This window comes from Peromyscus californicus, unplaced genomic scaffold (genome assembly GCF_007827085.1).
Source record: "Peromyscus californicus insignis strain IS unplaced genomic scaffold, ASM782708v3 Scaffold_21__1_contigs__length_65335640, whole genome shotgun sequence".
Lineage (NCBI taxonomy): Eukaryota > Metazoa > Chordata > Mammalia > Rodentia > Cricetidae > Peromyscus > Peromyscus californicus.
The window spans coordinates 41,321,169-41,393,257 of NW_026294514.1; the positions used below are offsets into that span (position 1 = coordinate 41,321,169).

Sequence of the window (72,089 nt, forward strand, 5' to 3'; positions counted from 1 at the left end):
CGGAGTTCTTTGTTGTTCCAAAATGGATAGGACAAATGTCACTCACAGTGATAAAATCCTTGAGTCATAGGTAGCTTTCATTCTAAATTTGAAATTTGTTTGTAGATCCTGTTGAAGAAGAGAATGAGTAAGAAGTTAAGCATTAAAAAAAATAATGCCTGTAGAAATAAGAAATATTCCTTAACTCACCACAATGGGTATTAGTTTTGAAGACTATAGACTTGCTATGGAGCAATCTTTTTCTACACTATGAATATGAATAACTCTCGCTGGTTAATAAAAAGCTGACAGCTGGTGGCTGGGCAGGAAGCCAAACTGAGAATGATGGAAAGAGGGAGGGTGAAGAAAGGAGAGATGCCACCCACCAAACAAGCAGGACATTCCAAAAAATGAGGTAACAAGCCATTGAGCCATGTGGCAAAGCATAAATAGAAATATGGGTTAATTTAAGTGTAAGAGTTAGTAACAAGCCTGAGCTATTAGCCAAGCATTTATAAATAATATTAAGCCTCAGTGTTGGTTATTTGGGAACTGGCAGGTGGGAGAGAAACATTTGTCTACATGAGCTAGCAAAGGATTTTCTGGATGACCCTGCACATGTGTGCGTGTGCGTGTGCGTGTGCATGTGCGTGTGTGTGTGTGTGTGTGTGTGTGTGTGTATGTTCACACGTGCATACTTAAACATGTGCTAGTCACAGCTTCAGAAGCAGATTGCTAGCTTCTGGCAGGGACACAGGTACAGTTGTTTGAGGACATATGGGGAAGCTGGAAGGAAGATGATGCCCAAGGCTGGCCTATAAGCTTTGCTGTGGGTGCATGTCTTGCTCCTGACTATCCTGGCATGGTGCATCCTGTCTTTAATGTAGGGCCCTCCCTACAGTTCCCATCAGCTGAAGCCATCCTTTTTGGATGAGTGGCTTGGGCCCTATGGGGCTTTTGCTTTTGTCTGAGTCAGACTTGTGCTTCCCTGCATGAAGGAACGTGAGTAACTCGGAGCACTTTCTAAGAGAACCCTCATCCCTCATCCATATTTTTCAGAGCTGAGGCTGAGCCACCCGTGGAGGAGGCTCCCAGCATACATAGGGTGGCCTCCCCAACCCCTCTTCTCCCAGAGGCAGACTTCACTGCTGGAGGGCTCTCTGTTCCTGAGTGCCTCAGTGGGACACCATCCAAATCCATGCTTTTGATGAATTACACTGCCAGACTTAGGACGAGCCAGGCCTCTCTTTGGAACTGGGTGAACCAGGCTAATTGCAAACAGTCCTATGTCAGACAGCTGGTGCTCTTGAGGGCCAGGCCAAAAAGCCTGGGCTTGTCTCCCACACCCTATGGGGCCAGGGTTAGCTTATGCTTGGCATCCTATGGGTCAGGAAAGGAGCTCATCAGCACAACTGGAAGAAGGATTTTGTTGGCTCCCCCCACCCCCCACCCCCTTAGACCGCTGTCTCTGTTACTTGTTTCTTAAGAGGCCTGGATGGTTTTTAAGTTTCATCTCTTTGGCCATGCTCTGCTGACAAATGCAACTTCAGATATGATGCCTTTTGCTGATGCCATGTCTCTGACCAATATGTAAGTAGAGCCTGGATCCACTTCAACACGTGGCCTTCACAACCTCGCTGCTGGCAGGATGCTCACTGCTCAGTGCAACGAGAAAAAGTCCACTGACCTCGTTTGCTTGCATCCAGTGAACCTCTCTGCAGGATCCAGAACACTGGGGTCCGAACAAAGATGCTTCAGAACGCTGAGCCTGGCCAGAAAGCACTTCTGCAGCAGCAGGAGTAGAGTTCCCAGCCCCGCTTCACAGATCCCTGGGGTTCAGGAAGTTGGCGGATTTCTCTCATTTTGCTTTCAAGTGAAAGTTCCAGGATAAAACAACAGAGACTCATGAAACTAAAGACCAGGATGTGGCACGCTGAGGAGACACGCGGCAGACATTCTTCACAGGGCTCCATCATTTAGACCCTGTAGGTCTATTTTCAACCACTGTAGCAGCCTTTCTCCCTTACTCGTGGTTAATCTATCTGTGATTTCAGTTACCTGTGATCAACTGCGGTCCAATACTACTAAATGGGAAATTCTAGAAAGAAATAATTCATAAGCTTTAAATTGCACATTCTTCTCTGTAGCATTTTAAGGTTCTGTCCTGTCCAGGATATGAACCCATGTGTTTTCCAGTGTCTCCATGCTGCGTATGTTACTCACTTGTTAGGGTCTGCTAGTAGACTGGCTTACCTTCTGTGCCCAAGTTACCTTTAGTTTACTTACAATGGCTTCAGGGGTAGTGACAAGGGCAATTCAGCTATGCCAGCGAAGAACTGTAGATTCCTTTGAGTGTTAGAACATCAAGCTTCTCAATAAGGAAAGAAAACCATGTAGTAATATTGCTAAGATCTGCAAGCTATTCCAAGAGGAAGAGATCCAACTCACATAACTTTCCTCACGGTGTGTTATAATAATTGTTCCATTTTATAATTATAGTTGTCAATCTCTTCCTGCGTTATAACTTAACCTTTCCATGGGCATTTATATACAAAAGTAACATCACACATGTAGAGTTTACAGTGCTCAGTGTTTTAGGGATCTTGGACTATATCTCCCAAAGGGTAAGGGGGAGACCACTGACCTCATACACAATGCTGCCTAAGCTCTCAAACTATTCAAAAAGGAAGGTGTGGTTCAAACACTTGGGTTTGGGCAAAAAGGCTTGTGGGCCACTTCTTTTCTTAGCGTGGATTCCAATGTTTCCCTCTCACATGTGTCTCCTTCAGGAAGTGTGGGGAGACGGGGAGAGCAGAGCCCGACTGGAAAAGTGTGTCAAGTGATAATGCATGCCTGATGGAAAAAGTCTGGCATGAGCAGAGCTGCATAAGGCCGTTATACTAACGTGAGGTCATCTTTCCCAACAAGGGTTAAGCCTTGTTTTTCTAAATGATCTGTCATTTGTGTTAAAACAGAGGAAAATACATTTAATATCTTTTCTTCCTGAGAAAATAATCACTGTCCTCTACACTTGCCAACAACAATCATTCGGCCCATTTGTAGCAGCATCCAGGGATTCAGCGGGAACACAGCTGTCCCAGTTTTGCGCGTGTCTGTGGACTGATGTCACAAGTGGGCACAACTCAGGTGTGGGGGAAGGCTAGTTTACAGTGAAGACATGATCCGTGTGGAAATTATTGCAGCTGTTTATAAGGCATGGTTTCCTCATTCGCAGTCCCCAGACCCATCAGCATTTCATGTTTTTCATTTGACACTAAAGAATTAACTCACCGTTCTAATTTTTAAATGCTGTTAATTAGGAAGCATTGCTATCTGCCTTAAACAACTTGTTGCAATTTAGTCACATGCCTACAACTCTCTGGAGAGTGCATTTGCTTCCTTAAGCCGTGACTCATCTTACTCAGTTCATCTGTTCAAAATAAATCGGAAAGAAAAGGGCGAGGGAGGAGCCAATCCGTGGATGCGCGGAGCTTTCAGATGGAAAACCATGGCAGACAGAACCCGCCCGGAGCTGCTGCTGGTTTGCTGCGATTGCCAATGATGCTCTGTGGAGCGGGTTTCAAATGGAACATTTTCCTGCTATCACGGGGAAACAGCACAGGGCTGGGTGGGTTCTGATTTCTGTGGCCGAAACCTCTATCTCCTGTCGCCACAAGCAGAAACACAAATGGAGTCCCGTGTCCACCCAGCTGAAAATTTAATGGACAAGAAAAAAAGAATATTTATATACAGCAACAAATATGAGGCATGTACACACACACACACACACACACACACACACACACACACACACAGGCTAGCAAGGCTGCGGAAATCTGAGTATCAATGGGTTTTATTCATGTCAACTTCCTGGTTATGGTATTATACCATAAAACAGTCATAAAATACTAACAATGGGAGGAAAATGAGTAAAAAATATGTTGAAAGTTTTTTTTCTTTCCTATCATTGCATTTAAATTTTTATTTATCTCAAAGTAAAGCTGCTTAATTGTTTTTTTTTTTAAATTAGGAAAGTAAAAAGTACGTGCTGAATTATGACTTTTGAGTCCTCAACTGTTGGTGTGTTATCACAGCAAATAAAAAAAAAAATGAGAGAAAGCAGGAGTTCTAGTTTTCTTCACTGTTACTGTAATAAATCCCTGACGTAACCAACTTAGGGGTTTGCCTCGTCTTACACTTCCACATGACAGTCTATCACCAAGGGAAGGCAAGGCAGGAACCTGGAGTCAGGCATGGCACAGACGGCGTGGATGAACCCTGCTTACTGGCTTAGCGCTATGGCTGCTCCAGCTTGCTCTCTTATACAAGCCAGGCACACCTGCTTAGAAGTGGTACAGCCACCAGCAGGCCGGGTCCTCTCATATCGTCACTAATTTATAAAAAAATGCACCCAGACTTGCCCATAGGCCAGTCTCAAGGAGGTTATTCCTCCAATGAGGTTCCCTCATCCCAGGTGACTCTAGTTTGTCTCAAGGTGACAAAAACTAATTGGTACACCAGTTATGGCACATGTCACAAGGTCAGAGACTGTGCTCCATATACTGAATTAAACAGTAATCCAAATTATAGAGAGTAATATGATAGCCAAATTATAGAGAGCAATATTAGTTATTTTCATACACATCATATTGGAGAAGCACTTTATCCTGATTGGCAGAATATAGATAACATTAAAGCTTTTATAACTATGGTTGGAAAAAACAATTAAATAAACATATTATCCTCATGGTTATAACAAAGACACTTGCCAGCACCAGGAATGTATGCATGTTTGTGGCTCAGGGATGTGAAAAAAAAAATCTAGGAATAACTGTAAATGTTTTCAAATGAAATGTGGGTTGAGATGAAGAGATCATAGTGTTGGAGATGCAGGGTGTGAAGAGAAGCTCTGTTGTCTGTCTGTCTCTACCATCTGCCTATATGTCAGTCTATCTGTCTGTCTCCCATCTACCTACTTATCATCTATGTCATATCTGATCTGTTGCATTATTCAGAGGCTACATCTTAAACTCTTACTCAGAGATAATTGGATTAGTTTCTCTATAATATTATATATAGGATTATGTTAGATGTTGAAAATAACAGTACACTGAGGGCTTCCATAACTACAGCACAAGATTATGACCAGGAAACAGACACTGATACAACCCACTGGCCTGGCAAACGACTTTTAAAAAAACAATCAAACACAGCTCTAGCTTGAAAATCACTGCATGAACAGTGCGTTAACCACTGCAGTGCGTTAAAAGGAGCATACAGAACCACTGAAAGGGCCCTTTCTCAGTTTGCTTCAAACTAGAGAAGTACCATGGCCTCTCTAGTTCCTCTTTCTTCTTTCTCTTGAGGCTCAGTGGCCACAGGACAGGGTGGTGAGTGACTTCAGATGCTTTCTGAACATGTTCAGGACATTATAAGAAGGTTGTGAGACAGTTGGTTTGCAGCAAAATAATTCAGAGACCAGGCTTTGGACACGCAGTAACTAGACCTCGTGTAAGACATTTTATTCCTCACCAGCCTGTCAAGGTCCCTGAGGTATAGTCAATTCCTGCCCTGCACAGCCAAGTTACACAGACAGCGGGAACTCAAGGGTTGGTATAATAGCTACTTTCCTGCTGCTATGAGCAAAAACCATGCCTGAGCAAATGTAGCTAGAGTTTTCCTGCCTGGCCCACAGTCAGGACAAATCTCTCTCACCCGCCAGTCCCACAGCCGCTCAGAACCAACCAAGTAAACACAGAGGCTTATATTGCTTACAAACTGTATGGCCATGGCAGGCTTCTTGCTAACTGTTCTTATAGCTTAAATTAATCCATTTCTACTAATCTATACCTTGCCACATGGCTTGTGGCTTACTGGCATCTTCACATGCTGTTTGTCATCATGACGGTTGGCAATGTCTCCTTCTGCCTTCCTGTTCTTTCTTTTCTCCTTTCTGTTAGTCCCGCCTATACTTCCTGCCTAGCCACTGGCCAATCAGTGTTTTATTTATTGACCAATCGAGCAACACATTTGCCATACAGAACATCCCACAGCAAGCAAACTCATAAAACAAAGATTTTGGTTGGACTTATAGTTCCTGTCCAGGGTTCGAGTCCCTAGTGGCAGAGTGAAGTCATGGCAGCAGGAACAGCTGAGAGTTCACAGGTTGAACTGCAAGCAAGAAACAGAAAGGCTAACTCAAAATGACATGAGTCTTTTGAAACCTTCAAAATCCATCCTCAGTGACATACTTCCTCCAGCAAGGCCATGCCTCCTAATCCTTCCCAAGCAGCCACCAGCTGGGGACCAAGTATTTAGGGTCCAAGACTGTGGGGGACATTCTCATTCAAACTACCACATTCCACTCCCTTGTCTTGTGGCCACATCATAATACAAAATGTATGTAGTCCAGCTTCAAAAATGCCTATAGCCTTTCACAATCTCAATACTGGTTTAAGTCCAGTATCTCTTCTGAGACTCAAGGCAGTCTCTTAAGGGTAATCCTCTGTCAACTAAAAGAGCAAAATTACATATGTCCCACATGCAGTGGCACAGAACATACCTTACCATTCCAAAAGGGAGGAATGGGGACAGAGTGAGGAAATACTGGACCAAAGCAAGAGGGAAATGCAGCAAGGCAGACTCGAAATCCTGCAGCTCCCACGACCAATGTCAAAGGGTTTAGATGGCTCCACCCTCAGCTTGGTTACCTTCTCTGTCTTGCAGTTCTCCTTGGCAGACATCCCACAGCTGTGGCAGCCTCAACCTCTCAGGGTCTCTAACACAATCCAGGCTTCACAGCATCACACGAACAATCGGTTTGGATGCGTGACTCTGCACTGTTTGGAGAAAGTGATGGACCTAAAAGAAAAGAGGATTCCCTTTAAAGTGTCTTCCTGAGAGAGCAGCACAGAGCAGGTGAGGATTTGGTTTCCATGTAATTCAAATTGTACTCGGGTTGCCTGAGAACCGGCCTAGAGGAGGAGCCACAGCCTCGGATGGAAGAGAAGTCAGGGAAGGAGTCCGGGTCAGCTGTGGAATTTAGGACGGTGGCCAGCCTTGCTGCAGCTGATGAGGCTTAAGCTGAGTGTAGTCTGCCGGTGACTTAGCATCAGTTTAGCACAGGCAGTCTATGTAGCCTGAAGAGAAAGAAGTCACACTGGGTGTACAGCAGGGCCACTTTACAGTAGGAGGCAAAGAAGAGGCTCATGGCCATTGCCTTTGAAAAGAAGCAATGCAACAGCAAAATGAAAAGCTGGGGGAAAGATTTCCATGGGGCAGTTTTAGTTCCATTTAAATTAGACGCCCCGCACCTATGGCTATTTGTACATTCGAATCACCAGGAGAGAAGCTTGAAATAGTGCACTCCGATATGTTCATATTCTGCTCGGTGCGGCGCTAACCACCTTTGCTCTACATGGTCAAGAATGCTGGGGCTGGAAAGATGACTCAGCGGTGGAGAGCACTGGCTGCTCTTTCAGAGGTCCTGAGTTCAGTTCCCGGCACCCACATGGTGGCTCACAACCATCTGTGATGGGATCTGATTCCCTCTTCTGGTATGCATATAATCATATACATAAAAATCAATACCTATTTTTTTTTTTTCTGAGACAGGCTTTCTCTATGTAGCTTTGGAGCTTTTCCTGGAACTCGATGTGTAAACCAGGTTGGCCTCGAACTCACAGAGATCTGCTTGGCTCTGCCTCCCCAGTGCTGAGATTACAGGCATGTATCACCACTGCCCGGCTCAATATATATATATATATATATATATATATATATATATATATATATATATATATATATATATATATATATATATATTTTTTTTTTTTTTTGGAAAGAATGATTTTATGGGAGACAGTCTTGAAAGATGAAAGTCACTGACTCTGCCCGGCGCCAAGGACAACATGACCAGTGAAGATTCTGGGACCTCTCATCCAAGCTTCCTCTGTTTGATCATAGCCTGCTGTGGCTGCAGGGGTCATCTCCACATTGTCCCGTGGGAACTGTGGCTCCCACACAAACAATGGTACTCTGGCTACTGCATTGTGAAGAACAAATTGTCATTTCGCTCTAATCCAGGGCTTCTCACGTATCTCAGGTGGCGTGAGATGAATGGCGGTGGATGAATGTAACGTCATTTACTTCAGGGGTCTAAGGGAAGAAGAGAGGTCAGAGGAAGTGGCTCCTAGATGACCACTATACACACTGGGATAGCTCCTGGATGGGTTGAAATTCTCAGAAACAATGTTCTGCACTAGACTCCTTCACAAGACCCCAGTAGACCACGCTAAAATCAACTTGGGATCGCTTCTGGTAGCAATCCACAGTGCTGAATCAAAAGTAAGTGGTTGGTATCCGACTTTCCAAGAAACCCACGGGAAGAAAGAAAATAGCCAAATTCCCCCCAAACACAACAGCTTCAATCACTATGGTAATAAAGCATCCTCTGGTTTAATCTTTAATTAAAAAAAAAAAACAACAGTAACCTGGATGCCCTGGTGTTAACCAGTCAGTTGCTTTTCTATGGTTCTGTCTCCCTGAGCCACCTCAGGAGAAAAGTAGCTTTCAAGTGATAAATCTGTGCTTTGTCATCGTTTGCTTGGTTTTTTAGGGGTTTCGTTTTGTTTTCAATCTGTTTATAAAAACCCACCTCTCCCACTAAGCCAGTCAACAACACTACACTTCAGGGAACAAAATGCTGCTTGCTTCTAGAATCACCAACGAAGTCCATTCAGATCTTTAAGGATATTTTGTTTAGTCTTGTTTTGGTCTTTTGACCTAGGGAAAACCGCGATGCGTGGGCAGCAGATCGGTGAGCATCCCAGGCTTACTGTGCAGACGGCCCTTCCACTCACCTCTGCTGTGGGATGTTCTGTATGGCAAATGTGTTGCTAATTAGTCAATAAATAAAACACTGATTGGCCATTGGCTAGGCAGGAAGTGTAGGCGGGACAAGGAGGAGAATAAAGCTGGGAAGTGGAAGGCTGAGTCAGAGAGACACTGCCAGCTGCCACGATGAGAAACAGCATGTGAAGATGCCGGTAAGCCACGAGCCATGTGGCAAGGTATAGATTAATAGAAATGAATTAATTTAAGCTGTAAGAACAGTTAGCAAGAAGCCGGCCACGGCCATACAGTTTGTAAGCAATATAAGTCTCTGTGTTTACTTGGTTGGGTCTGAGTGGCTATGGGACTGGCAGGTGAGAGAGATTTGTCCTGACTGTGGGCCAGGCAGGAAAACTCTAACTACACACCTCTTTTATGAAAGTCCTGGAACGCTCCACCAGATCTTCCAGAAGTGAGATACTCATTTCCTAGCTGCTAAAAGGTTGGGGGTTGAGGGTGCCCTTCATGGTCTCTCTCTTGAACTGTTTCAGGCACAGCGGCCTGGGACATGGTCCTGTTTCTGTTGAGAGGTTGGACAGGGTAGGGTGGATAGGGTCTGATGGGAACAGGAGGAGATAAAGGAAATGGATAATGTCCCCCTGCTCTTCAAGTTAAGACAACCCTGAGAGCTTCTAAAAAGGACTCCAGTTTTCTGCCTTAAGTTCAATTCCTTCCTCTTGTGCAGTGTCCGGCCCAAGGATCCTCAATATATTTCCAACACATCATCTCAGTACACAGATCTTAGTGAATGCTTCTGGAGAAACTGAACAACCCAGATCTCTGATAAGTCATGCTATTAAAAAAAAGGTCATTCATGAAATATGCTTTCAACACCTTTTGTGCTTTAACTTGGAATGTTTTGTTATGTGTAGGTTTAAATGAATAATTCAAAAATATCTATAAGCCCAACAAAATTATATGGTGAATCCAAATATTAGGGAATTACTTTAAAGAAGTTGTGTTAATATTTTCCAGCTTTAGTTTCGGGGCCAATGCTAAAAGGAATAAAGTGCATAAAAGGGCAGCCAATATTTTGATCTGTGACCTCCAAGGTAATCGAGGACAATGGGACTTTTTAAAGCCCCAAATACAGACCCACACATACTCCTCAAAAGGGAACCCAAGGCCAGCTTCAAATAAGTCAATCATGACACACAGCTCTGATTTTTGGAATTATCAAATTTCGAGATGTCTCAACACCGTGCTCACCCTAGCCTATCCCACACTAAAAACCTTAACTGCCACAAAATTTCCTTTCAAGACATTTTATTCTCCTGTCAAAACTAAGTCATCTGCCTTGGAGTGAACAAAATTCCATGTCTCCTCTATTATTAATGGAGAAAAATCTCCATACTGCCTGTGTTCAAGACATGTCTAACTTCTGTTAGGAGTTAGAAATTTCCACCCCTCATCCCGGCATGACCCAGCAGCTGATGAACAAGAATTGATAATCTGTAAATTCATTTCCTAACTTTATTCTCTCTCGTCTCATGGGACTTCCAGGAAAATAAAGACTAAAATAAAACCTTCTGCCCTGTTCCAGTTAGTGTTACTACTACTGCTGTGATGACACACCATGACCAGAGCAATTTGAGAAGGCAAGTGTTTACATGGCTTACACTTCCACATCACTGTTCATCATCGAAGGAAGTCAGGACAGGAAATCAAACAAGCAGGAACCTGGGGGCAGGAGCCGATGCAGGGGCCATAGAGGGGTGCTGCTCACCGGCTTGCTAAGCATGACTTGCTCAGCCTGCTCTCTTATAGAACCCAGGACTACCGGCCCAGGGATGACATCACCCACAATGAGCTGGGCCCTCCCACATCAATCCCTAATTAAGGAAATGCCCTACAGGCTTGCCTGCAGCCTGATCTTACTGAGGCATTTTCTCAGTGGAGGCTCCGTCTTCTCAGCTGACTTTAGCTTGTGTCAAGTTGACACAAAATTATCCCGCACATGTCCCCACACCTGCTGAGGCATGACAGACTCTTGTTTTACTACTTTCTTTCCTGATGAGTAGGATGTTTTCTGCATGCCAGGTCCTCAGGGCTCTCCTTTCTTGTATCAATTTTTTTCTACTTATTTCTTAGATGATCATGACTATGGTTGCCTCTTATCTCTCTAGAAGAATTCCTTATGTTGTCTGAGTTTTCAGTCTCTGCCTCTTTTAATGGCTGGCCAGGTTACTTTCTTTCCAGAACTCAACAGACTTCAATCTCTGGCCAATCTCTCCTGACCAAATTCCAAAACATCATATTGTACCCTGGATCAAATGTGACAAATTCTCTATGGGATCTTCTACTCAACAATATATATTTATACCAATAGAATTCCATATCCTTAACTGAACAAACCTTCAATGAAGCTACCCATTAAGACAGATAATAAGAATATTGGACCAGCAGAATCCAACAATTCCAGCTATAGATTGTGGTGATATAGTGTATATCCTTAAAAAAAATTGCCTGAAGAACAGAGAACAGAACAAGCCACTAGATTAAACAGAGAAGCCAGGCAGTGGTGGCACACACCTTTAATCCTATCACTGGGGAGGCAGAGGTCTGTCTGGATCTCTGTAATTTCAAAGCCACCCTGGATTATATGAGATTGATACAGTCTAGGAGAGAAACAGAGCCAGGCAGTGGTGGCACACACCTTTAATCCCAGCACTTGAGATCGCATGCCTTTGCTACCAATATTTGCAAAGCACACACGCCGTTAATCCCAGCACAAAAAAGGAAGTAATATGGCTGGGCAGAGAAAGACATATAAGGTGCAAGGAGACAGGAACTAAGCCCTCTTCTTGGCTGGAGGCCTTTTGGCTAGGGAGCTTTTTCGGCTGAGGACTCAGAGGCTTTCAAAAAGAGGATTCATGAAGTTGGCAAGGGGAGCTGTGGCAGTGGCTTGTTCCTTTGTCTCTCTGATCTTTCAGCATTAACCCCAATATCTGGCTCTGGGGTTTTTAATTATAAGACCTTTAGGAATTCGTGCAATAACAGATGATACCTTGATGAGTTCCAACCCACTTCCTCTGAGCCTGGACACCTCAGACCCTTAAAATGAATCACCCTATACTTACCCCAAGGTCACCTGTGTGGCTTCCGTGAACCCTGGTCATATTAACAGCATAGGGCCAGAAGGTTGCCTGACTTAGCTTAAAGAAGCCACCGAAGAAGAGATATTCATTCAAATATTTATATTGCTCATCAGTCAGGGGGAAACATGGATGCCATTTTAGGATTCTGAGCCATTTCTGACTCAGGGCAAAGTGTGTTGTTGCCTCAAGACCTGATAGTTGCTGACCACAGAAAGACCCAACTGCGCTTGTTCCAGGGTACTGTGATACCGAGCACTGCCTGACCTTCCCTGTAACTCCCTCCCCAGCTCTGTAGAAGCAGCTCCTTGCCGTGCCTTTGCACACTTCCTCTCTGTAGTCTGCCACTGCAAGTGTTCCGTGTTGTGGCCTTGTCGCACAGACCCCCGAGCAAGACCACCACAGAGGCGATATCCGACGCAAAACACACAGGGGTTTATTGATAACAAGCAAGCCCGGGTTTGGGCGGCGTCCAACATCCAACACGGCGGGTGGAGGAGGACGGCCCTGAGCTCTCAGGGTGAGGGGTTTTTAAAGGGAAAAACCACAAGCAGGGTGGTACAAGCCTTTGCATCATATGATTGGGTGAGGGTGTGTAACCTTTGAATTTACTGGTTGGGGGTTACAGTTATCATTTTTGGGCAAGCCTGGACAAGTCCCAGGCTTTGTCCTTGAGCTGCCATGGAGGCTGGCTGGCCTTGCACATTCACATTGACCCATGCATGTAGCTCTAAGTTGGTGAGGGGTCCCAAACAGTAAACAATTGACTGAACCTTGAGCGATCAGAGTACATTCAGAAAGGGAGCTACTGCAAGGACTTTGTCTTTTGTTTATGGCCCTCCCAGAAACTGCTTGCTCAAGTCTCAGGAAACTGAAATTGAAGTCTGATTTCTGAGAGAAGTCTGAGCAGCCTGTTATGGCATCTGCTCAGTCCTTTCATTCTGCAATGTATCTAATCTACTTTCTAACCTTTCCAGAATTGGTGAATTCTGTGTGTGTGTGTGTGTGTGTGTGTGTGTGTGTGTGTGTGTGTGTGTGTATACATATGATCATGGGGGTGCACATAGTGTACTCTAATGTGCATATACACATGTGTATGTGTATGTAGAGGCCGGGGGTCAACCTTGGGTGTCCAGTTATGTTAGACTAACTGCCAGCAAGCCTTAGAAATCACCTGTATTGACCCCCCAGCACTGAAATTAGAGGCTCATGCCATCATACACAGTTTTTCATCTGGGTTCTTAGGATCTGACTGAAGTCTGTGTTTACACTAAGCCATTTCCCCAGCTCTGGACTTGGTGGGGGTTTTGCTGTAGGTATCACCACCATCTCTCATGCACGCCAGTATGCACTACTTTTTCTGACACATTATTATACTAATAAGTAAAAACAAAAGCAAAGGAAAAATCATTAGCTTATCATAAAAAGCCCCGATGGAAAATTTAATGTAACTGATTTTCAGTTTTCCTTTTAGATACAGATATGGTGGATTTTTTTTTCGTTGGTTATGTAAATGAACAGCAAAATGTGAGTCACACTATTTAATGTGTCCAAGAAAAATATATTAATCTCCCCTTTTATGAAAAAGGGGAGGCAAAAAGACCATAAACCTTGTTGGCATGGAAACATTTGGGCACTGTGCAACCTGTTAATAGGTGTGAGGGAGAAACTGATAATGAGCATAGTTGGTAGACTCACTTCCCTGTCTTCAATGATAGTCTGAAAACAGAAAACAGAGAATTCTAGACACAGCACTTTGTTTGTGTAGTCTACATAGCATTCTGAATTGTGTTGACATGTTCCATCATCTAGCTCTGGTCTATCCAGGTTACGGATCGTTCCTTTGCCCCTCCAGCCATCCTACATCTGCTACCTGCTCCTTAGCCTCTTAGTACTTGTCTCGATGACCAGATCAGGTGAAGAGGTATCACAATGCTGTGTTCAAGTAACTATTATTTTACTTTAGTATGGAATTAACGTGGAAGAAGAATGTGATAGTTAATTGAATGGTTAATCTGATTAGATTAAAGGACATTTAGAGTCTTAATGATGGGTGCACATTTGGGGTATGCATTTGAGTGTGTTTCCAGAGACATTTAACTAAAGAAGAAGGGTCTGCCCAGAATGTGGATGGAACCACCTAATGGGTTAGGAGCCTGGACTTAATAAAGTAAAAGAAAAAGGAGAAAGCCAGCTAAGCATTGTCCCTTCTCTTTCTCAGCTTCCTGGTTGGTGCTGTGGACCAAGCCACTCCCACAATGATACCTTCCCCACTACAAAGGACTGCGATCCTATAAACTGCGAGCCAAATCAAGCCCTTCCTCATCTAAGTTGCATCTGTCAGATGACAGCCATGAGAAAGGTGACAGATAGAAGGGGTGATGCTGACAGTTCAGATGTGCCAAAGTGGAGACAAAATAAACTAAATATAAGAGGGAAGGCAAATGTTCTTGGATTAAAGAAAAATATCATGAACCGAGGCTGCTGCCACCTATAGGAAGCACTGGGAAGCAAACTCAGAAGTGGAGGGAGCTCAGCTGCGGTCCTCTGGGGTTCTTGAGACAGCTCTTGAAGGTAAAGCAGAGAGAATTATTGGTAGAATTACTAAGGCAACTCCACATAGTTAAAAGGGAGGTTTATTTTGTAAGGTAACTTACAATTGAAGGGATAGGCTACAGGGTCTGGGAAAGGTGAAGCGCAGTCCCCGATGTTCTCTGGAGAACTCTGCTCAGTCTACCTCCAGCGTCCAGGATCCAGGAACCACGAGAGCCAGCCCTTCTGGATTTCAGGTCTTCAGGGATCCTCTCTCGGCTCTGCCTTATAGGCATAACAATTACCGAAGCCTCAATGGGAGTAGTACTTCCAGGTCAAAGCTGGAACAGCTACCCACTACAGAGGATGCTGTACACTGCAGCATCTCCCAGATTGAGGGCAATAAATGCATGAGAACCAGGACAGGATGGTGGGAAGCTAGGTCAGCATGGGTTGGTGCTATGCCAAGACCATTAAGGAATCGAAACTGCCAACCTATCAGGTGAGTCTAAACACCTTCAATCTCCCAACTTTTCTGATGATGTCTGGTGCTTGTTGTTTCTGATTTCAACACATGGTGACAAACTAGAATGCCTCTCTACGCTTGTTTTCTGGTATTTGATGATGAAATCATGTCTATTTAATCATGCAGAGGAGATTACATTCTATTCTGTATTGAAGGAAGAAAATACTCTTTATTATTAAAACACTAAAAGAAACACTAAAGGAATATTTTAAAGTCTTAAAAAGTCTTGAAAGTTTTACATGAGAAATTCATGTTTATCAAGAATGTCTGCTTTGAGTCTATAAATTTCACTACAGTTGAGTGAGCTTCAAAATTTTCTATAGCTGCACTACAAGTCTCATGAAATCAAATCCATTCCAGACACTCAGACAGACAGACTCCACCTCTATCTATAAGAACAAGGATTGATATCTTGAGATCTTGTCTTGTTCTGATCACTCAATAATTCACACACACACACACACACACACACACACACACACACACACACACACACACACAGAGTACTTGACTTTGCCTAGGAGTTAAATGTTGATCTCAAGATAAATGTTTTTTCATTTCACCACCCACATTTCAAATACTTTAGTTTTTTTCTTCTTGTTTGGCCTGGTGAACCAGCTGAACCAGTCACTGTTCATCAAGACTCTCACACAAGGTCTCCAATTCAATTTCCCCCATGGGAACAAAGGCAAATCAAATGCTTCAGGGTCTACTGTAACATGACTCCAGTAGGTCCCCCACAGAAAGGACACATCTTTAAGTTGGAAAGGACATCCCAGAGATAATAAAGACTAATAGCACAACCATAAGGAAGTATTTGTTTTGCAACTTCGCATAGTTTCTCATTGTTGTGTGCAACACACAGAATTGTATTGCGTTTTAAACAATCAGTGTATTGCTTCATGTTCCTGCTATCTTACTAATCTCCTCATTGAGTCTCCAAGTGGGACAGTAGATCTCGAAGGTTCTGCAGAGGAGGAAGAGGAGAAGCACATGATCCCTCCACAGTGATACTTTGACAGGACAAAGTCTGTTTCACAAAGGTGATACTACAAAGAAATTCATTGTTAGGGAATCATCTTCCCAGACAGAATGAAAAGATTCAGAAATCTTGAGTTAGAGAGACTGAAGGTTTTCCCTTGTCACCTGAGATCATCACTGGTCACCAATTTCCTTGTAGGTAAAGCAAGACGCAAAAGCTAATGAATTTGAAATGTGGGCAGTGAAATGAAGGACATTTATCTTGAGATCAGCATTTAACTCCTAGGCAAAGTCAAGTACTCTGTGTGTGTGTGTGTATGAATGATTGAGTGATCAGAATAAGAAAAGAACTCAAGATCTCCATCCATGTTCATATAGATAGAGGCCAAACCTGTGTGTCTGAGTGTCTGGATGCATTTGGTTTACTGAGACTTGCAATGCTGCTGTAGAACGTTCCAAGAAGCCAGGTGCAGTGGTCTCTACCTGCAGTCCCTGCTACTCTCCAAGGATTGCTTGAGCCCAGGAGTGCAGGGCCAGGTTGGGCAGCATAGCCAGACCTTATCTCATTAAAAAAAAGAAAACATAGGAAGAAGAAAAAGAAGAGGAGAAAAGAGGAGGGAAAAAAGAAAGGAAAGAAAAGGAGGGGAAAGAAAAGCAATATTTTAATCAAAGTTTTTTGGTGTCCAGCAAAACACACCAAATTGCATATGGAAAAGCCCATGAGTTCTCAACCCTACACAAAGAACTATAGGCAACCGAGGAAAGCTGGAGGAGAGAAGTGGTCTTCCTTGGGGAACGATATACAAATTAGTTGTCCATCGCCAAACAGGCAGTCCTGAAAACACATGTACAAATAAGATTATATGGACTGAATAGGTTCTATGTATACACATATATGCAGGCAATAAAATTAATGAGAAGAGAAACCATGAATTTGAAGGAGAGTGAGGAGGGAAGGGAAAGGAGAAATATTGTAATCAAATTGTAACCTCAAAAAATAAAATAAAAGGTCTTTGGCATCTAAACATTTAGAGAAACATTCTTCCTACTGGTTCTGGACTGTGCTCATAGATCCTTTTGAAGTCTGAGGTACTGGACAGAGTCCTCCCAAAATATGAAAGATTCAAAATAATAACAATATAGGAAAACAAAGAAGAATAGGTGTAGAGTCCTTTCATGTAGCGTGGGGTAGCTACCCACCAACTCCACAGTTCCCCAGAGTTTTCTTTAGTGAGAGCAGCAGGAAATATTAGAAGGATTTAGAGTGTGGAGATAAACAGAAAATACAGGATAGCCTCGAGAGGGCCTGGAACCTATTCCAATGGGTCCTGACTGTCTCTGCCCTACGGTATTTATAGAAACACCAAGGGGTGGAGCAACAGACCTCCCCCAGCACAGCCAAGTGCCGACCATCTCAGACACCTGCACTCAGGCCCGTGGTCCTAATCATCCTCTATGCAGACCTGCTGGGTAAAGCCACTAGGAACCTGGAAATGGGCTCCCACAGTGTAGGCAACACAAGGCAATCTTGACAGTCATAATAAGATTTACAAATTGGGTTTATCAGAATTTGATGTTTCCGTGACACACGCCAACACTCAACTTTGGAAAAGGACATTCTGGGCTATGTGAATGAGGCCAGTTCTCACACTTCCCATGAATCCTTCCTCCAGTATTTACCATTCAGAAACAATGGAGATCTCAAATAAGATGTGACTAACCAGCAGATGGTCTGAGCAGGTGTCATTAACGAAGCCTCTTTGCAAAGCGTGTTAGTGCATGTCCCACTGTGCTCATGAGGAAGCTGAAGGAGCCACTGAGAAACCATTGTTGTTTTTTTCACTCTTGGATCAGATAAGTCTCAGTATCAATATTGTATTTGTCTTGTGGCCGAAGGGGAAAGTGGCGTTCCCTGCATTTCTGATTCTGTTTTGAAACCGTAGATTTCTTTCTATCAGTGATACCAAATGTGGGTGACTCATAGGCACCTGAGTTCTGGCATGGCTTCCGGTGTCGGCATGAGAACCTGGTAGATGGTGTCAAGAGCAGAGTTTAGGCTTAATTGCTCAAGAAAAGAGATACTTTTAGGTAGCTCACCTTTGAGTTGCTTTGCTGTGAATACTGAAAATCAATTCTGACACTCAGATTCAATTACCTGACCAAACCCACACAACAACCAGTCTACACAACATGAGTTTAGTCACAAAGTAAGACAGACCAGGGCATCTGAGTGTTCTGTATGGAGGGGTGATGAGAAGATGAGACATTTCAAGACTCTAGACAAATATCCTTTTGATCAATTTCAAGATTTGGGAATGTTTTGTACCTTATTGACTCTGTAATCCAGGAAATGAAATAATGGAGAAGACTTTGCTATAACAAAAGACCCATTTTCACACACACACACCCTGATATAATACACATTGTGTTTGTGTGTGTGTGTGTGTGTGTGTGTGTGTGTCTAATAGGTTGAGGCAGAGAGGTCTTGTGTGTTTATGTGTGGCAATACACCTCATAATGAATTTGAGATGAGAAGTCAACCTTCCCAAAACCCTCCCCAGTGATGATTTCTGTCATCTACACCTGTTTTCACTTCAGAATCAGCTCTGAATAAACAATGTGCTCTCTGCCCAGGGCCAGCAAATTCAGCATGAGTCATCACTATCTTACTTCACCTACCGCCAGATGTGTGGGGCCACCAGCTTGTAGGAGTAGCAGACTGGGCAGTGGGCATCTCCATGCTGTGGCTTTTGCACTGTCTTCTTCCTGTACATTCTTTGAACGACGGCCATAGCACTTGGAAAGATGTGGTCATATTATCACTCCTATTTTCAGAGAGTTGAGGTCCAAGACACAGGAACCTTTGATCCCCAGTGCTGCAGCCTTACCCACTGGAAACATTGTCATCTGCACGTACAGAAACAATCAAAAGAAGAAGCAAATTGAGATGACTCAGCAAGATGTTTGGTTATTGTCATTAGCGGTAGGTACACGCCGGCCTTTTGCATTACCGAAGTGATTTTTTTTCCCCAGAACATTTTTAAAGTTACAAATTAGACATAGTTGATTTCTGGCAAAGAAAATTTAAATTCTTTCTGATGGTAAAGCATTAAAGGAAACATGTTCAAGGGTCAGGGTTGGTAGTACATACTTACAAACTCAGCACTCAGTGGGCTGAAGCGGGAGGATCCTGACTCTATGCCAGCCAGGGCTATGTAGTAAGACCCTGTTTCAAAAGAAGAAAGAGAGAGGGAGAGAGAGAGAGAGAGAGAGGGAGAAAGAAAGAGAGAGGGGGCGTGAGGAAGGGAGGGAGGGAAGGAAGGAAGGGAGGGAGGGAGGAAGGAAGGAAGGAAGGAAGGAAGGAAGGAAGGAAGGAAGGAAGGAAGGAAGGAAGGGAGGAAGACAGAAGGAGAGCAAGGAAACATGAAAAAAGAATCCCCAGCCTTGAAGGGCAAGCTTCCCACATTCTGCGACAGCTCCATCTTGCTCGTGGACAAAACACAAGCTTCAGTCTGTGCATGTCTAGGTGTCTAGTTCCAGCAGGCAGTTGATTGTATTGAAACAAATCCCAAACCCTTCTGTCCCAGTTGCTTGTTTATGATTCAACAGTGATCCTCTGCATGTGCATCACAGCTGGTCAGGGAAACAGGATGAGGGCATGGATAAAGAGCAAGTAATCCTGGAAATCAAGGGCCTTTGGCTTTCTCTTGAAGTATTCAGAGGTGAAAGGCAGAAGGGAGGGAGCATCTACTCTTATCTTGTTAAATTCCTTCATGGTCATAATGGTATTGTCTTCCCTCCACGTACCAAAAGAAAGAGAAGTTTGGGAGAGGGGACTGAGTTGTCATGTTGCCTAGAACTTGGGGACATAAGTCAGGACAGCTTGCTGCTCATTTAAATCCTGGGCTGGTTCATTATGTTCTTTAAAAGCCATGTTTGCTGGAAACTTCCAAATATGTTTATGAATGCTTACTTAAATTACTTTGGCAGAATACTTTTGCTAAACTCATTAAAAACAAAACCTTTAAAAATCTTGGTTAGGTAGCTGGATTTGGGCAAGCTACAGTGTCTTCCCTGACTCCTTGACCTGCGTGGAGAAGCTTGGTGCCTCATACCTTTACACTCAATGCAGTATCTTTTTAGGCATTAAAGTGCGTGCATGTGAGGGTCAGAATTCATACATGCAGCAGTCCATAAGAGAATCTGATTCAAAAACACGATGGGAAAGGATTTAAAAGGGTTTCCAAGCCCTGAGGGAAAATTGGCTTTAATTTGGATGAGGCTTACTAAATATGAATTGATGAAAGTGAATATTTATAAGCTATCTTTTGTTTTTCAGGATACTGACAGTCCTTAGATCCTGATTCCTCAGCTTTTCTGTTTAGTTACCTAAAACACCAGGTTCTGAGTCTATCATTATGGTCCTTTTTCACCAGGCTAGCAACCTCATCTCAAAGAGCGAAAGACCCCGGATTTCTCTTGCTGTAGATATTTATGCCCAAGTCAGCTTTGTTGTCTTAATATCTGTGCACAGGTCACGTTTGACTTCTAATGGACAAACCACAGACCCCTGGAGAATGAGTCACACCTGGGGACACTATGGCACAGAAAGGACTCGGGTCACAGTGCCATCTGAAGATGAGGCAGCTGTGCCTTCTCCAAGGACCAGCCTGCTGAGCTCTCCTGTGGTCATTTCTGAAGAACACTGCCTCAGCTAAGGACAGCTTGCTGGGACCCCACTGAGAAATAGAGCAGCTGACTGAAGTCCTTGGCTCAGGCTTAGCTATATAGAGCATTAAATGTGATAGGAACTTCATTAATAACAAAATCAGCTTGGTATGTGCTGTATTACACAAACTATACTTTACATTTTTGTATTATTTATTCTTTTTTTATAATGTGTATTGGTGTTTTGTCTGAATGTAAGTCTGGGTATCACATGTGTCCATGGTGCCTAAGGAGGGCATTTGGTTCTCTAGAACTGGAGTAGCAGACATTGAGATGCCACAATGTGGGTACTGGGAACCTAACCTGGGTCCTTTGGAAAAGTAGCCAGTGCTCCTCATTGTTGGGCCATTTCCTCAATCTGATATAAACTACACTTAAAAAACAAACAAAAACACTGAATTTCATGATTTTTCCTCTTTGTAAAATGCCTACAAATCTTTCTGCTAATCCAATCTTTTTTTTATTATTATTAATTTATTTTGCAATACAATTCAGTTCTACATATCAGCCACGGATTCCCTTGTTCTCCCCCCTCCCGTCCCCCTCACCTTCCCCCACCACCCCCCCATTCCCATCTCCTCCAGGGCAAAGCCTTCCCCACAGACTGAGGTCAACCTGGTAGACTCAGTCCAGGTAGGTCTAGTCCCCTCCTCCCAGGCCGAGCCAAACAATCCTGCATAGGCCCCAGGTTTCAAACAGCCAACTCATGCAATGAGCACAAGATCTGGTCCCACTGCCTGGATGCCTCCCAAACAGATCAAGCCAATCAACTGTCTCATCCATTCAGAGGGCCTGATCCAGTGGGGACCCCTCAGCCATTGGTTCATAGTTCATGTGTTTCCATTCATTTGGCTATTTGTCCCTGTGCTTTATCCAACCTTGGTCTCAACAATTCTCGCTCATATAAACCCTCCTCATTCTCGCTAATTGGACTCCCAGAGATCCACCCGGGGCCTAGTCATGGATCTCTGCATCCAGATCCCTCAGTAGTTGGATGAGGTTTCTAGCACAACAATTAGGGTGTTTGGCCATCCCATCACCAGAGTAGGTCAGTTCGGGCTGTCTCTCGACCACTGCCAGCAGTCTGTTGTGTGGGTATCTTTGTGGATTTCTGTGGGCCTCTCTAGCACTTTGCTTCTTCCTATTCTCATGTGGTCTTCATTTACCATGGTCTCCTATTCCTTGTTCTCCCTCTCTGTTGTTGATCCAGCTGGGATCTCCCGCTCCCCCAAGCTCTCTTTCCCTCAACTCTCGCCTTTCATTACCCCCACTCATGTCCAGGCTGTTCATGTAGATCTCATTCCATTTCTCTGTCATTGGGCGATCCCTGTGTCTTTCTTGGGGTCCTGTTTTCCAGGTAGCCTCCCTGGTGATGTGAGTAGCAGACAAGTCATCCTTGTTTCATGTCTAGTATCTTGCTATGAGTGAGTACATACCATGTTTGTCTTTCTGAGTCTGGGTTACCTCACTCAGGATGATTTTTTCTAGATCCATCCATTTGTCTGTAAACCTCATGATGCCATTGTTTTTCTCTGCTGAGTAGTATTCCATTGTGTATATGTACCACATTTTGTTTATCCATTCTTCAGTTGAAGGGCATCTGGGTTGTTTCCATGTTCTGGCTATTACAAACAATGCTGATATGAACATAACTGAACAAGTGCTCTTATGGTGTGGTTGAGCATTTCTTGGGTATATGCCCAAGAGTGGTATAGCTGGATCTTGGGGGAGATTGATTCCCAATTTTCTAAGAAAGCGCCATATTGATTTCCAAAGTGGTTGTACAAGCTTGCATTCCCACCAGCAGTGGAGGAGAGTTCCCCTAGCTCCACATCCTCTCCAGCATAAGGTGTCTTCAGTGTTTTGATCTTAGCCATTCTGACAGGCGTAAGGTGGTATCTCAGAGTTGTTTTGATTTGCATTTCCCTGATGATTAGGGATGTTGAGCAGTTCCTTAAATGTCTTTCGGCCATTTGAGTTTCCTCTGTTGAGAATTCTCTGTTTAGCTCTATAGCCCATTTCTTAATTGGACTGTTGGGCATTTTGATGTCTAATTTCTTGAATTCCTTATATATTCAGGATATCAGTCCTCTGTCAGATGTGGGGTTGGTGAAGATCTTTTCCCATTCTGTAGGCTGTCGCTTTGCCTTGTTGACTGTATCCTTTGCTCTACAAAAGCTTCTCAGTTTCAAGAGGTCCCATTGATTGATTGTTTGTCTCAGAGTCTGTGCTACTGGTGTTCTATTTAGGAAGTAGTCTCCTATGCCAATGCGTTCAAGACTACTTCCTACTTTCTCTTCTAGCAGGTTCAGAGTAGCTGGATTTATGTTGAGGTCCTTGATCCACTTGGACTTAAGTTTTGTGCACGGTGATAGATATGGATCTATTTGCAGCCTTCTACATGTTGATATCCAGTTTTGCCAGCACCATTTGTTGAAGATGCTTTCTTTTTTCCATTGTGCACTTTTGGCTTCTTTGTCAAAAATTATATGTTCATAGGTGTGTGGATTAATGTCAGGGTCTTCAATTCGATTCCATTGGTCCACATGTCGGTTTTTATGCCAGTACCAAGCTGTTTTTATTACTGTAGCTCTATAGTAGAGCTTGAAGTCAGGGATCGTGATGCCTCCAGAAGTTGTGTTATTGTACAGGATTCCTTTGGCTATCCTGGGTTTTTTGTTTTTCCATATGAAGTTGAGTATTATTTTTTCCAGGTCTGTGAAGAATTGTGTTGGTATTTTGATGGGGATTGCATTGAATCTGTAGATTGCTTTTGGTAGGATTGCCATTTTTACTATGTTAGTCCTGCCTATCCATGAGCATGGGAGATCTTTCCATTTTCTGACATCTTCTTCAATTTCTTTTTTCAGGGACTTAAAGTTCTTGTCATATAGGTCCTTCACTTGCTTGGTTAGTGTTACCCCAAGGTATTTTATGTCATTTGTGGCTATAGTAAAGGGTGATGTATCTCTGATTTCCTTCTCCGCTTCTTTGTCCATTGTATATAGGAGGGCTACTGATTTTTTTGAGTTGATCTTGTATCCTGCTATGTTGCTGAAGGTGTTTATAAGCTGTATCAGTTCCTTGGTGGAATCTTTGGGGTCGCTCAAGTATACTATCATGTCATCTGCAAATAGGGAAAGCTTGACTTCTTCCTTTCCAATTTGTATCCCCTTAATCTCCTTATGTTGTCTTATTGCTCTGGCTAGAACTTCAAGTACTATATTGAATAAGTATGGGGAGAGTGGACAGCCTTGCCTCGTTCCTGATTTTAGTGGAATTGCTTTGAGTTTCTCTCCATTTAATTTGATGTTGGCTGTTGGCTTGCTGTAAATTGCCTTTATTATGTTTAGGTATGTTCCCTGTATTCCTGATCGCTCCAATGCCTTTATCATGAAGGGGTGTTGGATTTTGTCAAATGCCTTTTCTGCATCCAGTGAGATGATCATATGGTTTTTTTCTTTGAGTTTGTTTATATGGTGTATTACATTGACGGACTTTCGCATGTTGAACCACCCTTGCATCCCTGGAATGAATCCTACTTGATCATGGTGGATAATTGTTTTGATGTGTTCTTGGAGTCTGTTTGCCAGTATTTTATTGAGTATTTTTGCATCAATGTTCATGAGGGAGATCGGTCTGTAGTTCTCTTTCTTTGTTGTATCCTTGTTTGGTTTAGGAATTAGGGTAATTGTAGCCTCGTAGAAGGAGTTTGGTAATGTTCCTTCTGTTTCTATTGTGTGGAACAATTTAGAGAGTATTGGTATTAACTCTTCTTTGAAGATCTGGTAGAATTCTGCGCTGAAACCATCTGGTCCTGGGCTTTTTTTGGTTGGGAGACTTTTAATGACTGTTTCTATTTCGTTAGGGGTTATTGGACTATTTAAATAGTTTATCTGGTCTTGATTTAACTTAGGTATGTGGTACCTATCCAGAAAGTTATCCATTTCTTTTAGGTTTTCCAGTTTTGTCGAATAGAGGTTTTTGAAGTATGACCTGATAATTCTCTGGATTTCCTCAATGTCTGTTGTTATGTCCCCCTTTTCATTTCTGATTTTGTTGATTTGGATGCTCTCTCTCTGTCTTTTGGTTAGTTTGGATAAGGGCTTGTCTATCTTGTTGATTTTCTCAAAGAACCAACTCTTTGTTTCATTAATTTTTTGTATTGTTCTCTTTGTTTCTATTTTATTGATTTCAGCTCTCACTTTGATAATTTCCTGGCGTCTATTTTTCCTGGGAGACTGTGCTTCTTCTTGTTCTAGAGCTTTCAGGTATGCTGTTAAGTCTCTAGTGTGAGATTTCTCCAACTTATTTATGTGGGCATTTAGTGCTATGAATTTCCCTCTTAGTACTGCTTTCATAGTGTCCCATAAGTTTGGATATGTGGTGTCTTCATTTTCGTTGATCTCTAGGAAGTCTTTAATTTCTTTCTTTATTTCTTCCTTAACCCATTGGTGATTCAGTTGGGTATTATTCAGTTTCCATGAGATTGCAGGTTTTCTGTAGTTTTTGTTGTTGTTGAAATCCAACTTTAGACCATGGTGGTCTGATAGAACACAGGAGGTTATTCCAATTGTTTTGTATCTGTTTAGATTTGTTTTGTGGCCAAGTATGTGGTCAATTTTAGAGAAGGTTCCATGGGGTGCTGAGAAGAAGGTATATTCTTTTTTGTTAGGATGGAATGTTCTGTAGATATCGATTAAGTCCATTTGAGTCATGACATCAGTTAAGTCCTTTATTTCTCTGTTAAGTTTCAATTTGGGAGATCTGTCCAGTGGTGAAAGTGGGGTGTTGAGGTCTCCCACTATTAATGTGTGGGGTTTTATATGTGATTTAAGCTTTAGTAATGTTTCTTTTACATATGTGGGTGCCCTTGTGTTTGGGGCATAAATATTCAGAATTGAGACTTCATCTTGGTGGATCTTTCCTGTGATGAGTATGTAATGCCCTTCTTGATCTCTTTTGATTGATTTTAGTTTGAAGTCTATTTTGCTGGATATCAGGATGGCTACACCCGCTTGTTTCTTAAGACCGTTTGATTGGAAAGTCTTTTCCCAGCCTTTTATTTTTAGGTAGTGTCTATCTTTGAATTTGAGATGTGTTTCTTGTATGCAGCAGAAAGATGGGTCCTGCTTTCGTATCCATTCTGTAAGCCTATGTCTTTTTATAGGTGAATTAAGTCCATTGATATTGAGGGAAATTAATGACCAGTGATTGTTCATTCCTGTTATTTTTTGGTGGTGATGTGTGGGTACTTCTATACGTTGGGGTTTACTGCTGTGGCTTTATCTGTTGCCTGTGTTTTCGAGGGTGTATCTGACTTCCTTAGGTTGGAATTTTCCTTCTAGTGCTTTCTGTAGGGCTGGGTTTGTGGATAAGTATTGTTTAAATCTGGCTTTGTCATGGAATGTCTTGTTCACTCCATCTATGGTGATTGAAAGTTTTGCTGGGTATATTAGTTTAGGTTGACATCCATGGTCTCTTAGTGTCTGCATTACATCTGTCCAGGTTCTTCTGGCTTTCAAAGTCTCCATTGAGAAATCGGGTGTTATTCTGATGGGTTTGCCTTTATATGTCACTTGGCCTTTTTCCTTTGCTGCTCTTAATATTCTTTCTTTATTCTGTACGTTTAGTTGTTTAACTATTATGTGGCGAGGGGACTTTTTTTGGGGGTCTAGTCTGTTTGGTGTTCTATAAGCTTCTTGTATCTTCATAGGCATTTCCTTCTTTAAGTTGGGAAAGTTTTCTTCTATGATCTTGTTGAATATATTTTCTGTGCCCTTGAGTTGGTATTCTTCTCCTTCTTCGACCCCTATTATTCTTAGGTTTGGTCTTTTCATGGTGTCCCAAATTTCTTGGACATTTTGGTTCATGACTTTGTTGGCTTTAGTGTTTTCTTTGACTGATGAATGTATTTCTTCTACTGTATCTTCAACGCTAGAGATCCTCTCTTCCATCTCTTGCATTCTGTTGATTATACTTGCATCTGAAATTCCCAATCGTTTTCTCAGATTTTCTATTTCCAGCATTCCCTCTGTTTGTGTCTTCTTCATTTTTTCTATTTCCCTTTTCAGGTCTTGGACTGTTTCCTTCATTTGTTTCATTGATTTTTCTTGATTTTCTCTCAGTATTTTATTGTTTTCTTCCAGGACTTTATTGATTTCTTCTAATTTGTTTGCCCTTTCCTCTAGTTGTTTACAGCGTTCTTCACATTTTTTTGTCTTTTCCTCTACACAAGCCTCTAGCTTCTTCATGATGTCATTCATAAGGCTGTTTTCTTCTGCTTCTTCCAATTTCTGATGTTCAGGTCTAGGTGTTGGAGGAGGGCTAGGGCCAGGTGATGCTGTATTGCTATTCATTTTGTTGTATATATTTCTGCCTTGACGTCTGCCCATCTCCTTGTGGTTCGTTCTTGGCCTTATCCGCACACTTGGTTCAGACAGACCAGTGTTCCAAAAGGGAAGTCAGTGTTCCAAAAGGGAAGTCCGGAGCAAGATGGGAGCTGGGGGCCGGCCTCTGAGTCTCAGGAAGAGGCTTGGGGCTCAGGCGGATGGGCCTGGGGGCAGGGCGTGGAGACTGCAGGGTCTGCCAGGGGTCTTGGAGAAGGGGATCCTTCCCGGTGGGGCTAGCAGGGAACCTGCCCGGTGGCCAGAACCTGGGGCCGAGTTGGGCAGGTCTTCCCTGGAGTGGCTGGTGCCCAGGGATGGGGTCTGGGGCAAGGAAGGGTACTCACGAGTGTTCCAAAAGGGAAGTCCGGAGCAAGATGACAAATAATTCTTCCTGATGTATAATCTTACAATAAAATTCAGTTACTTCCCATTAATTCATCTTTTTAAACAAAGCAGGGCTCCGCCAACTCCTCTCGCTCCGCCCCCTCCCCAGTGTCCTGCTAATCCAATCTAATTACATAGATTATGGGTAAAATGTTGTGCCAAGGAAAACTGCAGATTGTTCAATTTGAAAATAAGTATCAATAGAGATATGTGCTTTGTCTAACCTGGCACTCATTACATAGCCCAGGCTGGCCTCAGCCTCTTCAGTCCTGGGATTATGTGTATGCACCAATATACTTAGCTTACATTTTAAGCTGACTATGGATAACTCAAATTTCAGAAATTAAAACCGTCACGTGTCTGCCTGGGGCCTTGCACCCTTATATCACAACCTCCTTGTGTGGAGGCGTCCAGAACCTCTAGACAACACTGGGGAACTATGATGGGAATTCCAGGCAGTATACATACTTCGCCTGAATTTCTTGAACTAATCTTTGTGGCAATAAGTCAGGGACGACCCCTGTGGTGTGGAGAGTGAGACTGATCTCCTCTCAATTCAACCTGTGTCCCGTACAAAGGGCAGGATGTCAGAGAAACAGCCCGGGCGCCTTACATACTTAAGATCTTAGTCAAGAGTTCATAGTTCATAAAAACCCAGAAGGGCATTGGGTGTTTTCTGGATGTGAAAGTTAGCATGAGGTACTTACTGCAGAACCAATACAGGAATGGGTCATCTGCTTTCAGTGGAACAGACCACGTGCTCTCTGCCTCTTCTGATTCTCGGCCTGTGACTGCCGACTCTCCTCCTTTGTCGTTCACTCCTTGCCCCTCTCCAACCACCGTTTAGGGCCTCTGCCCTTCCCATTGCCTCCACTGCTCAAGGAACCTTCTTAACATGGGCAATGACCAGTTATAGGCCACGCCCTCTGTATCTCTGGCTTCCTGTCTTGGGGCTTTTCTGTAGATGCCTATGGGAATCTCCTGGGTGGGGTGAGGGGTTACCAGAGTGCATGAGCAGCCGGGGGTTACCACTTCCCCTTTTGGTCTCCGGGAGGACAGTCCCACAGCACATTTCAGGAGGTTCTTCGGATGGGCCAAAGGTTAGCTCTGTGGGCATCTGGGGCTCTTTCCTCATGCCTGCCCGTGAGTTAGACTATGCCTCTGGGGTGTACCAGCCAAAAGGCACCACTTCTTAGGTGACAGTCTTGAACTGTGGGAACACGGTCAATAGATATGTTTGCAAAAAAAAAAAAAAAAAAAAAAAAAAACGAGCAGACCACATTTGCGCAGACTATAGTGAACTCAGGTCTTCAGTTTCGTGCAAAACCCAAATTCCCTATTAGTTTTCAGCATCCTCATGAGCACCTCGCTCCCTGCACGCTGCTGCCTTTCTTCCTAAGCAATCCATCCTTCTCATGGTCGCTTGCTGGTGAGTCACTTATGTACGTGCCTCATCCGGGAGAAGATGGAAGTGGGAGGAGAGAAGAGGAGAAGCTGGGTTGGAGGAACAATTGAAGCAGAGGGAAGGCAGACTCATGCCGGGAACAGGCAGTGTGAGGAGGTGCAGGAGCTGGAAGGCCTGAGGATGTAGTCCTGGTGAAGCCTGGCTTTGTTCCCTGGCCTGCCCACCCTGAGCCAGGCAGTGAGACAAAGGGAAGAGAGTCTCCGAGGACTAGAGCAGATGATATGTTACACATGGACACTCTAGAAATAACAGGAGGAGCAAGGGAGATTTCACCCTGAATGTGGGAGGCACTGGCAATAAGCTGATAGCCCAGAATATGTTCATAAAACCGAATTGTAAACATCCTGGAATCCAGAGGAGTCTGGTGGCCACCATTGTCTGTTCTCTGGGCCCACTCCCTCCTGTAAACATCATTTGATACCCACTTTGAATTTCCCACATTCCCTCAATTATCTCTCTCCCGTGGGGATTAAGCCTCAGCCCCTTGACCCTTTCCATGTTTTACTTTGTCTGCCCCTCATGCACAGGAGCACACCAGTCAACGTGCAGCCCTTTGCTCCTGTCAATCTGCTTCCTGTCATTTCCTTTCTGCAGACTCAATGACGAACTTTCAGAGAGTAAGTATGAACTTCCCCGAATTAAGCTTTCTTGTCTCTTTGTCCCTCGGGATCTTCCTGTTCCCTAAAGTTAAAAATCTCCCAGCAACTTTACACTACAGTCAACAACACTGCACGTGATGCCAGACAACCCCCCTGTAAGGATCAAAACCTTAGCTGGCACTTCAAGGGCAGCAAGCCGAGTTTCCATATTTTCTCCTTCAAAGAAAATTGATGAGGACATACAAGCTGCGGGAGAGAATGGGGAAGCCAGGGAACAGAGCCAAAACCACCTCTACCAGGGAAGTCGTTCAGGTGAAATGCTGTAGAGGCGATGTCCAACGCCAATGCCCAGCTGTCAAAAATATCCTTGTGATGCTCTGAAGGCTTCAAATCCCACCTCCAAGGGTACACCACTCCATACCACGGGGTACCAAACACTGACCTTACTACCAGTACAAACTGACTAACACTAGCCAACTCTGCCTCCCCTCCGAAGAAGTATTTAAGTCCAACCATCTTGCCCACTTTGGAGTTTCATTTGTGCATGCCTGTGTGTGTGTGTGTGTGTGTGTGTGTGTGTGTGTGTGTGTGTGTGTGTGTGTCCCTCATATACCAACACTTTCTCCAGAGAGACAAGAGTGGACAGGAAACCATGGGGGTTGTGCTGGGTGTTCTTACGTGCCTTTTATTTTGTGGAGATGAGTCTTGCTTTGTTTTACAACATCTTTATCTCCATCCAAGCTGGAGGCAGATCAAAAGGACTCCACTAATCTTCCCATTTCTTTTGTTTCAGAACCTAAGATCATAAAAATACCTTCTGAACACAAAGGAGGACCATACCCATCTGTGAATCTTTCAATGGGTGTGCATGAATTTTCCACTCAACAAATTGTTGTGTCAAATGATTGGATTCATAGCATCCAGAAATCCATGTTGCATGTGATTCTTATAAAGCCTTCAAGATCTGGCAGACGTGACTAGTAAAAGTTGAGCTACTGAAATTACACATTTAAGAAAAAGCTACTCTATTTTCTCTGTATGGAAAAATATTTATAACTCATCTGCGCTTGTTTCTTGTGGCCTAAGGGCCCACTCACTTGTTTTCAAAGCCTTTTTTGGATTGAAAAATTCCCTTGAATGGAGGAAGCAGGCATTCCAGGCCTATGGAAAAGCTCCTTTATCTTGAGCGGGCTGTCATGAAATAAAAATGTATCCATAATCTTCAGTAGCAAAAAGTAATCATGAACCCTACAGATAACATCGAACTTCAGCATCGTTGACCAAATCCTGTTTCTGCTTAAGTCTTGGTAGGAAACGGCAGTTAATAAATGCGTGAGAGGAAGTCCTGATTCATCCTGCTGTTTCCAGCGTTCGAACAGAGCAGAGCGCTATTAACCACTGTTTTGCTTCATTTCCCTTCTCACTCTTTCCCCCTCTCTGATAAATTAAAGATTAGACAAGGACAGTAAGGTGACTCTGAGCTATCTACTCATATAAGCTACCAAAATCCACATGGCAAAAAGTAAGTCCCTTCTGCTGTAGACACTCAGTCTCCCCTTCCTGAATAAAACCGAGGTAGACCTTCTTTGCGGATCCTTCTTCCTTCTTGGAACATTCATTGCTTTTGCACTGTGCTCTTTACTTGCCCATAGCCTCCTCCTACAAGTCCCTGGACAGCCAGGAGCCTGTTTCACGGCACAAATGTTGCGATTTCCTAATACTCTCTAGGCCTCCGTCTAGTTATCTTTAGTGTGTGTGTGTGTGTGTGTGTGTGTGTGTGTGTGTGTGTGTGTGTGCCCATGCACTTGCATGGGTTTATGTGTACCACATGCATGCAGAAGACCATGGAGATCAGAAGAGGACATCAGATACCCTAGAACTGGAGTCGCAGATGGCCACGAGTTGCCATGTGGGTAATGGAACTAAACCCAGATGCTCTGCAAGAGCAGGAAGCATTCCTAACTGCTGAGCCATCTTTCCAGCGCCCTCCCATTAATTTGAAAATGGAGGTAAGATGACAGCTAGCCCATGGGTCACTAGGAATAGTTAACCTTGACTGTGTCAAGATCATCCCCAGTACCTTCCAAAGACTGCTGCATTCCTTTGGCATGACGTCAGTGTCCTTATCGTCCCAAAGCAAGGCAAATAACCTCACTCATGTACACTGGTGAGTAAATGCCAGGGGTGGGGTACAATCAGAACTGCCCTTGTAATCAAAACAATATCCATTAAATCTGTAGCAGAATATGTGACTCACATTCTTGTCTTTATTAACTATCTTCCTTTTCCATAGCAGTACTATATTCTTTAGAATTCTACCCAGGCATCAAGAGTGGAAAGCCACCCAGACACTAGACTATGTTCTGTGTTACTCTGATAGGCTGTCGCAGGCCCCTGTCACAGGCTCCTGAGTCTGGAGGTAAAGTCTCCCCAAATAACTAGTTTACCATTCCTCTCACCAGCATTGAAGTCTATGCAGGATCAGGGAAAGTGGCATCTCTCCGCCTTGCTCTGCAACCATCTAATACATTTGAAGAGTTCAACAGACATCTGATGAGTGAGGAGACACACACACACACACACACACAGGCACACACACACACACACACACACACAGAGGCACACACACAGGCACACAGGCACACACGCACACATGTCTGTGCAATGCCACAGCTCCCTCCCTTTGATCTTTTCTCTCCGGCAAGTGGCTTTCTCCTCACTTCTCTTTGACGTGACCCTGTCTAAGCATTTCTCTGTAAGCATTTCCTGAAGACCAATGGTGACCTTACAGCAAATAAGCTTAACAGAGACCCAACACGGTATTTTTTCTAACCAACAGAAAACTACCAACAAAGCTCTATAATTTTCACTTTTCATTTAAAACAACAAATAACCCAGTGAACCTTTTCACAATACTAATGGCCGCAAAACGCTCCCCTCCTCAATCACTTAGTCTGAAACACGAGGATGACTTCCTTATCATTTTCCATGTTGATCTATGCCTCAATACAGTGAGGGGATTTGCTTGCTTATGTGTTTTGCAGTCTGTAGCAGTGGCTCTCTCATATCCCAACAGTAAGTCTCATTTTGCAACCTACCTGAGAAACATCTGGGGAATTGCAAGTTTCTGGCAGATGGAATGGAGCTCTGTCAGATTCCCCCAACTTCTTTCGGCTTTGTTGAGACAATTCTGAGGTATGCATAGCTTCATAGGTATATTATTAGCTCAAACGTTAGTCACTGGATGCATGACTCCACCAGCACCGTGGGAGTCGGAGCTACTGACAGTGACTCAGAAAGCATCAGAAAACAGACGACTCACACAACCAAGTCTCAAGTGGAGCACCTTAGTCTTGTTTTAGTCTTCAGACTCCTACACGGCCTCTGTCACCTTAGGGTGTTTCTGTCTCTGTCCACCACACAGTCTGCAAAGCCAGCCACCCAAATTCTAATAAGAGTAAGACAAAGAACATGTTACAGCTTCTACTAGTTTAACTTCATTCTTTTGAAATCCCATCTTGGTATGTACTTTAAAATGTTCATAATATATCCAGAGAATAACATACTTTCATAGTATATAAGTATAATAAACACACAGGAAGGATGGAAAGAGATGCTCAGCAGTTAAGAGAGTGGACTGTTCTTGCAGTGGACCTGAGTTCAGTTCCCAACACCCACACTGGGCTACTCATAACTATCTGTAACTCCATTTCCAGGAGATCTAACACCCTCTTCTGAACTCGGAGGGCACCTGCACTCATGTGCACGTACCCATGCATAGTCATACACATATACGTGAAACTAAAAAAAAAAAAAAAACTTCCATAAATAAACATGTATTAGAGACAAACACAACAGTGATATGTGCACCCAACAACAACAAAACAAGTTTCAAGAGATAAAGCATGTTGGGGTAGACTTTGGGGCCAGCTGTGTCTGATTTACCAGATGTGGTGTTGGTAATTTTTCTCCTCAGCCTGGACAGAACGGACTACAGGACTTGTGTAAGCAGAGCCTCCATATGTGATGGGAAATAGGTAACAGGGGAAGTGTAGAGAAGTAAGAGGACCGTCAACAAGGGACAGGCAACCCATCCAAGCTTAGTCTTCTTGATGGTAATTCTTCTGCAACTGAATTTCTTTGAAAAGACAGAAGGTTTCTTTGGGAAATTGCAGCAGATTATCTATGGAAAGAGCAAATGTCTATTTTGAGTTCTGAAGCAGTTCAAATTCGCCAGCTTAATCTTTCCAGAAAATCTCCCATGTTGCCATTGCACAGCAGAACATTCTGGAAACAGGAAGAGATGAACTTGAAAAACCAAATCCTGTGTAATCATCTTGAAACTCTTTCTCTCCAGCTGATTCTGTGGAGAGGAGAGCTGATGCTCCCCTGGATGGATGCTTAGGGAGATGAAGCTGCAACCTGGTATCTGATAAGTAAGTGTCTGTTAGAAGTACATGGAAGCCTGTGATCTCACCATCCTGTGTTCACAGGGTAGGGTGCCCTCGGGAGTGGGATGGAGCTAGCCAGGACAGAATGGCATTGGATCCATGGGTTTCTCACTTTCCTTAGAAACTATAGGCTGGAAAAATCAGTTAATTGGAGTATTAATTATTGTCCCTTGAGACTCAGACTTGTGATCATTTATAGATGTCCCCCATTTTCTGCAGTCCCTCACCTTGCTTGAAATTCCATCACTTGAGGCAGAAGATATTAAATAAAAAGCCTTACTTGATCTTCATTTCCTTAGTAAAATAAGCAAACATCCAAGCAACTTTTACTTGTTTATTTATTTATTCGTTTATGACAAAAGATTTCTATCCCAACCAGAAACGTCTTAAATCTATGACACTGGCTTTTTATTTTAAATGTTTTAAATCCCAGTGCAGCATCCCAAGGCCAGATATTTTGAACCTGGTTTCCAGTATGAAACAGGAAGGAAATCTACAGATAAACCCCCGTAAGAGTGACATCACACAGCCTCAGAGGTTTGGAATTGGGCTTGGAGCTAAAATAATGAATTCTCTAAAACAAATCAACTGCCAGGGACTAATACATCCCAAGAAAAGAAAGGAAACAAGAGGAACTGGCGTAGATTGGAGGGCGATTTCATCCCAAGCTTTTGGGCTATTGAACCTGAGAGTAATTACAGAGTCTGGCTTAGAAGCCAGTGCTATAGCTTCCTATGTGGGGAAGCCAGTCTTGAGGTGCTGCCCTGCAAAGGAGAACTCGGAAAGCTTCTCTCAGCTTCCAAACAAAGAAGTTTACCCTTTCTGACGAGATGAAGAGGGCGATGTTAATAAGGAGGCTGGGAGTTTCCCTTTATGCTCACTTAACCTTCTGCTTCTCAAGATAGGCTTTGCTTCGAAAGGATGAGGATACATTTCCAAATAAAAACAAAGTGTATTGCAGAGGTTCTGACAAGTGCCTTTGAAATAAACCGGAAAAACGTCTGTTCTACCTGTTCATTTTCCCTCAAGCTCCAGGAACAAGATAAGTCAGAAATAAAAGCCCATGGGTGTTCGTGGCTTGCTAGGGCCATTCGGAGGGAGCCAGATAGTCCCCTTCATGGTGTCAGAAGCACAGGGGCTGTGGGGAAAACCGCCTAGATGGGGTTCAATCAGATGTCTCTGCGTGGGATCTGAAGGGATTCAAACACCCCTCGCCTGCATTATGCATTCTATTTCACCTTCCTCCATTTCCCACGGCTTTGATCTTGCCTTCCTTCCCAGGGAAACGGTTTAGTGTATGCCGAGAGCCAGCTGCTTCTGCTGGCGGAGCACCTACAAAAACAGCCTGGCTGGAGGGCAGGACAGGCAGAGTGCCTCCTCACAGAAAGAGCTTCTTCAGAAAGAGCGTCTTCAGAAGTCAACATGGAACGCCCACGTAAGAAAGGGACTGATCACGAAATGATGGTTCTCTCTCTTGCAGACTTAGGAGAGGTCACACACACTGTTCCAGGAGGCAAGGGCAATTTTATAGCCAGAAACTATGTTGAAAACATCTACATTTTCTTCTTGAGTTAGAAGCCATATTATTTGGGACATTTAGAAGTAATGTTTTGTTGTCGCCACACTATGAACAGGCCAGCTGTTATCAAACACTCAGCAGACTAGACCTCTTGCAGTTACTGTGGTGTAAAACTACAGCAGACTGAAGAGCAGGACGCACCAAGGGCAACCAGTCCCACCAGCTGTTTCGTTTCCATCTCCAGAAACGCAACCTGCCTGCTGACAAGGTAAGAAATGTTCATCCTCCCTGCCTTCTGGGCCATCTTTGATTCTTCTTTCTCCCTCACTGAAAGCAGGTATGTTAAGGGTACACTACCTACCAAGCAATGGGTCCGCATAGGAAGGCCACATTCCCAAGATACCAGGGAGCTTGCACAGTTTACCTGTACGGCCGCTGGTGTGAGATGAGAAAGATCTGTCTGTGTTTATGAAGAAGCCATGGAATGTGTTTTATCACCTCCTTATGCCAGTGTGGTTTGTTCCCCAGTGATATGTGCACCCTAAGCTTAGTCTCCAGTGTGCTCGGGGATGGTGGGACTTTTAAGTTGTGGGAACTGGGGAGTCCTTAAGTCATTGTGACTGCTGTACTCATGACATACAACTCCCCAGTCTCTGGTTTCCTCTCTTACCACATGATCTCTCCCTGCCATGCACCCTTTTGCCAAAGGAATATTGTCCCCAGAGCCAAGCAGAAGCCAACACCAGGGCTTGAACCTCTCTTTATCAGATTGGGACTTGATAAACTTCTTTTCTTTATACAGTTCTCAGCTTTAGATACTTCATTGGGGTAACAGAAAACAGACAAACGCAGCTTCATCTTACTGACTCCATAAAATGTCTCAGCATTTCCAAGCCAGTCTCTCCTGTGTCCTTCTGTCTGCCCTGTGAACAACTGTTTGAGCAATGTTACACTAGTCTAGGTGTTGTATTATATTTTGTTTGTGTTCTGACAAATAAAGCTTGCCTAGAGATCAGAGGGCAGGGCTAGCCCCTAGTTAACCATAGAGGCCAGGTGGTGGAGGCTCACACCTTTAATCCCAGCACTTGGGAGGCTCACAACTTTGATCCTAGCACTTGGGAGGCTTACATCTTCGATCCCAGCACTTGGAAGGCTCAGGCATTTAATCCCAGCACAATCGGGAGGCGGAGACAGGAATATAAGGCAAGTGGAGACAGGATCTTGGCCCCATTCAGTCAGAGGATCTGGTGAGGTAAGAAGTGACTGTGGCTGCTTTTTTGCTTCTCTGATCTTTCAGGTTATTACCCTGATATTTGACTCCTGGTTTTTCTGGACAAGACTAAATAGAGTCACACTTCACATGGCACCCAATGTGGGACTTGAACCCACAACCCTGAGATTAAGAGTCTCATGATACCCACTGAGGTAAAGAGACATTTCTTTCCTGATATCTCCTTCGTGTGGACCCACTTATTATTCTAGTAACATCCAAGAGTCACTCTGAGAGTCACCACCCTGCTTCATTTTCTTGAATCTCATTCTACTTTGCCCCCCTCCCACACATTTCTTGATTTTCATTTCTGTCTCACTTTATCTGAAAAGCTTTCCAGTGACTTGACCACCCTAGGATTGTATCTGTGTGCCCTTCAGTCTCCAAGAATCCTTTGTACAGATAATTATTTCATGAAACTGCAAATGTGGCTCACATCCCTGTCTCGCTATCAGCCAGGGTCAGAGCTCCTCTGGCTATCTTGTGCAGTGCATTTGAAGAGACCAACCAATGTCCCGAGAGGTCAGAACTCAGTCAAGCATTGTGCCATGGTAGCGATGGGTCATAAAGATTACCATTTCTTAGTAGACTGACCCATTCCTCACAACTGTGTGTGTGTGCAGGATCATGTTTAAAAAAAAAATCAATGGCACATTTCCTGAGAAGGTAAGTTTTTCTATCCCAGCTGTACAATTGTCACAAAGGTTTTGGTTCTGATACAAGTTTATTTACAATAAGATTTGGTGAAAAAGGCAAAGAAGATGAATGAAGGTCTTGGGAATATCATTGCATGGGGTGCACAGTTTACTAAAAATGAATCAAAACAATGAACAGAAGGGAAACTGAGTCTCCAGAGTAAATGTCCTACTAGGCTGCTGCTGATAGGTAGTCACTGAACCTGGAGCTGGGACTGGATGTGAACCAACTCTAACACACCAGGGTGGAACTGTAAGTCGTAATTGTTATAGGTTGGGGTGCAAGTAGAATGCTTCAGAAATCATTTTTCTTTGTGTTTTCTGTGTGAAGAAGATGGAGTTTGGTGTCAAACCCACTCTGCTGGATGGAATGCACTACATGTCACTTCATAGGACATTTTCAGAGCAATGAACTAGGTTTGTTGTGCAAACATCCCTGGATGGCAGCTCCATTTATCATCAAGTGCTATTAGGCAGTCTCTTTAGAGACCACCGACATCTCTGCAGGTCTTCCGCTGACTGTGAGTGTCATTGGGTAACACATGACCATACTCTTTCTGCCATGGAAGTTGGTGCTGAGCAAGTTGTTTAAACATTGGAAACCTGCATGGCTTCCCCTACAGACGGAGCTGTCCATACTAACAGCAGCAGCTGTGTAGGGTTTTAGAGAAATGACCGCCAGACGTTTCTCGGTACTCTTGAAAGTTTGCTCCAGGAGTCTCCACACGCACCAAACTCCGTGGATGTTATCCTGCTCGTACAAAGTGGTGTAGAGTTTCCACAGCAGCAATGCACACCTCCCCGTGTACCGTAATCACACCTACGCTGCTGCAATGCTGTGTAGGTAGCTGTCACACTGTATTGCTTAGGGAATAACGACAAGGGCAGGTGTAATTCTGCTCAGTTATTTTCCATCTGCAGCCAACCGAATCCCCAGATACAGAACTTGCAGATCCAGACGGCCCACTGTTTTTGCAAAGGGCTTTCCCATGTTCTGCAGTCTGTTTAATAAACATCATCTGCTGGTTTTGATCACGATGCTGATAAGTGTTATATTTAATACCTTTGTATTCTCAATTGTGAGGCGGGAGGCATGTTTTTCTCCCTGGCACTAAGACCCTTAGCATGGGACTTGTCTCTCACAGCTTCCTGGCACATTCCTCTCAGTGTCTGCAGATCCCCGGTCCTGTTTATGAGGGCAGGTTCTCTCGCCCCTCAATCTTAGTCCTCATCTGTGTCTGTGAGTCTCCAGACTGACAAGAACATGGACATTACATCCTTTGCTGTCAATGTGCTCTGATTTTAATTTTCACCTGGTCTGTCTCTTCATTGCCCAATCCCTTGATTTTGAAGAGAATGTTAAACACTTCAAAAACAAACACTTCCTGAAAACAAAACAAAACTTAATGTTGGTTAATCATCTTTCGTTTATTTACATTTTTTTCTTAATTTTTGTGTATGGGGTGAGGGGGTGGGTGTGTGAGTATAGAACCCCAAGTTAGCCAGAAAAGGACACTGGATTCCCTTGGAATTGAGGTTATGGGCAACTGTGAGCTGCCTGATGTGGGTGCTGAGAATCAAACATGGGTCCTCTGCAAGAAAAGACCTGCTCTTCACCACTGAGCCATCGTTCCAGCTCCATCTTCCATGTCTTACGATTTTCCTTTCTAAGAATCAATATCTAATCTTCATAACAGTAAAAAGACACAACACTGTCCTGAAAATGCTAAATCTGAAGCCAAGTATCAAGCAGTAGAAACCTGAAACTTACAACAACTGTGGCAATAACACTATTTCTTGGCACACAGCCATTTATGTTTCCCCACTCAGTCTTTGGATAAGGAAAACTGTCTACATGGGAGGACAGTGGAGGACACACACATTCAGTGATCCGTTCAAGATCGCATGCACTGTGGGAAGGTCAGATGTTTACAGTGACTTCAGAACCCAGACGCATTTGCCTCCATAGCCTATGCTTCTTCTGAGTCCCAAGGTACTTACAGCAACCAAAATAACTTTATTCTGAGGTGTGATCAACATTATATTGATTCAGTGAACTAGAACTTAACATTAATATCTTTCATTGATAATCAAAGTAAAAGAGCTATTCACTTGAGAGTGAGGGGTCCACCTGGGAAGGATTGAAAGAAAGGAGAAGGAGGGAAAGTGATTTGATTATATTTTAATTAAAATTAAGGTCTTCTCTTATGATATTTTCCACCTAATTTTAGTTTATTCCCCCATATTCTAATTGCAAATCACCAAGTAGCTAATTAATGATAGAAATGACTAGAAGATATAGTAAAAGCACATGTACTGTAGGAATATAGGGAGACTGAGCTTGAGCCATTCAATGGTATGTAAGACAGGCTGTGTCAGCTCTAGTGTGAAATGTCCCTTGCAGCATGTGTTCAACACTTACACACCAAATAGTGGCAGTCTGGGGAAGCTCTGGAATACTCAGGAGACAGACCTAGATAGAGGGAGCAGGCCAATAGATCTAAAAGGTGATGGTCACAATGGTGGGTCTTAGGGGTCACAGTGTGGTCGTACTTCTTGCCCCATCTTTCTGCTTTGTGGCCCAAATGATGTAAGCAGGCAGCCCCCCACTGTCACTGCCAGAGCCATGAGCACTGCTTCCCCCATGCCTTCCCTGCCTTGATGACACACTCTCACTGCCACAGCCATGACCTACTTGTAGTGGCAAGTTTCTCTGTGCCCCTCCATCCCCGCAGTCTGGCAGCCATTTATAAAATAATCATTCAGAGGCTTAATATGATTTATAAACTGTATGGCCTATGGCACTCTTCTTGCTAGCTAGCTCGTTCATCTTAAATTAACCCATTTCTATTCATCTATGTTTTGCCATATGGCCATGGCATTTCCAGTCTGCTAGAATGTTGCTCCTTGGGTGGCAGGCTGTCATCTCCTCTGCCTCTACCTTTCTTCTGTATCTCTGCCTGGATTTCCCACCTGGCTGTAATCTTTTTTGCCATTGGCCAAAACAGCTTTATATTACCCAGTGGGAGCCACACATATTCACAGCATACAGAAAGACATCCCACAGCACTAATAAATAAAGCTGCATTGGCCTATGGCAGGGCAGGATGAAGCCAGGAGGGAAAATCCAAGAGAGATAGTGAAAGGAAAATGGAGAGTGGGAAGAGACACCTAGGTGCCACCCAAGGAGCAGCAAGATGCCAGCAGACTGGTAATGCCACGACTATGTGGCAAAACATAGATTAACAGAAATGGGTTAATTTCAGATGAAAGAGCTAGTTAACAAGAAGCTGGAGCCATAGGCCATACAGTTGGTAAATAATATTAAGCCTCTGAGTGATTATTTTATAAGCGGTTGCAGGACCTCGGGGCCAAGTGGGACTGGAGAAACTTACACTACACCCATCGCTTCCCCCATTCCTTCCCTGACATGATGACATACTCTCACTGACAGAGCCATGACCCACTGCCTCCCCCATTCTGTCCTTGCTGTGATGAACAGTTACCCTCAAATTTCAAACCAAAATAAATCCTTTATCCTGTAAAATTCTTCTTATCAGGCATTTGGTCATAGCAAGGGAGAAAGCATTAATACATAATTAATTAGCTTGGGTCTGGAAAAGGTCATCAAACTCCACAACTGCCTAATGAAACATGACCAGTAAGATGGGAGGAAAACCCATTTCTATTACTGGGGAGAAACAGATAGCAGATCTTAGCAATAGCCTTCTGCCTTTATAGTTAATCCTCTGTGAACAGGAAGGCATTAGACAACTGAATGACCACACAGACCCTGCAAGTGGAGAGCGTGTGCTGCCTCCTAGCCACGCACCATCCAGGATAATTAGCTTATCTTGACTCATAGCTTTGAAAATTCTGGTCCATAATTAATTAGCCCTGTTGCCCTCAGCCTATGATGAGACAGCATATCCCAACAAGAGGACACAATGGACCAGAACCATGAAGGCACAATGAACCAGAACTGCTCATCTTGTCAGAGGAGAGGGTGAAGATCTATAGTTGTCTGTGAGGACCCACTGGCTTAAAGCCTCCTGGAAGGGCCCATCTCTCAAGTCCCACCAGCTTCCACTAGCAGATGAACCCTTTAACATGTGGCCTTCTGAGGGAATCCCAAAACCCAAACCACAACTGAGAAGTCTGCCCTCTCATAGAAATAAAATGCACCAGCTAAGCAACAGCAAAAGCAAAAATGTGCTGTGTAATCAAGGTTTCTTTCACAGACAGCCTGAGGGTTGATGTTTGGGCCAGCCGCTGATAATTTGTGGGTGTCTTCATCCAAGGGCTGCAACCCCTGAGCTCCAGCTACTCTCCATCTCCCCCACTCTCCAGTCAAGCACCTGCTATGCAGACCAGCTTGTTTCTTCCTTTTCCCCAAAGGCTCAGAGTCTACTGGGCATCCACCCTGCACTAGATGCGAAGCCAGTTTCTCATTTATGCTTCCCAGTAATTCCATAAGGTAGCCGTCCTATGCCTCTTTTTATAGTAGAGAGAACCGAAGTGCCAAAGAGCTAGCTCTGAAGGCTTCCAGACAGACCTCTGCTCTGTACACGTGTGTGTGCTTCTTCACAAAACACTTCACTTGCTTGACAATAGATCACAGGCTTCATGGCTTGCATACTCCTTGTAGCATTCACATTGTATTTTAATTAAAAAAAAATCAGAGCCATCACACATTTAATTCCTCTTTTCAGTTCATTTAATCTCATCTCTTCCTTCAACTGTCCTGTACTGGGCTTAAGCAGTCTCACTGCTTGTGAGAATTTGAAAACAGAGGGACTGAATTCCAAGCTGAGAAGGCATTAATGGTCCATTAGTCCATTTCCGGGTAAATAGGTACCCCGGGGGAATGGCATCATCGTGGAGTCTACTTCGGCACTAATGTGATATGCAGAAGTGAGTCCTTAAAAGCAGTGTTGGCCCTGAACCCACGGAGAAGAGGTAATGGGGTGTCAATGCAAAAATGTTCTGAAACTATCAGAGTTTGATACATTGTAGTGTATCATCGCAGACTCTAGTGTGGACATTGTAGCTTCCTGAGCCAACGAAACAAAAAGAGAAAGGTGGTTCTTAGTGGACAACACACAGAAGGCTGAAAGGAGACTGTACTGTACTTTTATGCTTCAGTTTGGTCTCTAACATGACCTCACGATGGGCTGTGAGAAACTGAATTTGCTGTAATTCTTTAATACCTAACAGAATGCTGAGTTTTTAAAACTGAAGAGTTCGAATGAACCCAACTGGAACAAGATAATAGACTAATACCTTCCTTGCAAAGGATCATCTGTAGCACACGCACACACTTTTTTACAGTTTTATTAGTGGGGAATGTTATCAAGACACAACTCGCTATATATCGTGTTGCTCTTTTGTTCCAGGGTGGAAGTATGAAACTCATACGCGTCTCTCCTTCTGTCCCCATTATAAAGGAGCCTGAGTGATGAGCTACTGACAGTTCCTCCATGTCTCTTTGTTGGCAGGTGCTCAAAGTCAACAGAATGCCCATTCTCAACAGATGCTGCTGAGAAATGTCTATGCCACATACACAAGCCATCAGAAACACAGGAAGCCCGTTCCTCCCAATAGGGTGTCCCTGCTGCTTTGTCGGAAAGTGGGGCTCCTGGGAGCCCAGAAAGGAAGGGATGGCGAAGGACAAGCCAATGCATACTGAGGAAATTGTTGAGGCATCTCACAGGATGGTTACATTGTCTGTCAGGAACCCCATCAACACTGAAGTCAATCCACTCCCTACCGAGTGCTAGGCCATCGCCTTCTTGTGAAACTAATTGTTTGTACTTTTTCTTTTATTAACTTCTTTCTTTCAGGTGTTTTCATGCCAGACAGTTGAGGTAATGTAACCATGCATTCTCCATGGTTTAACAGACAAACTTTGGTAAACTAGGAACAATGTGTCCAAGGAAGCTCGTGTTGCGCTCTCTGCCTCCCTCCCTCCCTCTCCCTCTCCCTCTCCCTCTCTCTCTCTCCACCAGTGCAGGGTATGTGTGTGTGTTGTACATACAAACATTGGAGTGTGCTAATACAACTTCAGAGCACCTAAGGAGAGCCCCAAGGTCATTTACACTTCAGGGAAGTGGGTTTCCTCTGTAAATGGGAACAAAAATAAATCTAAACTCCAAAACTGCATATGCTAAGGGTGAGAGGCAGCAACTTGATTAAAAATGCAACCAATCACCTTGGGCTCATGTTTCCTGAGGAATGTGTGCTCCGGAAGAGAAAACACTAGCATCCTGTCAGTTAAAGTAGAAAGCACATTGTTTTATCCCTTCCCTAAAAGTTTTAGGAATTTGCGTTATATCCTGTGGAAATGGCAACATCCTTGAAAAATAATCTGCTGCATATTTTATCCTCTATCTTGTCAGCCATACATTCTTCATGTATCTGCTTGTATCAAGAAAGAGATCTTTATTTAAACTGGCTCTGTGTGGCACTTATCAGTTTGACATTGGTTGACACACCCTCTTTTACTTTAATATTGATAGTCAGAATCTAGACCCTCCAATGTTTCACAGCATCAAGCTGGACTTCTGATTGACAAACTTCTAAATGCCTAGATCTCGCAGGTTAGTTATACAATCCCAGAGCTGGTACCTGTGACTGGATACACAGTATTTGGGGTCTACTAACAGACACCTCTCAAGATGTGTATATGGAAGAGTCTATTTTGTGCTGACCAGACAAAGCTTATGTATATGCTGTCAGGTCAGGTCTCAGGAATGTTAGTGTGAGGTTGCAAAGTTTAGTCACACCAGAACTGGTCATCAAGAGACAGAAAAATTCGAAATTCCTACACTGTGGTCACACAGGGCTGTGGGGTCAGAAGAGGAGGATGAAATCAATGTGAGCATGAAGCGAAAGAATCTGGGAGATAAACGGTGTGGTTTGTGGCTATCAACCTGTCTGGGTGTGGATTACTTCCCTCCCTTTGTGCCTATTGGTATCATCTTTAACAGTGTCACTCATGGGAGACCACTAGTTTCCAATCAAGCTACTCCCCTTAGAAAGTCTGCTTTATTTCCTTTGCACTACTGTAACAAAATCCTCGAGACTTGGTAATGTACAAATGATAGCTTATCCTCTTCTTCCTAGAGTCGGAGACATCCAAGATCAAGTCACTCATGGAATGAGTATCCGGAAAGGGCTGCTCTCCAAACTGCTGTCTTCTGACTCGCCTGGAGGAAAGAGCCAGAAGAATCGGAGTCACAAGTTCATCTCTTGAGCCGCTTCTGAAGAGTGTCCATCCTGTTGGTGAGGACTCCACATTGGAAGTTTAATCACCTCCCAAATGTTCATCTCTTAAAGTTACCAAATTGGATCTTAGACTAAGACATGAATTGAAGAGGGGGCATGTATTAAAACCACAGCAGCAGTCATGCCCACAATTTTAAAATCTCTATTATGAATTGTTAGAGGGTTTAGCATGAACATCAGTTTCCTTTCAAATCTCAGGAAAAGTGCCCCAGTAAGCTGGTGGGAGTCTAGCCATTTCTGCTGTTTAGAATGAGGATTCTAGGGTGAGTGTACCTCAGCACATTCAAAACAGGAGTCATGTTCACGCATACAGAGGCTGAAGGGCAAAATAGGCCCCACGATATTTGGCAACATTTGCTTTGCCGCAGCCCAGTGTTTTCTTGGTAAACACGGAATGCAAATGCCTCTCTGCTAGACCCAGTTTTTTCCATTGCTTTAAATCGGCTCTGCTGTAAGTCAGCTAAACCCTAGCAGGTTCACTTGCATGTGGAACTGCAGCTATCCCTGTATGAGTGCCTAAACCTCTACAGTCTGCCGCTATCTATCACCTCTCTTTCCATCTGAAACCCCTGGCTCCAGCATCGACAAACGCCCAATACATTTGTGGAACAAGCGCACATTTATCGAGAGCTTACCCTAGTGCAGGACCAGCCCTGTGAGGCAAGGGAAGCTTGCAGTCTAACATACAAAGACAGACTAGGACAGTTGCCCTGAGGGCAGAGCCGGAGTACATGTTCTGGCTGCAGGCTCCATACCAAACTATCTGCACCATAGGCAGCCCAGTGGCAACCCCTCCTTTCGTGGCCTTCCCTAAACTGGCATCCCCCCAGTACAGCCTAGTTGTTATGTATTCCAGGTTTAAGTTCAGGGATGTCAGAATACCATGTGTGTCTGTGTGTGTGTGTGTGTGTGTGTGTGTGTGTGTGTGTGTGTGTGTGTGCATGCAGGGCAGAGCAAAAGGGGAGAAGGGACACAGTAGCACTACTCCAGGCATTCAGTGCTTATCCTGACTTGTCAACTTGATGGTCTATAGTATCACTAAGCAGAAATAAATAAAAAGCATTTATTTCTGTGAGGGATTATCTACACCAGGTTAACTGAGGTGGGAAAGTCTACCCTAAATGTGAACGTTGGTGCTCCCTGGGTCAGGGTCCCGAACTGCATAAAAAGGAGAACAGTAGGGCTGGAGAGATAGCTGGGTTTGCAGAGCTGGCTCAGTGCTTAAGTGTGCTGACTGTTCTTATAGAAGATCTGGGCTTAGGTTTCAGCAACCACATCAGGTGTCTCAAAACCATCTCTAACTCCAGTTCCAGGATATTTGCTGCTCTATGGTCTCTACGGGCACCTGCAAACCTAAGGTGCATATACACTCATGCACACACACACACACACACACACACACACACACACACACACACACAAAAAAAAAAATACACAAAAAGCAGAACGCTCTCCCTACATGATGGGCTACTCTCAGCTGTGAGCCAGAACCTCCCTTCCTGTGGTTGCTTTTGTCAGATTTTTTTTTGGTTGCAACAACAAAAAAATAACTAATAAAAGAACCTGTGAGCCTGTCACAGTTTTAGTCACCCTCACTCAAGCCTAGGCATACCTGGGAATATGAATATCAGTTTGTTGTTGTTGTTGTTTTTTCTTGGTTTTTTGAGACAGGGTTTCTCTGTGTAGCTTTGGCACCTTTCCTGGAACTCACTTTATAGACCAGGCTGGCCTCAAACTCACAGAGATCCGCCTGCCTCTGCCTCCCGAGTGCTGAGATTAATGCCCTGTGCCACCACTGCCCGAAAAAACAAAAGAATTGTTTTCATCAGATTGGCCTAAGGGTCTGTCTGTTGGACAGCTCATTAATTGTTAATTAGTGTAGGAGAGCCCAGCCCATCATGGGTGACACCATCCTCGGGCAAATGTGCCTAGGCTGTGTAAGAAAGGCAGCTGAGCAAGCCAGAAGAGCAAGCAGTAATGGGTGTTCCTCCGCAGGCTTGCCTCAGTTTCCTGCCTTGAGTTCCTGCCGTGGAGTCTCTCTATGATGGACTGTAACCTGAAAACTAAATAAACCCTTTCTTCCCCCTAGTTTGCTTTTGGTCTTGGTGTTTAACACAGCAACAGAAACCAAACCAGAAACAGGAAACAGCCAGGAAGGGACCTAATCTGGCTTACAGCCAGTAGTGCCTATAAAATTTGTGGGACAAAATGAAAAGATGATAATCTTATTCGCAAAGCAAGAATAAAATACCGTTAAGACATAAAAAATGCTGGGGGCGGAGCGATGACTCAGGAGTTCAGAGCATGTGCTGCTCTTCCAGAGACCCTGAGATTGGTTCCCAGTTCCCATGTTAGGGGCTCACAACTGGGTATAACTACAGCTCTAGGGGATCAGACACTTCCCCCTAGGCACATGTGCACATACACACACTTATACACACTCACTCACACTCAGACACACACACACTCACAGAAATAAAAATATTATTATTTCAAAATACTATCACACATCCAGCATTTTATTTCACTTACTAATTGCCCATGTAATCATTAAAGCCATTGATTGACTCCATAAGTTTGCTAGCATATGCAAAACTGGCATCTTCTCCAGGGGAGAATTCACTTGACTCTCTCTCTCTGGTCAAAATTCTCTAGGATCTTTAGGAACAAACTTGTTAGAACTATTATTTTTGTTGTTGCTGTTATTGTTGTTCTGTTGGGTGTCTTTGTTCATTTGTTCTTTTGGTTTATGTTATTATAAATGAGCTTTGTCAGGGATGATAACGGAAGTGCAGACCCAACAGGACAACCTGATCTCAGTGTTCTTACATCGGATGAAAGGTTACTTACGTTCAACGAGGGGCCACTTAGCATTTGGTTTGAGTGTTTGAACTCATGTTGAGATTTTTATCCCCATTGAGAGGTATTAGGAGGCAGAGTCTTAAAGATTTGATTGGGTCATGAGACTTCCACCTCAAGAACCAATTAGTCATTTCTGGATTAACAGACTCATGACAAATGGGTTCTCAAAGAAGAAGTCTAGTACAAAAGCCAGGCCAGCTTTGTGAATTCTATTCGAGGGCCCTTGCCATATGGTGTCCCCTTGAGACTTCCTACAATTCCTTTCCACAAGAAAGGCCTCACTAGATACTTTACTTTGTATCCTAAATGTCCCTGAGATCCACATGTCGAAGCCTTGAGCCCCCAAATGGTGATATTGGAAGGTATGGGAATGTTAAGAGGTGTGGCCTTGTGGAAATGAGAGGTCTTTGCGTCAGCGAGGATCTGCCCTTGAAGGTGCTAGCGGAGCTCTGATTTCCTTCTCTTTCTCTCTATCCCTTCCTGGCCATGAGATGAGTGGTTTAGCTCTATCATAATCTTCCATCATCATAATGAGCAAAGGAAAAAAAAGCCCTTTCTACATGTAAAAATAGCTCAGTCAGGATCCCCACTACCCCCAAGGCTGCACTTGATAACCAGAACCCAGGGACATCACTCAGTCAAGATAACCAGACACAGTCCTAGAACCCCATGACACCCACTGGACAGTCTATAAGCAGAGACTAAAAGCAATGCTCTGCGCTGCACATCTGGAGAGACACCCCCTTGAACTGCCCTGCGGCTGGAGAGTCTGCCCCAGGATCCTGATCCTTGAATCAGAGACTTCGGTTAGAGACTGGACCTGACCTTCAGCTTGGGTAAGCAGCCTTGGGGAGAGAGGCTTAGGACAATAGTTAGGGGCTTAGAGTGTGAACTTTATGTGATGACTCTTGGCATAATAAAACATAACTTTTGTTATATCAGCTATGCGCATCTACCTTCTTGTTTGTGACAATCATGATGAACAACCTGTTCTCAGAGGTACCATAGTTGTACCTGATAATGGACCCGAATCTCCAGAACTGAAAACAGAATATATATTTTCCCTTGATGACATTGATTGCCTTAGCTTTTTGTTATAGTAACAGAAGGCTAATGTCTCACATGGTGCCCTTTCACCTTGAGTTTCTAACCCACAGAACCATACAAATTGTCTTTTCTTTATAAATTAAACAGCCCCAAGCATTCTGTTGAGCCATGGAAAATAGCCTATGCCGTCTGACAACCTTTTGGACACATTTCAAAGTCTTGAACACTTTCTCAGGGCACCTACATAGGATCAACGGGCAAAAGGAGCTGCAAAGAAAGGGGCATGACAGAGTGTTTGTCGTCAGGGCATGGAGGAAGAGGGAGGTTGGGCCAGCTGGTAGTGTCTCCTGCTAGCCTGTCTCTCTGTTACCAGTTTCCATCAGGGCTCGAAGGCAGCTCAGCACCTTTTTAGGGCTTCAAATGGAGAGCCAAAATTTCCTGTTAAAAGGCCCAACCGGCCTTAGACTATTTAAACACATTAAGCTTTATCACTGTTCCCACCTTGCTCAAGGTCAAACAGACTATGGGGTGCTTTTATCAAAGCCATTTCCTATTTAATAATAGCTCAAGGCAAGACAATGAAAGGGGCGTTTGATGGGGGAGGGAGGTACTGCTCAGTATTCATCTACAAAGCCATAGGAAATTCTGTCACTTCGGTTCTTGTAGAGGTTGCAGTAGCCCTACAGCATTAGAACATTAACTCCCTGTTGTAGAAGAGGAAACTGAGAGACAAAGTAATTTTCCCCAGGATGGAAATTATATGCCCACGTTGGGTCTTGGACTAAGTACCATGCTCAGGACTCTGGGAATGGAGGTGAAAAAAGATGAGGACAGGTGTCAAGCTGTAGACTATACATCTGACCTTAGCTTTAAGTGACGACCTTCATCCCAGGTGGGCTACAGAATGAGTCAGCAGGCCCAGCATCCTTTCCCAACCATTCCTACCTACATCACAGGAAATGTTGAAGTATGGTGAATGTCTGATATGTTTTCTATAGAATGAATGTATATAAACTAATGACATGAGGCTTTTATTGTAGTTGTGTGAGAAAGAACAGCCAAAGATATCTGGAAAGGTCCAGAGCAGAGAGAAAAAGAAGTAGATTGAACATGGCCAGCAGACCAGACCTAGCCGGGACTATCTGCGAAAGACAGGAAAGTAGCAGGGAGAGAGAATAGAGAAAACACAGTGAGAAAAACAGGGGCAGAGATAGATAAATAGATAGATTAGAAAAATAGATAGATAGATAGATAGATAGATAGATAGATAGATAGATAGATAGATGCTAGATACATAGATGATAGTAGATGGTAGATAGATAATAGATATTGATAGACAGATGATAAATATAGATAGATAGATAGATAGATAGATAGATAGATAGATAGATAGAGTAGATAGGTAATAGATACATAGATAAATAGATGATAGATAGATAGATAGATAGATAGATAGATAGATAGATAGATAGATAGATTGATAAGTAGATAGATAGATAGTATGGTGGCTTGAAAGAAAATGGACCCCAAAGGGAGTGGCATTATTAGGAGGTATGGCCTTGTTGGAGGAAGTGTGTCACTGTGGAGGCAACCATTGAGGTCTCATATATGCTCAAGCCATGCCCAATATCTCAGACCTGTAAGATGAATTACTAAACAGTCTATTAATAAAAAACCCCAGAGCCAGATATTGGGGTTAAAACTGAGAAATCAGAGGAATAGGACAAGCCACAGCCAACCTCACCTCACCATACCTCAGTCTCCAAAGAGACCTACTTCCTGTATACCCACACCTATATGCCTTTTTGTCCCTGCTCTCTTACTTCCTTTCTCCGTCCAGCTACATCACTTCCTGTCTGTCTGTACAGACCTCCAGACCTCCATGGTTAGTGCTGGGATTAAAGATGTATATCATCATGCCAGGCTCTGTTTCCAGTGTGGCCTTGAACTCACAGATCTGGATGGATCTCTGCCTCCTGAATACTAGGATTAAAGGTGTGTGCTGCCATTGCCTGACTTCTATGTTTAATATAGTGGCTGACTTTTTCCTCTGATCCTCAGATAAGCTTTATTGGGGTACATAGATAAAATATCACCACACAGACCACTTCCTGTTGCCTACACAAGATGTAGAACTCTTAGCTACCTCTCCAATACCATATCTGCCTGCATGCTGCCATGTACCACCATGATAATAATGGACTGAACCTCTAAACTGTAAGCTACCCAGTTAAATGTTTTCATTTATAAGAGTTGCCATGGTCATGGTGCCTCTTCACAGCAATAAAAACCCTACCCAAGACAGAAGTTGATACCAGGGACTGAGGTATTGCTGTGATAGGCCTGACCATGATTTTTTTTTTTTTTTTTAAGGAATTTGGACTTTGAGAGTTTGGGTTAAGAAAGCAGTGGAATTCTTTAAGCACTTCTTAATAGGCCATACCAGTAGGAACATGAAAGATATTGGTGTTAAGAGTGATTTGAACTATGAGGGTCGGGCTCAAGAGGTTTCAGAGGAGAAGAATTTTAGTCTGTTGCCTAGAAATCATTCTTGTGATACTTTGGTGAAGAATTTATGTGGCTGCTTTCTGCCCTTGTCTGAAGAGTCTGCCTGAGGCTAAAGTGAAGAGTTTGGATTACTTCCCTTGATAGAGGAAATCTCAAAAACAGTCTACTCTAGACTCTGTTGTTAACTCTAATGAAGATTTATAACAAAAAGGAGCAGGCTGAACAAGTTAAATATTTGAGGGGGAAAAAAGGAGCATCAGAAAGTAAAATGGAGCTAAATCCTGTGTTCAAGGAGATAAGGGGATTAAGAAATGGAATAAAGGGAGTTGGTAACCTCAGGACAAGATCCCAACCAACTAAGTTTCCAATTTGTGAAATGGAATAAAAGGAAAAAAAAAGCCAGGTGTGGTGATGCATGCCTTTAATCCCAGCACTCAGAAGGCGGAGGCTGGTGGATCTCTGAGTTTGAGAATAGCGTGGTCTACAGATCCAATTTCAGGACAGCCAAACTTAGGCAGTGAAGGAAACCATCGAAAATAGAAAGTTGGTGAAGATGTAATTGAATGAGGAGGCCAAGTTCCAGGCCTAGCAAGCAGCAGAACTTGGTAGCTTCACCTACGTGGCTCTGGCTTTAGAGTCAAGGATAAAAGAAAGGGGTTATGGAATCTGCCTCCATGACTAAGGAAAGCCACTGAGATCAGGCATGTGTCAGGGATGTCCCTGAATGGAGGCCTAGAGAGGCCATTGTGTGAAGCTGTGAAGGTGAAGCCTGGATTGCCTTGGAGACCCCAGAGTCAGGGAGATAACCTGCTGAGGAGAACTGCTAACAAGGAGTGGAACCCAGCCAACAGAAAGAAGTGTGTTACAGTCAACAAAGCTGAATGGAGCTGGAGAACTGGAGCGTTTTGACGTTAGACATGGAGATGCAGAGTTTGGAGTTTGCCTACCTGGTTTTGGTCTTGCTTTGGTCCAGTATTTCCTCACTATGCTCCCTTCCCTATGTTTTGGAACAGTAATGTATATCCTGTGCCATTATATGTTGGAACGATGTGATCTGCTTTTTGATTTTGATTTTACAGGGGATTACAGTTAAGAGACTGCATGAATCTCAGAAGAGACTTTGGACTTTGAAACATTGCTGAGAGTGTTATAGACTATGGGGACTTTGGAAGTTGGACTAATTGCATTTTTGCATTATGATATAGCTATAAGCCTTTGGGAGCCAGGGATGGAATGAAAACGGCCCCCAAAGGTAGTGGCAGTGTTAGGAGGTGTGGCTTTGTTGAAGGAAGTGTGTCACTGTGGGGGCGGGCTTTGAGGTCTCATCTATGCTCAAGCTTTGCTCAGTGTGATATTGAGACCACTTCCTGTTGCCTGCAAGATGTCGGACTCTCAGCTACTTCTCCAGCACATGTCTGCCCACACACCACCATGCCCCACCACAATGATAATGAACTGAACTTCTGAACTGAAAGCAAGCCACCCCAATTAAATATTTTTATTTATAAGAGTTGTCATGGTCATGGTGTCTTTTCACAGCAATAGAAACCCTAAGCAAGACAAGAACCCAGGAAGTCCATTTGGACTAGCTCTGAGAATAAACGTCAGCAAGCCAGCCTGACCCACGTCACACAGTGTCTACATTGCAGCCTAAGGGAAGAAATAAGTTACATATATCTAGGCAGAAAGGTCACAGGCAGCCAGAGCAAACACCATGAGAGTCCTGAATTTTCCATCTACTGGACAGAACAGCCGAAGCATGGGTTTAAGAGAGCGGTAGAAAGTGAGATGGGCCCTGTGAGGCTGAAAGAATGTGATGCTTCTGGAACTCAAGAGTCTACTGATATCATGGATCCAGCTAAAGCAAGAGACCCACTACCACCCGTGGGTACAGTTCCCACATACAGAAATCACCAGAAGGAGAAATCCAGGGCTGAAATCCAGCCTGGGATGCCAGGCTGGGTCTGTGTCCAGGAAGCTGCATATGCCCCAAGTCAGGCAAGTGTTTGCCAACTCATGCACCTATCAGGGAGCCTATTTTTTTCCTAATTGGCGTAAAATTACCCGGTAGGCTTTGAGTTCCCATGTCTGCAGTCTCCTTTCACCCAGCATGCTTTGGGGTACCAGCTCTAAGACACTCACAATTTTACTGAGCGATGTTTTTTGGGGGGGATTTAATAAGCTATTTTAACCTCAGCAGCACAAGGCTAATGGGCTCACTCGGTCTCTGGCTGAGCATTTGGAGTAGGGATGCTTAGCTCAGTATTGGAAACCAAGGAAGGAGATATCTTCCAGTTGGAGGCCACAAAGCTTCGTGGGTGCCTACCTGGTCCTTGTCCTTGGGAGGCTGAGAGTCAGGGAAGGCACTCAATCCTTTAAAGCATAGACCTTCTGGTTCGAACAGCTATGCAAGATCATCTCTTCTCTATTTCACTCTGAATGTCCTCATCAGACCTAGAATAGACAGGGAAGCTGCACAGGACTGGACTAGATGAGTTAAGAGGGCCACTGTAATGATACAGCGCACAGGAGGCCTTGGTGGGTTGAGCCAAGGTGCCCGGGTGGGGGAGGGAGACACGCCATGCAGATGCAGCAGGCAGTGGTGTGCCATGATGGAAAGTCACTCACACCCCAGGCACGGCATCCACGTAGAGAGTTTATTATAATAAAGAGATAGAGAGAGAAAGAGGAGGAAAGAGGGAGAGAGGAAGGAAAAGAGAGGGAGAGAAAGGGGGAAAGAGGCGATGTGCGCACCTCATGGCAGGAAAGTAAGGAAGGGGAAGAGAGGAAGAAGAAGGGATGGGGTTTTTCCTTAAAAAAGGATTTACATCAGGATGCAGGGCGGGTCCCCAAGAGGCAAGCCAGAATGCCAACAGCCACAACATGTAGTGAACTCCAGGGGTTCAGGGACCCGAGAATTGGCCCGTTGTAGATGCCCATTGATTGTCTGCTGGGCGAAGGTATGGGTGAGTGGATACGGTATGTGCGGTGAAAGTGTCAGTGAATGAATCGGTGAAGGAGTGAGTGGATGGCTGAGTGAAGAGGGAGGAGATTACTGAATGAATAACTGACTGCCTGGCTGATCAAATCAGCAATTGGCCTCTGGAGCAGATAATAAAAGTTCCCTAGGGAGGCCTGCACTCCAGAGAATAAGGTAGGAGGAAGCGTGGACACAGTTGAGTAGGGAGTTGCTGCTCCGGGTGGGAACCGTAAGGGTTTCAGAACTCTGCAGGCAGGGCTGGCTTTGATTGGCCTAGTTACCCCCTCTCCCCGCACTCTGGGTGCTATGGCTCAGAAGGCAGTTAGCGCTTCACTGCTAGCTAGCAAATAATTAAATGGTTTGGGGCTTTAAAAGTTTGGGCTCCAACTAATTAAACTTTATGTATCTGGCTGTTCGCTGAACATTATTTTAATATTGCTCTCTAAACACGGCACGCTGTGTCCCTCTGGCTCCATTAGAATGGCATTAGTCCCCGCTGAGGAACGTTTTATGATGCGTGCGGATAGACTCCCAAGACAAATGAGCCTGAGACATATGTGAGCGTCCCACAAAACAAACACACAGAGCTTGCATTATGTAAAGCTTTCACAGTCACAATTAAAGCACTAATACTTTGTCCAACACATAAAACTTGATAAGCAGTTTATAAAAAAAAAAAAAAACACCGTCTTAAAAAAAAAAATGGCATCTTATATGCCAGAACAAAAAAGGAGAACTAAATATACTGTGTGTGAGAGCTGAAAGAAAATAGGTTTTACAGCTCCAGCTGGGAAATACCCTGTCAGCTGAAATCTGGGACAGTCCTGAAACCTTCAAGTGACAGTTCATCAGTGTCATTTAAGAAGGAGCCGGGAAACTCACATTGATTTAGAGAACAGATAATCAGCATAAAATGTATGAGAGTCGTGATAATTCTATAAGGAAAACAAAGTGTACTGCATTCTTTCAAAAATCTAGCACGTACTATGAAATGGAATAGTACCTATATCAATGTGTCATGGTGGAAAAAAGAATACCCAAGGAAATCGACTTAAAGGAGGAACATTTATTTTTGTTTCGAGTTTTGAAGGTTTCTGCCCATGGTTGCTGGTGTACTGCTTTGGGTCTGTGTGGAAAGTCACAGGGGGTCATGGGAGGAGCACATGACAGAGGGGGCTGCTTGCCTTATACATCTGAAAAGCAAGGAACGATACAAAAAGCACCTGGCGTCTCCATATGCCCATCAAGGGCACACCTCCAGTGGCCAACTTCCTCCCACTAGGCCCCAGCTCTTAATGTTTCTACCATCTCCTAATTGTATCTTCGGCCGAGGCTAAGCCCCTTAAAACATCGACATTTGGGGGACAATCACCCAAGCCATGGCAATAGAAATATGAGCAAAGGGCCTGCACCTTCAGGACACACTGAGAGCACTGTAGCTGGTTTTGTGTCAAATTGACACAAGCTGGAGTCATCAGGGAGGAAGGAGCCTCAGCTGAGGACATGCCTTCATGAGATCCAGCTGGAAGGCATTTTCTCAACTAGTGATCAATGGGGGAGGGCCCAGCCCATGGTGGGTGGTGCCATCCCTGGGCTGTTGGTCCTGGGTTCTAAAAGAAAGCAGACTGAGCAAGTCTGTAAGTACCTCCACAGCCTCTGCATCAGCTCCTGCCTCCAGGATGATCCTGCCCTGTTTGAGTTCTTGTCCTGACTTCCTTCAGTGATGAACAGCAATGCCGAAGTGCAAGCCGAATAAAACCCTTTCCTCCCCAACTTGCTTTTTGGTCATGGCGTTTGGTTGCAGCAATAGGAATTCTGAGACAGTGTCTTTCTTCTCTGTTAGAGATGGCTAAGATGTATGTTATAGTAGCTTGCTTCTTTCAAATATTTCCTTGGCTGGTTTGCGGCAGGCCACTCAAGAGGAAACCAAGGAAGGCTTCCCAAGTACTGTCAGCTGTCTGCCGCCCAGCCCCATGTTCCATTCAGGTAGGAGATTCACTTGTTTTTGTTGTTGTTGTTGTTGTTTGTTTATTTGTTTTGTTTTTTCCCCCATGAAATTTACTTTTTAGGTTATTGGATAATAAAAAAATGGCTATTTTCATATAGGTTAAGGTTACTGTGAAATTTCAAATGACCAGATAATAATGTCATTTACAAAGTAAAAGCATAGGTTATCAAACATAAATTGTGTTATTTTCTAGGGGGCAAAATAGCTTGAAATTAAAGAGGCATCCTTGGAATGGACTATCACCCTGAGAGTGGAGGACCCATCACTGAAGGTAGAAACTGGAAGGTGGTGTGGAGGGGGAGGGGCAGGCTGTGGAATGTGCTGAGCTCACCCAGGCTTCAGGGCCTTATCAGGCTGTCTGAACTCTGCAAAGTGACTGCAAAGTGACTGCTGATTGAGAGTAAGATTCTAATTTTCAGATTAATTGCCAGGCCTTCAGTTGGAAAGCAGACTTGGATTTATGTAAATTATAATGCGTGGTAGTTTGAGTTGGTTAAAATCTAGCCATCCGTATTTTATTTAAAAAATAATTTTGGAAATAACAGCTAACGTGAAAATGAGCAACACCATGTAAACATAGCATGCCCAAATGCAGGTAACCAGCTTCCTGTGAGGCATGGGAACTTCTCTTTGAATCACTCAGTGTGTCCGTAATCCAAGGCTGTAGCTAAGCCGGAGTCATTTGAGGCAGCTGGTAGTCTTAAACTAAATTATTATTTTTTCCAACGAAAGATTAGTAAGTTCCTTCATGAGCAGACCTGAAGCATTTTGCAATGGACCCTCCTAGAAAAGCCTGGGAAAGCCAGAGCCCAAAAGAGGCGTCATGGAACAGTATTCATCTACACCCTACGGAGCAAAGGCCCAGCTTCTGGAGCTCCTGCAGACATGACCCCATTTCTGTTTGGCACAACCGATTGAGCTGTGTTTGTTAGTTTCTGTGTTACTATAACAAACACTTGAGGAAACAGTTTACCTTGACTCATGGTTTTCATTTGCTCCCTGGTGTTGGGGTGGTGGTGAGGCGTAACACCATGGCTTGGAGCTTATGAATGGAGTTAAAGCTTCCTTTGTGGCCACTTGAAGGAGGAGAAAGAGGTAGGGATAAAATGAATCCTTCAAAGACAACCCCACTACTTCCTCCAGCCAGGCCTTACGGCTACCGCCTCCCCCAAATCCCATCAAATGATGACTCCACAGTGGAGTCATTCATGGATTAAGTCAGAGACCTCATGAGCTGATCACCATTCAGTGGTTGGGACACCAGCTGGAGACCAAGTACATGAGCAGCTTCTTCAGAGGTGGAGGGTGTGCACTTCACATCCAAACTCTAACAGCTGACACATAATGTACTCCGTGCATTTCTCAGGTGTTTGGGAGTTTTCAGCAGCTACCTCTGAGCCTCTGGTATTGGGAAGAAATAATGTTATCTTTTCAACTTTGTTTATCCCATCCGGCTCAGCAAAGGGTTAGTGGATAACTTGACATTTCCATTTTAGCTGCTCATGATGCTGCCGGTGCCCCCACTGGAATTTAGGATACCGCACTGGCTTCATTTCTAAACTCTGTTTTTCCCCTCTGGGATGGCTTTCTCTTCTTCTCTGCTCTCTATTGCTTTCTCTCCTGAAGATTTTGTTACCTGAATATCACCAGGGGGCCAGCCAAATCTGTGATCTTCCGAGGCCTTTAAAAATGTTTTGAAGATCTTTTAATGGTTGGTTCTGATCAAAACACTGAGGAGGTGGGGTTGGAAAAGGGATGACGTCACCAGAAGGTGGAAGCATTAACCAAAATTGCACTCATGAGAAGAGACAGTCTTGCCAGACATGGTCATTGATAGGAGAATGTACTTGCCAGAGACGCTCACCTTCGGTGTGAAGACCTGAATGAGATGTCCCTAGCCCACACCCAGGATTTCCAAGACAACCAGCTGCAAGTGCTGTCACACTTCCTCTCTCTCTCTCTCTCTCTCTCTCTCTCTCTCTCTCTCTCTCTCTCTCTCTATCTCTGTCACACACACACACACACACACACACACACACACAATGAAAAATACGAGAAGATGGCTACTTAAATACCCAGCATTCCTGCAGGACCCATGCCCCCTGCTTCTCAGCTTCCACCTGGCACTGGTAGCTTCCTGGCAGCCTTCCGCACAACAGCTGTTCTCCCCTCTGACAGCTGAGGGCTTAGCCAACCTTTGCTTGTTCCTGCTACATCCTGAGGTAACAAGAATGACTCCGGGCAAGGGCCCGGCACCAAACCTGAACGCACAGAGGGTGGAAACCATGTTTGTGCAAGGGCCCAGTGCCAAAGCAAAACCCACAGAGAGAGTAGAAGCCATATTTGTGCAAGAGCCCAGTACCAAGGCAAAACACACAGAGACTGGAAGCCATGTTTATGGGAAACTGAAAGTCTTCCCAATATTCCAGAACTCTGGCAGCACCACCTCGCAGCATTAGACCCTCTCCGCGTTGTGAGTTATTTGTTGGGTGATGTGATTGTCTGATCCCAACCGAGCTGCCACATTTTAAGGATCTTGTGGATACATTACTAGTCATTTAGCAATTGTTTAGTAACTTTCTCCCCTTGCACTAATACTTACAGTAGGCCAGTGGCATTCTTTGTCTACCAATGGACTACAACTGCAGTCAGGGCAAACAGGAACTGCTTAGAATCAGAGAGGAACATGGGAATATGAATTCTGTGGGTTTTGTGGAGTTTTCAGCAAAATGGAAAAACTCTGGCTGGTGGTCCAAGTCTTCTTTGGAGTGGGAGGCAGTCCAGAGTTTTAATCCAGATACTAGGTATATTAGGATTCTCCAGAGAAACAGAACCAATAAGATTTGTTCTAAGTTATTGGCTCATACACAGTGAGACCAAAAGGTCCCACAATCTGCCACCAGCCAGCTGTAAGGAGATGTAAGCCCGGAAGTTCAAAGGCCTGAGTAGGCAGAGGTTGAAGGGATGGAGTCTAACCTAGATCTGAAAACCTAGAGAGTTAAAAGCTGATAATGTTCGCTATTCCAGCTGTGTTCAACTTTGGCTCTCAGTGGGTCAGGTGGTGCCCACTCACACTGGGAAAGCAGTTAGCTGCAGGCCTTACTCAGCCTACTGATTTAAACACCCATCTTAGAAAACAAACAAAAAACCCATCATAGACACAGACACCCAGAAATCACGTTGAATCATATACATCATATGTATGGGTATTCAATGATCCAGTCAAGTTGGCACGTAATCTTCACACTGGGAGAACTCAGGTCTTCACTCTAGGGTTGTGCCTGTGTGACAAAACAAAATAAATCAGGGACCAAGCCCATAGAAACCTCCCAGCCCACAAAGCCAGAAAGGCCAGGGATGCTTCCATAATCTTGCTCAACTGGCAAACACAGCTGAAATTGAATTTCGGCTAAGTGCCTGTTAATTTTCATTTTCACTTTGATTGGATTTGGAATCACCTAGAAGACACAGCTCTGGGTATATCTAAGAAGGTGTTTCCTGAGAACTTTAACTGAGAAAAAAATCACCGTGAATGTCTGAGGCACCATCCCACAGGGTGAAGTCCTTGAATGAACAAAAAGAAAACAAAAAGAGAAGCTGCTGGATCACCAGCAGCCCCTGCTCTGCTTCCTGATCCAGTGAGAGTGACCAAGTTCTCACTTCCACACCTGCAAGCCATGCCTGCTGGCACACTTCCCCACCATGATGGGGCTTATAGTAGTTTGAACGTAACTGGGCCCTATAATCTCATAGGGAGTGGTACTATTAGGAGGTTTGGCCTTGTTGGAGGAAGTGTGTCACTGTGGGGGCGGGCTTTGAGGTCTTCTATGCTCAGGATACCGCCCAGTGTCAGTTGATTTCCTGTTGCCTGAGTCAAGATGTAGGACTCTCAGCTCCACATCTGCCTGCACGTCGCCATGCTCCCTGCCATAATGATGATGGATTGAACCTCTGAAACTGTAAGTGAGTCCTCTCAGTTAAATGTTTTCTTTATAAGAGTTGCCTGGTCATGATGTCTCTTCACAGCAATAAAAACCTAACTAAGACAGGGCTGTACCCTCAAACCACAGCAAATCTTCTTCCCTTAGGTTGTCTCTGGCCAGGCATTTTCCAGAGCAATAGGAAAAGTCACTAACATAGGCTGCATTTTATAAATAGAAAAATAAAACCTAAAATCAGCTGATCAGAAGCTGTCCACTCACATACACCACCAGGAACTTCCAATAAGACAGGACAAATAAGGCAACCCTAGGAATGGAACCAATCGAATACGACCTTTGCTCTACTCACGTGCAAACCCTATAAATGTTTCCCATCATGCTCTTTGACAGAGCACTTAATGGCTGTCAGGTAGATGCTGTTTGGTTTATGAGTTGCCTTTAGTTCAAATAAACAAAAAAAAAACGAAACAAAACAAAACAAACACAAAACTTGATGGTGCTGAAGATTATCTTTTCAGAATAACTTTGAGTAGCATCCAATATCTCAGCCTCTATTGTGTTCTTCAATGGAAGCATTAGACACAATAATCCTCTAGGCCTTTCCAGCTAAAACTATTGTCCTCCTACTTTTTTTTAAACGCATGTAGCATGTACAAACAATACTGGCAATATTATGGCCAGAAGGTGAAGCAACAATGAACTGGAAAGGTCAGCCCACTTCCCCAAGGCTTCAAAGCAATGGAATGGCTGACATAGGAACACAGCCTCAGTCTCTAGAGGTTCTTGTTAGTTTCTGTACATGGCTTCCTCCCTCATCTTACCAAGCCATGGTGGGAGGTTGCAGAGATACGGTCCAATAAGAAGCTTCACTAAAAAAAAAATAAAAATAAATAAAAAATGGCTGGAGAGATGGCTCAGTGGTTAAGAGCACTGGCTGCTCTTCCAGAGGACCCGGGTTCAGTTCCCGGCACCCACATGGCAGCTCACAACTGTCTGTAACTCCAAGATCTGACAACCTCACATAGACATATATGCAGGCAAACCACCAATGTACATAAAAGAATAATAAATAATTTTTAAAAAAATGTAATCAGGACATGTCCCTGGTGTATGAGCTGGCTCTTTTGAACCTGTTCCCCATGCAGGAACTCCTTGCCCAGTCTTGATGCAGGGGGAGGAGCTTGGTCCTGCCTCAACGTGATCTGTCATGCTTTGTTGACTCCCATGGGAGGCCTGCCCCTTTCTGAATGGAGGAAGAGTGGATGGGGGGGTTGGGGGCGGGGAGGAGGAAGAGAGGAGGGAGGAGGAACTGAGGTTGGCATGTCAAACAAATGAAAAATTTAATAAAATGTATGGAGAAAGTAGAAAGGCTGCTGGATGACGGGTTGTTGGTAACGTTTTATGAGAGTTGGGATAAGAAATTAAAGAGAAGATAGAATCAGAGATGGAGGAGGGTTGGAGAGCAGGAACTATGGCTGCTGAGGAGTGGAGTAAGCCTAGGACAGATGTATGGCCTAAGATGGACACTTGGAAGCATCAGCTGACTGGCCATGGGACAGTAGACCCATAGGCCACTAGAAGCATGAAAAACATGAAAATCTGCATCAACCAATAACACTAGAGTGATGAGGGGGTGGATAGTCTGCCCTGGACTGGCCAGGGAAATAACACTCCCTCTTGCTCTGGAGAACATTCCAGATGGGGTAGACCCAAGGGACCAGAAGGCCACCTTTCTAGCATTCTTATAAAAGGATGAAAGCAAGCTTTTTTTTTTTTTTTTTTTTTTTTTTTTTTTTTTTTTTTTGCCAGTGGTAAGTGACAAAGTCCAGCCTGACTTCATGCTAGTGTGATGCAGAGCTCACGGGGAAGAAAGGATCTGTCAAAGCCTAAGACAGCGAGGATTTGGATGTTTCATCTGCATTTAACCATTTTGATGCGGCCACATTAGCGGGGGGGCCCCCACAAGAAAGATGGAAGCTCCTTGAATTTAGTTGCTAATATCTCACAAGCCCTTTCATTTCTGTTGGCTACATTAATTTGAGAAGCCACGTTATGCTGCTACGTGGCGAGTAAGCCTTGCAGTCACGGTCACTTAGGAGAGCAGTACAGCCCCACGAACTGACAGGGAGCCCAAAGGGAACTAAGCCCTCATTCCAGCTTAAGGTCTAGTTTTTACCAGAGATGGAGGCACATCCCGCAAGCTTGGCCACACCCTGCCTAGTGACACTCGTCAGAAACAGAAGTAAATCAAGAAAGAAAGCACCAGTTCGTCACTGGCAGAACCAAAACACAGCCTGACACTTCAGCACAGAGCTTGGTGATCATGCGACACCCTCTTCCTCACTAATGGTCAAGAGACTGTGGTGGTCTGAAGAAAATGGCCCCCAAAGAGAGTGGCTTTGTAGCAGTAGATACAGTAGATATGGCCTTTGGAGGAAGTGTGTCACTGTGGGGTGGGCTTTGAGGTCTCATACACGCTTACGCCATACCCAGTGTCACAGTGGCATACAGCATGTAACAGCAGTTCCCTCTCCAGCACCATGTCTGCCTGTGCGCCGCCATGCTCCCCGCCATGCTCCCCGCCGCCATGATGATCATGGACTAGTCCTCTGAAACTGTAAGCTGCCACCTCAATTAAATGCTTTTCTTTATAAGAGTTGCCGTGGTCCTGGTGTCTCTTCACAGCAATAGAAACCCTAACTGAGACAGAGACAGAGATCCAGCTTGGCACAGTAAAGAAGTCTTGGGTCTGGTCTGTCTCCCAGCTTTGGAACAAGACTCATCACCAGACAGCAGACCAAAGCAGATGTCAGGTCTGGTGAGAACTGAGGGAGAATAGCCATCACTATGACATATGGGGTGCTGGGGACCTTGTGATTCCCTGCTGAAGCAGCCCCAGACATCCTGCAAAGAAAAGCAACTTGTACCATAGGCTGACCAAAGAGACAACATCTGTGTGGCGTTCCCAAACTTGTTGCACATAGAGTCTTAAAAAATACAGATGGCTAAACTTTATTGAGAGAGCCTTGATTATCCATCATATGTAACGAGGCACCTGAAAAGTCCCGATGATGTCAGACTCCTCAAAACCATCACCCCCACCACACCTGTCCTGCCTGCAGCCAGGTCTGAGAGGCCAGTTTACACAGCCATCAGTGCTTCAGGCTTGATCTGTCTCGAGTTGGGTTTTTGTGGCTCTCTCTGCCTTCTTCATTGCAGAATGGAAAGAGCTCTGGGTTTGTCCCTGAGTGTTCATTAGCTGAGGGCGTGGAGCACAACTCACCTACACCTGGGCACTCAGACTCTTCTTTGATGGGGTGAGGACTGGCCTAAGTACATATCTTGGTCACTGAGCTTCTCTCATTCCCGTCCCTCTGATTTTCCTGAAGCCAGGCTTGTAGAGACACTCAGTACTTCTGGTAGGAGGGACGAGTGGGACTAGATGGTACCAGAGGAAGACATCTATCTGTTGGACAAATAAGGTCTTCTTGGTCTATTTTCTCCATACTTCATTTTAAAAATCTCATGGAAGTATATTCCAGGCAGTACTGTCAGCCATAGCGACAATCCCCCAGCACCAGCTGAAAGTGACCCGAATTGACACATCTCCTCTGAAGGACAGTTTTCTTTCCATTCTTTAAACTCTTCCAACTGTGTTTTGCACTCCCAGGAGACTTCACATTTTCTCATCAAACTGCATCCACTGTTACCGGAGTAAGTTGAAGTCAACACACCATGATATTAGCTCTACTTTCTCTAAGCGGCCCCCTCTTCCTCACCCCAACCCTGCCTGCCCCCTCACCCCCTTCACCACTGTCTCCCTGTGTGCACTGCTCCTCTTGTCTTTATGTCTGCCCTCTTCTTCCTAGAGAGCTGTACCACATCCATCTACTGTGGTTTAAGTGACCCTTGAAGGCCCATGTGTTAGAGGCTTGGTCCCCAGCTGAATGTTTCTGGAAAGTAGTAGTAACTTGAGTCTAACTACAAGAGAGACTCAAACTTTGTCTTCAGTTTTCTGGAAGTGTGTCCTTAAAGGGGACGATGGGACCCAGTCCCTCTTCCCTTTTAGTCTGCTTCCTGGTTATCAGGTGAGCAGTTTTCTTCTCCTACACAATCCTGCTTTCATATGTTGCTGCCTTAACCACGGGCTCAAAGCAGAAGGGACAGCCGACCATGACGGAAACTTGCAAAGAGATGGGTTGAATAAACATTGCCTCTTTATAAGTTTATTTATCTCAGGTATTTACTATAGCAACAAAGGGCTCTCTCTCTCTCTCTCTCTCTCTCTCTCTCTCTCTCTCTCTCTCACACACACACACACACACACACACACACACACACACACACACACATACACACACATACACAGAGTTGTGCCCTTAAAATCTTTGCAGGCACAAGCCCTGCTTCAGACATGAGGCAGGAGGCCCTGATAGCAGCCTGTGAGGAAGAAGACAGAAGAACTGGTTGCAGAAGAAGAGGTGGAAAGAATTTAAGGACTGGAGGACCGGGAGGAATGCTGGGAAATGCTGTCTTCCGGACACGACACAGCTGTTGTACGCATGAACCCATTACATCTGGGATTACTTGGTTACCAGCAGCCAAAATTCCAGCAAGGATGGAGGAGGAGCTCCCTGGACCCACCCCTAACAGAGGAGCTATTGCTGGTAACTACTTGGGGAGAGAGAACACTCTTCTCTGGGGATGTGGCCACTGGTAGACTTCCCATGTTCCAGTGACTGATCTGCACACATATTCATCTGGGCAGCACTGGTTGGACTTAGGAAATACATAAAGAAAAAGATATGGAGTTGGAAGGAGGAGATGTTGGGAGTGAGTTAAGGAAGGAAAGGGAAGTCTATGTGATATTTTTCATTGTATACATGGATGAAATTATCAGCGAATAATTGTCTTTTTTAAATAATAAAATTTCCAATGAAGCACTGGAGCTAGAGTTTTCCTGCCTGGCCCACAGTCAGGGCAAATCTCTCTCACCTGCCAGTCCCACAGCCTCTCAGACCCGACCAAGTAAACACAGAGACTTATATTGGTTACAAACTGTATGGCCATGTTAGGCTTCTTGCTAACTGTTCTTACAGCTTAAATTAATCCATTTCTATAAATCTATACCTTGCCCCGTGGCTCGTGGCTTACCGGCATCTTCACATGCTGTTTCTCGTCATGGCAGCTGGCAGTGTCTCTCTGACTCAGCCTTCCATTTCCCAGCTTTATTCTCCTCCTTGTCCTGCTTATACTTCCTGCCTGGCCACTGGCCAATCAGTGTTTTATTTATTGACCAATCAGCAACACACTTGACATACAGACCATCCCACAGCAAAGCACATTTTAAAAAATATCAGAATTCCAGTGACTTCTCCATCCTTACTTTCAGTATAATATCTGCTCTTCTTTTTAGCAGTCAAGAGAACAAAAATTAAAGAATTTGATTATAGAATTTATTTTCATTACTCGCTTTATCCCTGGTCTACTAAAAGATTCTGTCATTTTATGTCAAAAGAGTTCAGTGACTTTAGGTAACTATTTTGGCCTATGTAATCTCTTTTACAGTAAAGACAATAGCTCATTTAATACAGCAAATAAAAATAACATGAATCTTATTTCACTCGTCGGTCACCCGGTTATTATTTTATCTATGTGCTCTCCACACAGGTAAATAACATCAAGAATATGTCTGGCAGCAATGTATTTCAAGTGCTTTCTGCAAGGTTTTCGTAGGAAATATCCAATTAGATTTCCAGAGCACGGGAGAGAAGAGGACTCTTGCTATTCAGAACTAAAGTCTTTGAACAGAGAGTTCTTTATTAATATTTCTTCCAAGAGACTATACTTCTGTCAGAAAGCCAGGAAATATGCAAATTCTCCAAGAATAAAGAGCATGGCATAAAAATGTCCTTGCAGATGATGGATGTCTGAGTCAATCTGATTGACAATTTCCCAGGTGGGTGTGATTTAGTGAATTCTATGCACGTCCCTTTGTGTTTCTCCTCTCTCTCCTTTAACTGCTTCTCCAGGTTCCTGTGATGCTAACAGAACCACTTTCTTGAGCAAACCACTTCCTCTGTCTTCTTCCTTTATGTCAGGCCGCCTAATTTTCACCCTCCCACACCAATGACTTCTACTCATGACCTTCTACCAGAAACGCACACTCTCAATAAGCATGCCTAGAGAATAGCAAGGGTGTTACAGTTTGAACACAAAATCTTCCCCATAGGCTCATATATTTGAACTCTTGGTTCTTCAGCTGCTGGCACTGTCTGGGGAGGCTGTGGTGACTCTGAGAAGTGGGACTTGAAGGTTTATAGCCTAGTGACATTTCTCGTCCCATCTCTGCTACGTGTTCTAGAGAGCTGAGGGGAGGGGAGGAAGCCCATGTGCCAGCTCCTACCACCTTGGAGCTGCTTGCTCCCATGCCTGCTCTGCCATGACGAACTAGATCCACTCAAACTGTGAGCCGAAAGGATTCCTTCCTCCAGTAAGGTTTTTCTTATCGGGAATTTGGACACAGCAAGGAGAAAATGTAACTAACACACACAGGTAACTTAATTTGAGTTCTCCCAGAAGTTGGCCCTGGAGCTTCAAGTATGAGTAATTAGGAGAAGATTCCCAGAAAACAGGAGGGAAGTAGAGAAGGAAGGCAGAGAAAGACCAGAAGAGAATTCATTGTCAATCAGATCAGTCCTGTAAGGAGCTGGAGCACAGTTCATCCTGGAGTTACAGTGAACAGCTGATGTCTGAACTGGACTGAAGAAGCAGGGTACCCGTCCACCAACCCCCCACATTCAGCTCCTTACTGTTAACTCCCCAGTGTTTCTAGGCTGTTGAGTGGAGATGGAAAACTGGGCCCCTTAGCTGCAGAAGCCTCTCAGACAAAGTATTCCGGTTGCAGCTGGATGCCCAGCAAGTGTGCACTGAGGGTCAAAGGGCAGGGACATATGGACATCAGGAGGACTACAGCAACTATCTTCCCTATTGAGAATTCTGCCCCATGCTTTGTTTATGACCAGATGCTAGTGGCAAATGTATTTGATTTAGAATGTCAGTTCTAATTGGTTAATAGTGGCTTTCTTGGGGAGTGATTCTGAGGTTATGTTTAAAGTCAGCAGGGCAGAGAACCTGTGGTTGATGAGAGATCTCTGCAAAAGGAGAATTGGGTGGAGGTGATGCTGAATATCTTGCCAGCTGTCTGTTACCCTGAATTCTGGTTTCAATCCTGAGGGTCTGCAAAAACATAATAATGCCAAAGGGCAAGTGGCCAAGCATCAAGGACTGTCCTAGTCTATTTAGGCTGTGGTGACAAAATTATCACGCTGGCTAGCCTTTGGGCGTGCTGACTTATTTCTCATAGAACAAAAGACTGAGAAGTCTAAGAACAAGGTGCCAGCAGGCTTGGCATTTGGTGACAGCCTGCTCCTCACTGATGGAGTCTTATTGTGCGATGTCCTTATGTAGGAAGGGGTGAGCTAACTCGAAGGGGCCTCTTTCAGACAGACCCAGATTGTCTCATGACCTACACACTCCGCCTCCTAAACACATCATAGTGGTGGTTAGGGTTCCACATACGAGCTATGAGATGGCACGACTCTCAGACCTCATAGTAAGGACTCTGGCTGCCTTCCCGTCAAGTCGGCCCCTGCTCTCCTCCAGGGAAGTAACGGGGCACAATTTATAATTTCATCTTAGATTCAATATGATTTCTCATGAGTTCCTTCACACCAGCTGGTTGTAGATAATAACCATGGCAGGCCAAAGCAGAGAAAACTTCTTGGGTGGCAGAGAAAATGAATCAGTCCAAGTGATGACATTTTTGACATGAAGATTGAATATTTCATGCTGTCTTTAAAAGTCTGACTTCATCTGTCCTAGGTTGGAGGTCCCTTAAAGCATTTAGCTAGAAAGTACCTTGTGAACACCGGTTTTAGGCCACCATTAGAGGGTCTTGGAAAATAAAAAGAGGAAGAGGGCACAGTCCAGCAATCTCAGGGAGCAGGGTGTTAATAAACACCTTACCAAAATCTCCCAAAGGAGTTTGCAGTCAAGGGTCATGATGTACCTGAGTTTGCTGGAACCTGCCGCTCACTTGCTGGGTGGCCAAGAGGTATTTACCCAGTCTTCCCCTGCCTCAGCTTCCGTGCTGGTTTGTTCATGGAGCTGTTTTGGAAATGGTGTCTGCTGGTACATCTAACAAGAGGCCATGCTTTGCAGTGGTGCCTGATGGGGGTTCAGGGTTTCTGTTCATTGTTTTTTCTGTGAAAGCCCGGATTAGGAGCACTTCCCTCTACCTCTGGAAAGTAGGCTGAGTAGAAAGAAGAACTACTGTTTAAATGGGCATTGGGTGAAGGATGAGGACTTCTCAAAATGGGAACTGGAAAGCTCCTCTGTGCCAAGAGTGAGCATCGTGCGTACAAACAGAAGAGCGGAGAGCTGGGTGAGGAGCAGCACCCCCACTGAACATGAGGGGTAAAGTAAATGTCACACTTGCTATCTTGGGTGATGGAAAATGACCACACGTGCTTATCTGGGCAGGGGGTATGATCAGAATTTAATTTTAAAATCATGACTCTGGGTGAGGAAGATGACCCAGCATGTAAGAGTACTTGCTGTACAAGCTGGAGGACCTGAGTTCAGATCCCCAGGACCTACATAAAAATCTGGGGTTTTATGGAAGCCAGGATAGCACAAGGTTCAATGAGAAACCTTTTTTCAAGGAAATGATAGAGCAGGACACCTGATTTTCTCCACTGGCCTCTGTGCATACGTGTGGGCAAGCATATCCACCCACACAGACACAGACACACACACACACACACACACACACACACACACACACACACACACACATACACACAAAGTATGGCTCTTGCAGAAGTATCAAGGAGAGTGTTAGAATTTCTCCTCCCTCACTCCTTTCTTCCTTCACCAAATACACCCTGGATCTACAATAAGAACAAACTAATCCAGAGTCACTCCAATCTGAATCCATGAGCAACTATCCCATAATACATCCAACACAGCCCATAGTACTCTGGATGCTAGCTCTTCTCCAGGCCAGTTGCAGCGTGGAGCTCACCCAGCTGCGGGCAGAATGTCATGTGCACTGACTCCAGTCGGTACACACAGGAGAGTCAGCACTTCACACAGTCAGCCAGCGAGTTTCAAGGGAAGCCCTGAGAGGCAAAGGAGCAAGGTTTTGTTCCACACTAATAGGGACCTGGCTCTCCTCGAAGTCATGGAGTCTGGGATAAAATAACTTCTACAAGGTCAAAGTAGCTAAGCTCAAGCCCGAAGACAACACAGCCAGCCATTTAAAGATTTAGCCGAGACAGAGCATGCCAGCATGAACAAATTACCTTGGGGAAAGAAACAGAGACAAGCCAGCATGGCTGGAGTGTGGCCTTTTCTCCTTGCTCACTCCTGGGCTGAAAACGCAAAGCCCTGACCTGACTGCAGTTGGAGTCTGCACAGGAGACCTGACATAAAACTGTGTCCAACATCAAAGGTTCCTGGAGAGCCCACCCAAGGTCAAGGCTATCCTTCAAAAGCGTGAAGGGTCTGAATTAAATGGATGAATTTATCATTTGGTGCTATGCTGGCCGTGGCTCCCTTACCCTTAACCCTTCACCATTCAGCGAAGACTCTACTCCAGGGAAGCAATGCCCTTAAGGCTGCCTGAACTATTCCATCTAATCTGACCTCACAACCAAACAATGACAAATAAATGTCTGGGGTATAATATACCCATCAGGAGCAACCACAATGAGTCCATTGCAGGGCAATGAGTTGTCTCAAACACTAGACAAAGGGACCTCGAGTTTTCCTTGAATGGTTCCTAGGGACAAAATGTTGTTCCCTGGCATCTGGTCACACTCTCCCAAAGGCATTGAATGGGCTGCTGGCTGTTGTGAGAACAGCAGGAATGCTAGAGATGCCGGATTGGCATTGCTCTGTGTGGCGCACAGAGCAAATAAGTGGTGAAGGAGCCCTTGCTGTCTCTGGGCAAATGTTTATGTTTACATTGCCTCTTGTTTTAATGTTGCAACGTTTTAGGAGTCTGTAAAACCATCACATTGTTTTTATTCTCTCCATCCATTACTGCACTGCTGCTGCTGTGAAGAGCCTAGAGCTAATCATGCTGCTGTCAACCAAATGCAAGCTGTTGAAAGGGGGATTAGTTCCCATCAAACTGGAAGGTCTAACCTGCAACATAGGCTCCCCTGTCACTTCCCAGGTACTGAAACGCCATGAGATGGAAGTTGTACTAGGCATGGCAAGCCATAGACGATGAAGTTGGTTGAGGTAGTTGGATTTCCCAGTAAGATCATGGAGAGTAGAGGTATTGAGCTGAAAGACTGGCAAGTTGGTTAAGAGGGGATAATTATGGGATGTGGGGGCAGGAGAGAAGAGAAGAGAGGAGCAGGAAGTGGAGGAGTGGAGAAGAGAGGGCAGAGAGAAGACCCGAAGGGCCTCCTAGAGCCACATGTGAAAGAGGCATATCTGGGAAAAATACCAGCGTGAGGCATCTGGGATCCTTTCAGGCAGTCAACCTAAAGCAAAATGCTAAAAAGGAAGGCAGAGCTCATGAACATTTTCTTGGTGTGGGTGAACTTCACCCACTTCAAAGTTTCTCCAAAGACTAGCTGGGGAGAGTTGCAGACCTACTATCTAATGTGCAGCAATCAGCATCATTGACTCACTCATCCACTAATTCTACATGTATTTATGTGCACCTACTGTGAGCGAGGTGAGGCTAGGTCCTGGATGCATCACCATGTATGGAGGGCCAGGCATTTGGACATATCTCACTGATTTAAACCTTCTTTCAGCATGCGTGACCTTTCCTTGATTGTCTCCCATTTGATCAACTTACTCCTTCTTATATTGTCAGATCTTGTTGTGAGTTTCAAGATTGTGAAAAGACTGGGGCAAATACAAAACTCAAGCTCATTAAAATCCTAGGCCTATTTAGCATCCATCATCAGTTTCTTCTTCCCCTTCTGGCCTGAAGGCAGGGCACATATCCCTCACTCTTATAGCTTTCCTGACTGGTGACTAGAGAAGGGATGAGGTTTAACATTAGTTGAGTAGCTGTTACACTGTCAATCACATTTACTAAGTTATTCAGTTGTGCCTTGTGTTACTTCTATTGGTTTTACTGTACAGATAAAGAAATTGGGGAGCAGAGGGTTGAAGAAACTTGCCTAAGGACATATGACTCATAAGGAGAAGAATCAAAATTGGGCTTGAATCTGCCTAATTTACAGAGTCAAACCCTTTCCCCCAACATGTATGAATTATCTGCCAACTTAAAAACACAGCATTAGAGCCAGTCAGCAAATGTGAACTTATAAGATGCAAAGCCAACATTAAAAACTCAGTAGTACACTAACCATGAATGATCCAGAAAAACAACTAAAGAAAAATGGATCCGTTTACAAATGTGACAAAAACAGACTAAGGGAGATGAGAAACTCACACTCTGAGCAGCACAAAATGCTGATGAAAGAAACTGAAGAGGATACAAGCAAATGGAAAGGTGTCTGATGGCCATGGATTGGAAGAATGTATTGTTAAAATGTACATACTACTTAAAATGATAGGCTTTGACATGATCCCTATAGAAAATCCAATGATTTTTTTTTTTCATAGAAAAAGAGAAAGTAACCCAAATGTTCTTTGGAAATCACTAAGAATCCTGGATAGGAAAAGTGATCTTAACAAAAATGAACAAAGTTAAGGGCTTCATACTGCCTGTGTTAAGATCTACTATGACTCGATAGCAATCAAAGCAGTAGACACAGGCAGATAGAAAAGAGCCCTGGAATAAATCCACACATCTGCAGCCCATGGCTTGTCAACAAGATGCCAGTAACACACACAGGGAAGAGCAGTCTCTTCAGTAAATTGTGCCAGAAAAACTGTACATCTACACACAG

At 44.2% G+C, this 72,089-nt stretch overlaps 1 long non-coding RNA gene across 2 annotated transcripts; it reads right to left on the bottom strand.

Moving 5' to 3' along the window:
- Nucleotides 1-6,695: 6,695 nt before the first annotated feature.
- LOC128117804 (uncharacterized) lies at nucleotides 6,696-32,762 on the bottom strand. Of its 2 annotated transcripts, none has more exons than XR_008220914.1 (3): nucleotides 32,669-32,762; nucleotides 18,685-18,912; nucleotides 6,696-6,840 (listed from the first exon to the last, which is right to left on the bottom strand). It is a non-coding gene; the product is annotated as an uncharacterized LOC128117804 (long non-coding RNA). The 2 variants fall into 2 exon arrangements; XR_008220913.1 differs by lacking the exon at nucleotides 6,696-6,840 and adding an exon at nucleotides 14,669-18,031.
- Nucleotides 32,763-72,089: the final 39,327 nt, after the last annotated feature.